We start from the raw sequence: 72,089 nt of genomic DNA, 5'->3' as shown, positions 1-72,089 counted from the left end.
ACCCCTCACTCTATTTCATTAGTAATGACAGGGAGATCATTGTCAGGGAAGTGATAGATAGGGGGTGGGGGCTATGTCTTTTAGAAGAAATACTTTTGGGGACTCTCAAAAACTTTGGGATAGCTTAAAAAGGAGGAGTGAGGAAATAATAATGTGGGCTTGGAATAACAAATCTTGAGAATTTCAATATTGGTTTGCTTGCTAAATGGATTTGGAAACTTGAAGATGAAGTTGAAATTTGGCAAGATATTATTAAATCTAAATACCTCAAAGACAAATGCCTTTCTGGTGTCAAATACAAGAAGGGGGACTCACAATTCTGGTCTAGCCTTCTTAAAATTAGGGGGTTGGTTTACCCTCACATCAAGAAAAAACCTGGTGATGATAGAAATACTATATTCTGGGAAGATTGGTGGGTGGATGATAAACCCCTAAAGGAGGCTTACCCATCACTCTATTTCATTAGTAATGACAGGGAGATCACTGTGAGGGAAGTGATAGATAGGGGGTGGGGGCTATATATTTTAGAAGAAATTTTTTTTGGGGACTCTCAAAATATTTGGGATAGCTTAAAATGAGGTTTGAGGAAATAATAATGCATGGAGGGAGGGATAAGCCCATGTGGATGTTGACAACAAACAAAAAATTTTGTGAAATCTTTATACTTTGCATCTTGTAAATCTGATGTTGGCTTTCCACAGAAATTTCTGTGGAAGGTGATGAAGGAAATATGCCCTAGAGGCAATAATAAAGTTATTATTTATTTCCTTATATCATGATAAATGTTTATTATTCATGCTAGAATTGTATTAACCGGAAACATAATACATGTGTGAATACATAGACAAACAGAGTGTCACTAGTATGCCTCTACTTGACTAGCTCGTTGATCAAAGATGGTTATGTTTCCTAACCATAGACATGAGTTGTCATTTGATTAATGGGATCACCTCATTAGGAGAATGATGTGATTGAGTTGACCCATTCCGTTAGCTTAGCACTTGATCGTTTAGTTTGTTGCTATTGCTTTCTTCATGACTTATACATGTTCCTATGACTATGAGATTATGCAACTCCCGTTTACCGGAGGAACACTTTGTGTGCCACCAAACGTCACAACGTAACTGGGTGATTATAAAGGTGCTCTACAAGTGTCTCCGAAGGTACTTGTTGGGTTGGCGTATTTCGAGATTAGGATTTGTCACTCCGATTGTCGGAGAGGTATCTCTGGGCCCACTCAGTAATACACATCACTTAAGCCTTGCAAGCATTGCAACTAATGAGTTAGTTGCGGGATGATGTATTAAGAAACGAGTAAAGAGACTTGCCGGCAACGAGATTGAACTAGGTATTGAGATACCGACGATCGAATCTCGAGCAAGTAACATACCGATGACAAAGGGAACAACGTATGTTGTTATGCGGTTTGACCGATAAAGATCTTTGTAGAATATGTAGGAGCCAATATGAGCATCCAGGTTCCACTATTGGTTATTGACCGGAGACGTGTCTCAGTCATATCTACATAGTTCTCGAACCCGTAGGGTCCGCACGCTTAAAGTTCGATGACGGTTATATTATGAGTTTATGTGTTTTGATGTACCGAAGGTAGTTCGGAGTCCCAGATGAGATCGGGGACATGACGAGGAGTCTCTAAATGGTCAAGACGTAAAGATCAATATATTGGACGACTATATTCGGACATCGGAAGTTTCTGAGTGATTCGGGTATTTATCGGAGTACCGGGGAGTTACGGGAATTCGCGGGGGAGTGTGTGGGCCTTATTGGGCTTTAGGGGAAAGAGAGAGAGGCAGGCCGCCCCCCCCCCCCCCAAGGCCTAGTACGAATTGGACTAGGGGGGAGGGTTGCATCCCCTCCTTCCTTCTCTGCTCTTTTCCCTTTCCTTCTCTCCTACTCCTACTACTTGGAAGGGATCCTAGTTCTACTAGGAAAGGGGGAACCGGGAGTAGGACTCCCCTAGGGCGTGCCATAGAGAGGGCCAGGGGGCACCCCATAGAGACAACAATTGATCTCTTGATCTCTTAGCCGTGTCTGGTGCCCCCCTCCACCATAATCCACCTTGATCATATCGTAGCGGTGCTTAGGCGAAGCCGTGCGCCGGTAGAACATCATCATCGTCACCACGCCGTCATGCTGACGAAACTCTCCCTCAACACTCGGCTAGATCGGTGTAGCGACCAGACCTCAAACAGTCTGATCTCTGTGCTCCGGTGTCATCCCTGGATCAGTAAAGCTGACACCACACAGTACTCGGAGGATTTATAGCAGAGTAGCAATCACACACTTATTACATCGAGTGTCTCAAAAGAGAACTTATTACAATAAAAATGGCTTAAGGCCATCTAATAATAATAACAGCGGAAGGCTTGGAAGATAAGTGAGTCCATCAACTCCAACGGCATCACTGAGTATAGAACCACGACCTAAAACTCCTTAATCGTCGTCTGAAAAGTCTGCAACATTAACGTTGCAGCCCGAAAACGGGTCAGCACATGGAATATGCTGGCAAGGTAACACATAAAGAGTAATGGAATGCAACAGCTATACTATATGCATATTTGGCTGGTGGAAAGCTCTATGGTTACAGTTTTGCATAAAGCCACTTTTTCCCTACTTCAAAAGGAATAAATTTAATTACTATCATGGTGGTTGTTAAACATTGAGAATGGTTGACAGCATTCTCAATCCCAATTAAGCATCATCATTAACCCAACAACATTAATTTTAGAGTAACATGTTGAGATTCACATGATAATCCAGATACTAGATACTCAAGATGTCCATAACCGGGGACACGGCTAATCATGATTAGTTTGTTACACTCTGCAGAGGTTTGCGCACTTTTCCCCACAAGACTCGATCGCCTCCGTTGGATTTCTCGCACTACATGGTGTTTGAGAAACGGATGACCGAGACACAGTCTTTCAGAAGCGCTAGCACCTTACGATGGATAGACCGGTACACCTACTTTCCCCTACATCTGCTAGTCTACCCTGTAAGAGTTCGCACGACTTAATCAACTATGCCAGAGCCCATAATGGCTTGTGGCTGCACACGGAAGTTTCTAGTTTGAAAAATCTCATGATCCCTTTGAGCCTGGGTGGCGGTCCAAAAGAAAACAGGCATGTCCTAGACTACCCAGGTGCCTCAATCCACCCAGATGTGTATTTAAGTTGCCACCTTAGATAAACCATTAATTATCAATCTCACATCTATCATGGATTTCACTCACCCAATCCACGTCTACTAGCATAGCATGGCATAATAAGCAAACGTAGAAGTAACTCCCAAAGGTTTGATAATAAACAGGTAATAGGTACTACCTCATCTACTTCCCATCCCACAGTTTAATTAGATCCTAATCATGCAATGTGTGAAGATTGATCTAATGCAAAAAAACTGGGTTATAGAAAAGGTATGATCAAAGTGTTACTTGCCTTGCTGATGATCCGTGAAACCTAACGATTCGAAGTAACAGGCGGCGCACTCCGGGTACTCTATCGCAGGCAAACAAACAAGCATACAATAAGTACTCATCTAATGCACAGGTAAAACTCAAATAAGAGATCTAACCAGAAGGTTCAACTTAAGAACTCCGGTTGGCAAAAAGAATCAAATCGAACGAAGCAAAGAAAGTCAAACGGCGAAAGAAAACAACTTCGTTCTAGTAATCTGAACCTAAGTCAGATTTTACAGTAGCAAAAACTTGTTTAAGTTGATTATTCGGATAGAGGGTTTCGAGACGAAACTCCAGGCGCTTGAATCGCCTGATTCCGATAAACGAGCGAAAAGAAAAACTAAAACGAAAATCAGATCAGAAATCGCGATCAAAAAATAACAGCGGAAAATCTGACGAAAAAGAAAAACAACGAATGGAATTTTTTTTAAACGGCACGGATTTCGAGGTGCGGCGAACCTCCGGCGACGCGCGGCTCCGGCGGATCGGCGGCGGGGCGGCGGCGGCCGCGGCAGCGGCCACGGGGCTGGGGCTGGGCGCGGCTAGGGTTTCGGGGCGGCTGGGCCTTCGGGCTGGCTTGCCCCGGCTTATAAAGGCCCCGGCCAGGCGGAGTCCCGGCCGAGTACGGCTCATAGTCGGTTCCGTTTTTTTCGCTCGGAAGAAAAATAAAAAGAAATACTAAACGGACTCCAAAAATCCCGAAATAAATTTTCCCGGGCTTCTAAAATCAAGCCCGACAAAGTGAACATTTATTTGGGCCCTAAATGCAATTTTGAAAAACGCGCATTTTTCCTAATTCAAATAAAAACAACAAAAAAACTCCGAAATAAAAGTATTTGATTTTTTTATTAAATCCTCAATATTTCTATATTTTGGAAAGTCATTTTATTCCCTCTCTCATATTTTTGTAATAGAAATAATTGATGATAAAATAAATAAAATCAAATGATCCTATTCTCAAAATTTGAGAAAAACTCAAATATGAAAATAACGAAATCCCCAACTCTCTCCGTGGGTCCTTGAGTTGCTTAGAATTTTCTAGGATCAAAACCCAAAGCAAATAAAATATGATATGCATGATGATCTAATGTATAACATTCCAAATTGAAAATTTGGGATGTTACAAACCTACCCCCCTTAAGATGAATCTCGCCCTCGAGATTCGGGTTGGCTAGAAAATAGGTGAGGGTGGTCTTTGAGCAAATCTTCCTCTCGTTCCCAGGTGGCTTCATCCTCCGTGTGGTGGCTCCACTGAACCTTGCAAAACTTGATAACTTTGCTGCGAGTAACTCGGCTGGCAAACTCGAGGATCTTAACTGGTTTCTCCTCGTAGGTCAAATCGTTATCCAACTGAATAGTTTCCAAAGGCACTGTGTCTCTCAATGGTATGTCAGCCATCTCCGCGTGACACTTCTTTAACTGAGAAACGTGGAACACATCATGAATTCCTGACAATCCTTCGGGCAATTTCAACTTGTAGGCCACTTCTCCCATACGCTCCAAAATTCGATATGGTCCTACAAATCGTGGCGCTAACTTCCCTTTAACTCCAAAACGCTTTGTTCCCCGAAGTGGAGACACTCGAAGATAAGCTCTGTCTCCAACTTCGTAAACTGTCTCCTTGCGTTTAGAATCTGCATAACTCTTCTGTCTGGACTGGGCTACCTTGAGCCTATCGCGAATCAACTTCACTTTCTGTTCAGACTCCTTAATCAAGTCAGGTCCAAACAACTGATGGTCTCCAACTTCGTCCCACGACAACGGTGTCCTGCACCTTCTTCCGTACAAAGCTTCGAAAGGGGCCATCTTCAAACTGGTTTGGTAACTGTTTTTGTAAGAGAACTCTGCATATGGCAAATTATCGTCCCAACTAGATCCATAATCTAGCGCACAAGCTCTCAACATATCCTCCAAAATTTGATTGACTCTCTCGGTCTGTCCATCTGTCTGCGGATGAAAAACTGTACTGAATTCTAGCCTGGTTCCCAAAGTTTCGTGCAACTGCTTTCAGAACTTTGAGGTAAACTGGGTTCCTCTATCTAATACGATACTCCACAAAACTCCATGCAGACATACTATTTTGGTCATGTATATTTTTGCCAACTTAGCACTGGTATAAGTGGTCTTTACTGGGATGAAATGAGCTACTTTCGTCAATCGATCGACTACAATCCAAATCAAGTCATAGCCTGAACGAGTCCTGGGAAATCCCGTGATAAAATCCATGCCTAACTTATCCCACTTCCATTCGGGTATCGGCAATTGTTGTAACAATCCTGCTGGCTTCTGATGCTCTGCCTTTACTGTCTGGCATACATCACGAACTGCTACATACTCTGCTATTTCTTTCTTCATTCCGGTCCACCAGAAAATATCCTTCAAATCCAGATACATCTTGGTATTCCCTGGGTGAATCGAATAGGGTGAATCATGGGCCTCTAGCAGAATTAACTTCCTGATCTCCGGGTCATTGGGCACATAGACATGGTCTTCAAACCATAGGGTATCGTGCTCATCCTCACGAAATCCTTTAGCTTTTCCGTCTTTCATTTTCTCCTTTATGGAAGCAATCTCCTTGTCAGTCTTTTGAGCTTCCCTGATTCTGTCCATCAAAGTTGACTGAATTTCCAACGCTGCTACATAGCCTCTCGGAACTATTTCCAAACATAGTTCACGAAGATTTTCTGCTAACTCCTTGGGTATTTCTCCCGTCATTAACGTATTGACATGGCTCTTGCGGCTTAATGCATCAGCTACTACATTAGCCTTCCCGGGATGATAATGCAATCTCATATCATAATCCTTGATGAGCTCCAACCATCTCCTTTGTCTGAGGTTCAACTCCTTCTGTGTGAAAATGTACTTCAAACTCTTATGATCCGTGTACACCTCACAATGATTTCCGATGAGGAAATGTCTCCATGTCTTCAAGGCATGCACTACGGCTGCTAACTCCAAATCATGCGTAGCGTAATTCAATTCATAGGGCTTCAGTTATCTTGAGGAATATGAAACAACTCTCCCTTCCTGCATAAGCACTGCTCCAAGTCCTCGACGTGAAGCGTCGTAATACACCTCATAATCCTTGGTCTGATCTGGCAAAATCAACACTGGTGAGGTAACCAAACGTTTCTTCAACTCCTGGAAACTAGCCTCACACTGCTCAGTCCATTTGAACTTGGTATCTTTCTTCAACAACTCCGTCATAGGCTTCGCAATCTTTGAAAAATTCTCAATAAACCTCCGGTAGTATCCTGCGAGTCGAAGAAAACTCCAGATCTCTCCAATGGTAGTTGGGGCTTCCCACTTGGTCACGGTATCAACTTTAGTGGGATCAACAGCTATACCTTCTCCAGATATAACATGTCCGAGGAATCCTACTTCCTTCAACCAAAACTCACATTTGCTGACCTTGGCATATAATTGATGTTCTCTGAGCTTTCCAAGTACCAAACGCAAATGCTCCTTATGTTCCTCTTCATTTTTTGAATAAACCAGGATATCATCAATGAACACTACGACGAACTTATCCAAAACTCCATAAACACTTTGTTCATCATGTTCATAAAATAGGCAGGCGCGTTAGTCAGACCAAATGACATAACGGTATACTCATACAGCCCATACCTGGTGGTAAAAGCTGTCTTCGGAATATCCTGTTCTCGAATCTTCAACTGTTGGTACCCTGATCGCAAATCGATCTTGGAAAACACTTTAGCTCCTTGCAATCGATCAAACAGATCATTGATCATTGGTAGCGGGTACTTGTTCTTGATTGTTACTTCATTCAATCCTCGATAATCAACAACCATCCTTAACGATCCATCATTCTTCTCTACTAATAGTACTGGTGATCCCCAAGGTGAAGAACTTGGGCGAATGTAACCTTTATCCAGTAACTCCTTAATCTGTTTCTTAATTTCCACCAAATCCTTTGCTGGCATCCTATATGGTCTCTTTGATATTGGCCCTGTGCCTGGAAATAGCTCAATTAAGAACTCAATATCTCTATCCGGTGGCATGCCTAGCAACTCCTCTGGAAATACATCAGGGAATTCCCTTACCACTGGTACTTCCTCCTGCACAACTCCTGTTAATGAATTTACTTGTGTCTTGTTTGGCGCATGCCGGGATACATACTTGATCCGTCTCCCTTCTGGGGTGGTAAGCAAAATTGACTTACTAGCACAATCGATGTTTCCTCCATACATCGACAGCCAATCCATACCAAGAATCACATCCAGACCTTGAGATTCCAGAATAATTAAATCTGTTGGGAAAACATGCCGTCCTATACTTAATGGCACTTGAAAACATCCTTGACTGGCCATGTACTCTCCTCCTGGTGAGCTTACTAGCATAGGTGTTTAGAGAGCCCTAGTGGGTAGGCTATACTTTTCCACAAATCCCCTTGAGATGTATGAATGTGATGCACCAGTATCAAAAAGAACGAGTGCAGTAAATGACTTAACCAAAAAACTTACCTATTACTGCATCGGGCTGAGCTTCAACCTCCTCCACATTAATGTGGTTCACCTGTCCCCTGTTGAAAGGGTTCACCTTCTTTCCAGAACTTCCATTGCCATTTTGGCCTTCAGGAAATTCATTGGCATAATGTCCGGTCTTGGAACACTTGAAACACGTGAATTGACTCAGATCTCTCTTGGCTGGGGTTGTTGGGGTGCTGCGGTTCTGGCCATTGCTTCCTCCATTCCCATTACCATTCTTGGTGCCATTGTGATTGTGCGAGCTACCTACTCCATGGGTATGCTGAAAATGTCCTCCCGGTCTAGGGGTAAAACGTGGCTTCTGCTAAGCTCCTGAATTATACTTTCCTTGTCCATACTTCCTCTTGCAGTTCTCAATTTGCTGCTGCTTCCCTTCAATCATAAGAGCATGGTCTACCAACTCCTGGTAGTTGTTGAAGGTGGCTACCATCAACTACATACTCAACTCATCATTTAGTCCTTCCAGGAACTTCTCCTGCTTAGCTGCATCCGTAGCAACGTCATCTGGGGCATAACGTGCTAGCTTACTAAACTCCTCCACATACTAGCCAACTGTCCGTCCTCCTTGGCGCAAGTTACGAAACTCACGCTTCTTCATGGCCATAGCTCCGGCTGAAACATGGGCAGTACGGAAAGCCTGCTGAAATTGATCCCATGTGACAGTGTCGATTGGAAAGGTGGCTGTGAAATTCTCCCACCATGATGCTGCGGGTCCTTCTAACTGATGTGCGGCAAACTTAACCTTCTCCGCATCTATGCATCCTGCTGTGGTCAACTCCCTAGTTGTCTTGGGGAGCCAATCATCTGCTACTATCGGCTCGGTGCTACTGGAAAACACCGGCGGATTCAGCCTAAGAAAACGGGCTAAGTGGTCAACAGGTGGTGGTGGTGGTGGGTTGTTGTTGTTGTTCCCCTGATTCTGATTCTGGACTAGCAACTGCATCAAGGTGTTCTGCTGCTGGATCAACTGGGTGAGCTCCGGCGGAAAGGCAAATCCGGGGTCACGTCTCGGAGGCATCTGAGGGTTTAGAAAAGATGAGATATAAGAATAGAGGGGGTCTAAAGAGAAAACACTACCCATATGCACATGAGGCAAAAGCAAACAATTCACTTCATTCAAACAAACAAAGGCATACAATCGATCTAACTATCGCAAAGTGCTCGGACCACTATATTTACATGGTGGACTACTACTACTGATGAGGTGGTCTACTAGAAATATTCTACGGTTGTAGACTCCATGATATCTGCTCCTACTTCATCAACATAGTCATCATCGCTACTATCTTATTCCGAGTGGGTGCCATCAATGATGATGTAGTCTTCCGGGCTAATCTCCTTGGGTTCTTCGTCTTCATCTACTGGTGTCGGGCCTCCCATAAATACTGCTAGCTTCATAGTTAGGTCGGCATTCTTATCCACCAATACTTCAATTTCTTCTTCATAATCTTCACATGTAGCCTTGAGTTCTTCCTCCAGTTCCTTGATTCTAGTCTTAGCCTTCTTCAGATCTATCATGTCGGCGCACATCTGATTCTCCTGTCGTCGAATGTGCTGATTTAACTCTTGGATAAAAGCTGCAATTGATCTATCTTTCCTGGTGCTGATCATCTCCCAGTGTTCATCTCGGCGCCCACAAATTTGGTATATAGTATCCTTAAGATCCTTGCGGTAGACTTCTCCAATGCGTCCCATGGTGATGTGAGCTGCCATACTCTTTCCTAGACTCCAAGTTGGTGCATCAAAAGAAAACTCTATGGGCTCAGTGACTGGCATGAACATCCTTCCTGGAACTTGAACTTGAATCATCCAGCGCTCTTCTTCAGGTAAAGTGGCATTGTAGGTTCCCGTGAAGCTTGGTACTCCTATGTTCAGGTATCTAGTGACTTCCTTCAAGTGGCGTCCAAAGGGTGTATCTTCGTCTGGTGGGGGGAACTTGTTCCTTGCATCCGCCATCCTAAAGAGTAGAAAAGATGAGAGGTCAGAAGAGAAGAGAGTGAGTAGTGATCTAGGTCTTTAGCTTAGTGGTCGTGTCCTACAGTCAGCGTGTGCTCTGATACCATCTCTGTAGCGACCAGACCTCAAACAGTCTGATCTCTATGCTCCGGTGTCATCCCTGGATCAGTAATGCTGACACCACACAGTACTCGGAGGATTTATAGCAGAGTAGCAATCACACACTTATTACATCGAGTGTCTCAAAAGAGAACTTATTACAATAAAAATGGCTTAAGTCCATCTAATAATAATAACAGCAGAAGGCTTAGAAGATAAGTGAGTCCATCAACTCCAACGGCATCACTGAGTATAGAATTACGACCTAAAACTCCTTAATCGTCGTCTGAAAAGTCTGCGACATTAACGTTGCAGCCCGAAAACGGGTCAGCACATGGAATATGCTGGCAAGGTAACACATAGAGAGGAATGGAATGCAACAACTATACTATATGCATATTTGGCTGGTGGAAAGCTCTATGGTTACAGTTTTTCCTAAAGCCAATTTTTCCCTACTTCAAAAGGAATAAATTTAATTACTATCATGGTGGTTGTTAAACATTGAGAATGGTTGACAGCATTCTCAATCCCAATTAAGCATCATCATTAACCCAACAACATTAATTTTGGAGTAACATGTTGAGATTCACATGATAATCCAGATACTAGATACTCAAGATGTCCATAACCGGGGACACGGCTAATCATGATTAGTTTGTTACACTCTGCAGAGGTTTGCGCACTTTTCCCCACAAGACTCGATCGCCTCCGTTGGATTTCACGCACTACATGGTGTTTGAGAAACGGATGACCGAGACACAGTCTTTCAGAAGCGCTAGCACCTTACAATGGATAGACCGGTACACCTACTTTCCCCTACATCTGCTAGTCTACCTGTAAGAGTTCGCACGACTTAATCAACTATGCCAGAGCCCATAATGGCTTGTGGCTGCACACGGAAGTTTCTAGTTTGAAAAATCTCATGATCCCTTTGAGCCTGGGTGGCGGTCCAAAAGAAAACATGCATGTCCTGGACTACCAAGGTGCCTCAATCCACCCAGATGTGTATTTAAGTTGCCACCTTAGATAAACCATTAATTATCAATCTCACATCTGTCATGGATTTCACTCACCCAATCCACGTCTACTAGCATAGCATGGCATAATAAGCAAACGTAGAAGTAACTCCCAAAGGTTTGATAATAAACAGGTAATAGGTACTACCTCATCTACTTCCCATCCCACAGTTTAATTAGATCCTAATCATGCAATGTGTGAAGATTGATCTAATGCAAAAAAAACTGGGTTGTAGAAAAGGAATGATCAAAGTGTTACTTGCCTTGCTGATGATCCGTGAAACCTAACGATTCGAAGTAACAGGCGGCGCACTCCGGGTACTCTATCGTAGGCAAACAAATAAGCATACAATAAGTACTCATCTAATGCACAGGTAAAACTCAAATAAGAGATCTAACCAGAAGGTTCAACTTAAGAACTCCTGTTGGCAAAAAGAATCAAATCGAACGAAGCAAAGAAAGTCAAACGGCGAAAGAAAACAACTTTGTTCTAGTAATCTGAACCTAAGTCAGATTTTACAGTAGCAAAAACTTGTTTAAGTTGATTATTCGGATAGAGGGTTTCGAGACGAAACTCCAGGCGCTTGAATCGCCTGATTTCGATAAACGAGCGAAAAGAAAAACTAAAACGAAAATCGGATCAGAAATCGCGATCAGAAAATAACCGCGGAAAATCCGACGAAAAAGAAACACGACGAACGGAATTTTTTTTAAACGGCACGGATTTCGAGCTGCGGTGAACCTCGGGCGACGCGCGGCTTCGGCGGATCGGCGGCGGGGCGGCGGCGGCTGGCGGCCGCCGCACCGGCGGCGGCGGGGCTGGGGCTGGGCGCGGCTAGGGTTTCGGGGTGGCTGGGCCTTCGGGCTGGCTTGCCCCGGCTTATAAAGGCCCCGGCCAGGCGGTGTTCTGGCCGAGTACGGCCCATAGTCGGTTCCGTTTTTTTTCACTTGGAAGAAAAATAAAAAGAAATACTAAACGGACTCCAAAAATCCCGAAATAAATTTTCCCGGGCTTCTAAAATCAAGCCCGACAAAGTGAACATTTATTTGGGCCCTAAATGCAATTTTGAAAAACGCACATTTTTCCTAATTCAAATAAAAACAACAAAAAAACTCTGATATAAAACTCTTTGATTTTTTTATTAAATCCTCAATATTTCTATATTTTGGGAAAGTCATTTTATTCCCTCTCTCATATTTTTGTAATAGAAATAATTGATGATAAAATAAATAAAACCAAATGATCCTATTCTCAAAATTTGAGAAAAACTCAAATATGAAAATAACGAAATCCCCAACTCTCTCCATGGGTCCTTGAGTTGCTTAGAATTTTCTAGGATCAAAACCCAAAGCAAATAAAATATGATATGCATGATGATCTAATGTATAACATTCCAAATTGAAAATTTGGGATGTTACAATCGGAGTTTGAGGGACGTCATCGAGTTGAATGTGTGCAGAACTCGGAGGTGCCGTGCGTTCGGTACTTGATCGGTCGGATCGTGAAGACGTACGACAACATCAACCGCGTTGTGCTAACGCTTCCGCTTTTGGTCTACGATGGTACGTGGACACACTCTCCCCTCTCGTTGCTATGCATTACCATGATCATGCGTGTGCGTAGGAAATTTTTGAAATTACTACGTTCCCCAACAGTGGCATCCGAGCCAAGTTTTATGCGTTGATGTAATATGCATGAGTAGAACACAAATGAGTTGTGGGCGATATAAGTCATACTGCTTACCAGCATGTCACACTTTGGTTCGGCGGTATTGTTGGATGAAGCAGCCCGGACCGACATTACGCGTACGCTTACGCGAGACTGGTTTTACCGCCATGCTATGCACACAGGTGACTAGAAGGGTGTCATTTTCTCCAACTTTGGTTGAACCGAGTGTGTCTACGCCCGGTCCTTGAGAAGGTTAAAACAACACTAACTTGACAAACTATCGTTGTGGTTTTGATGCGTAGGTAAGAACGGTTCTTGCTCAGCCCGTAGCAGCCACGTAAAACTTGCAACAACAAAGTAGAGGACGTTTAACTTGTTTTTGCAGGGCATGTTGTGATGTGATATGGTCAAGACGTGATGAGATATAAGTTGTTGTATGAGATGATCATGTTTTGTTGAAGTTACCGGCAACTGGCAGAAGCCTTATGGTTGTCTCTTTATTGCATAAGATGCAAGCGCCAAATAAATGCTTTACTTTATCGCTATGCAATTGCAATAGTTGCAAGAGCAATAGTTGGTGAGACGACCATGTGAGGACACATTGATATAGATCAAGATGATGGAGATCATGGTGTCATCCCGGTGACGATGGAAATCATGACGATGCTTTGGAGATGGAGATCAAAGGCACAAGATGATGATGGCCATATCATGTCACATATTTTGATTGCATGTGATGTCTATATTTTATACATCTTATTTTGCTTAGTTCGATGGTAGCTTCATAAGATGATCTCTCACTAATTATCAAGGTACAAGTGTTCCCCTGAGTATGCACCGTAGTGAAAGTTCTTCGTGCTATGGCGAGCCTCTCCTCTCCCACCTCCGCCCCCCTAGCACCCACCGTTCTCCATGGCGAGCTCTAACGTAATCCTCCATGGAAGGCCTCTTGCATTGGGACTTTGCACCTGGCCTTGCATTGGCCGATCAGGTGAGACGCAGGTTTGGCTCCACGGTCCATTTCTCTCCTTCTCGGGACTCCAAGGAATTTTTTTGGTGGTCTCTTTCTCCTCGGCTTCCTTCCCCCTCACTGTGGATTCGGTTGGCATTGCACTACAATGCTGTATTGGGGGCCTTAGCAATGGATTCAAAGTGCTTCAACTCAATTCTCGATCCTTCCGGTTTTCGGTGGCTAATAATAAAGTGGGACATTTCATCCACCATTTGAGGGATCGTGTTTGGCCGGATTTTGTCTGTCATTTCCACCTTTTCAATGGCCGTTTTGCAAGTGCTCCAATTGATGATTCATGTTGGCACGCTGACACTGAGCTCACGGATTTATCTTCTCGTCGTTCATTGGCTGTTAAATCATCTTTACAATTCCTGCATTCGGGAGCTAACTTGAATTCTAACTCTGAGGAGGTGTTGTGTAAGTTTGGTCTGATTCCGCTTTCTTCGATGCGGTTCTCCAACAATGCTCATGAAGCGTCCTCATCACGCTTGAATCAAAATTCACAGGATCTTACGACATCAGTTCTTACTACGGGGGATCCTGCTGATCCTTCCTCACGAGCTGCTTGCATGGTTCCATCGCCCAACGATCGCGCCGCATTAATGGCTCATTTTTTGAACCAGGCCCATTTGGAGGAATCATTGCCGGGGAATTACATAAAATTAGGAGCCTTTAAGTGCCCATTGTCTGTCCCGTATCCTACGCTGCCCCAATGTTTTTTCAAGCCAGCATTCAAATATGCGCCCAAACATGTGACCTGGCCCGCTACTCTCTTGGCCCGTCATAAAGCTGATTTGGCCCAGGCCCATTATTCAGAATCTGATATTTTGGATTTATCCTCTAATTGGGCGGTTCTGTGCTCGCGTTGTCTTCAATGGGGACACCATAAGATTTCTTGCCAGGCTAGATTGATTTGTATTAACTGCTCCTCGCCTGGACATAAGGCCAGTGATTGCCTCAATTTTGTTAGGCCCCAAACGATCCAAACTTTGCAACCCACAATTGGTAACACGCATCCGCTGCCTGAGCAAATTGCTCCTTGCCTTACCATGTGTGATAAGCCCAAACGCAAATCAACCGTCCGATGCACGGTGTGTGGCTTCTACGGCCACGTGGAAAGATCTTGTCATAAACGGCTTTTCAACGAGAAATGGCAGTGGCGAGAAAAATCCTCTCCCTCTACCCATTCTACCCCTCACGGTCCGGCTTCCACCTCGGTTTCCCCAACACCGCAGCTCTGCCCTCTCGTATCACTTCACCAGCTACCACCAGCGTTGTCCTCCGCCGCTCCACAGTCCATGGCGAACTACCCTCTCAATCCGGTGCCCTTCCTACCGCCGGGCTTCGCCGTCGAACCCGGTCCGGCGGACCGTGTCGTCCGCAGCGGCATGATTGTTGGCCCCATCTCGCCGCTCAACCACGATTTCCTCGCCATCGCCGAGGCCAGTGTGTATGTCCCGCTGCACCGCCGCGCGGCCATCCGCAACATGATCCAAGGTCTGCTCCACGAATCACAGCTTTTTACCACTGAAGTAAGCGATCACCCTCTTGGCATTGGTATTTTTGGTTTTGCGGACTCTTTCCTGCGTGATTCTGCGGTCAATACTCCCCTGGAACTTGAAGAAGAGGATCTTCTGATAACCTTTGTGCCGCACAATGAAGCTTTGAACCGTCGTACCACCTCCTTTGGGCCTGAAGTTTGGCTCATGTTTTTCGGTTTTCCATATGACTATCAGACGGATTACTATATCACCAAGGCTCTGGGTGGTTTTGGATCTCTTGTCAGTTGGTACAATCCGCGGCAGGATAGGAGGTTTATGCTCATTAAGGCACGCGTTCTTCGTCTTCGTTTGATCCCCAAAAGCTTTGTGGTCTGGCAGCTGGGTGGTGCACGGGATTGTTGGACTGTTCAAATCACCATCCTTAGAAGCAATGATTGGAATGGCCTTTTACCTGAAGTACTCCCCCCTGGTGAGGAAGACCCTCCTGCAGATGGAAATCCTCATCCATTTTTTGGTCCTGATATGACTGCTGAGCAGCTCTACCAACAGCAGGTGCATAACTGGCTTGTGCAAAATGGAGCTCCCAATGCTGGCAATGACAACCAGGGCAATGCACCTCCTCAAGAGAATGCGGGTTGGGGCCAGTGGGCAGCTCCTCCGGCTCATCCTCTGCCCACCCTCCCTGAGCACCTTGTCAATTACCACGCATGGCTAGCAGCTCAAGGCCTTACCTTCCAGCATGGTGTTGTGCCAGAGGATAATATTTCTGATAATCCCATGGAGGCATGGAATGATACCTTCTCCTCCTCTGATGACAGCTCTGCTCCTTCTGATCATGCTCTGTTGGTGTTTCCTAACACTGAACCTGCCCCGCTTGCAACTCAAGATACCCTGAATATTACTGTCAACATGCACAACAATGGCATTCAGTTTGGCCTTTCGACTAATGGATCAGAGCTGTTGAACCTTCTGCTTTCGGACCCTATTCCCAGGCAGCGGTTGAATAACTTCATTTTTCACGCTCTACGCCCTGCTTTAGCCACTATTGGCCCTTGGAGTTCAGGTTATGGTATGCAGTCTGCAAATGTGCAAGTCACTGTGCTAGTTTCTTCTGATGTCAATGGCATTGCTCTGTCTCAGCTGCTAGATCCTCCAAGGTCTTCTGTGGTACTGGAAGATATATCTGAAGATCCTACACAGAACAATCAGCTTCTTTTGCCTGCTCCGGATGCCCCTTTGCACTCTGAACCTACCCCGCTGGCTGCTTTTCACAATGTGCCCCTGAACTCCGAACTTGACAGTTCCAATGAGCGGGCTCTGCAGGGCTTACCTACGCCTGTGATCAACTCCTCTGCCGAGCCCGCTGGCCTTGCTGCTGTCAACTCCATCATGGCACCAGCAAGTCCCTCTGTTGTGACTCGTGGTCGTCGGGCTCGGGCACCTGCTCCCATCTCCACTGTGGAAGTACGCCGAAGCAATCGTTCAAACAAATATAATGGCTTCAAGGTCAACCAGGTGATTGAAACCCGCACCGCCACCTCCAAGGTTAAGCCCAGGCTGGTTCCCTCGATTGGCTCCTCCTCTTCGGCCATGGAACCAAACTCTGAAGTTGTTCCTCACACTCCTGTCCATGTCCTGCAGTCTATTGGTATTAACAGATGTGCTGTTCCGGCGGCTGAACTGACTGAAGATATCCTCACGGCTGCACCTGCCCCATCTTCTGCTGCATCCACTCCCCCAGGTTCTACTGCCAATGTTGACCTACCTGATGAGGCGGGGCCATCTAGGGCCTAGTTCGTTTCCTCCTCATGCCACTTTTGCGTAGTTGGGAAGTGCTCTGTTGGAACATACGCGGCATCAACTCTGACGATAAACAGCTTGCACTGAATAACGCCATTAGAACCAGTGGCTGCTCGGTTGTTTGCATCCAAGAGACAAAGAAAACCACTTTTGATTTATCGTTTATTAAGTCATGTTGCCCTAGACAATTTGATCAATTTGCCTATGTCCCCTCTCAAGGAGCCTCGGGTGGCTTGCTTACCATTTGGAAAAGCTCTCTGTTTACTGGCGCTGTGGTTTTCTCATCTCATTTTGCCTTGGTCATTAATTTTACTAGCACGTTATCGTCCCACTCATGGACGCTCGCTAATATATATGGCCCTTGTTCGGGTGACGCGCGTATTACGTTTACCAATTGGCTTTATAATCTGGATATACCCAGCTCACAGGACTGGCTCCTAGTTGGCGATTTTAATTACATTCGTGCGCCTGATAATAGAAATAAGCCAGGGGGGTGCCCATCAGACATGTGCACATTCAATGATATTATCCGCAAGCAAAGCCTTATTGAACTTCCTATCAAGGGTAGATTGTACACTTGGAGCAATATGCAACAAGACCCACTGCTTGAACAACTTGATTGGTTCTTCACTTCGTTGCACTGGACCAACGTATACCCCAACACCATGGTCAAGCCTCTTGGTAAGCCTGTCTCCGACCACGTTCCTTGCATTATCTCCATCCAAACTTGCATCCCTCGCAGCAAGGTCTTTAGATTTGAACCTTTCTGGATCCTGCATCCTGGCTTCATGGATCTTGTTCAAGATGTATGGAATAGACCGGTGAGAGCGCAAAACGCTGCGACCCTTCTCTGTCGCAAATTCAAAGCTTTACGCCATGCCCTAAAAATCTGGAGCAAAAATCTATCCCGATTGTCTGTAGCCATTGCTAATTGCAACGAGTCCTTGGCGCACCTAGATGATCTTGAGAACAAAAGAGCCCTTTCTATTCCTGAAGCAAACTTTCGGAATATCATCAAGAAACATCTCTTGCGCCTCCTTAAATACCAAAACCAATACTGGAAAAAACGATGCACAATTCGATGGATCAAGTTTGGGGACGAGAATACCAAATTCTTCCAGGCTGTTGCCACAGAACGGTATCGGCGCAATAACATTGCAACCTTCAAAATAGAGGATGGTTCAATCATTGACAGTCACGATGGAAAAGAAGCACTCCTGTTTCGTACATACACTGATCGCCTGGGTACTTCGCGGCCTGCACAAATGAAATTTAACTTGCCTAATATTCTGCAGCACCATGATGACCTTGACCAGCTGACTATGCCTTTTACCCATGAGGAGATTGATGCTGTTATCAAAGAAATGCCAGCCGATCGTGCTCCCGGCCCGGATGGATTCAGTGGTGCATTCCTTAAAGCTTGCTGGCCTATTATCAAACACGATTTTTATAACCTCTGTGAAACATTCCACCAAGGAGACTTGGACCTCTCCAGTATAAATGATGGCCTCATCACACTGATTCCTAAGATCACCTCACCAGAGACTGTTAATGATTACCGCCCGATCACCCTTCTCAATTGCTGTCTTAAGCTAATTACAAAGCTGCTAGCTAATCGCCTGCAACGAGTGATCTTAAAGGTTATCCACAAGAACCAATATGGTTTCATAAAAGGGAGGACGATACAGGATTGCCTGGCCTGGGCATTTCAATATATACATCAATGCCATGCATCGAAGAAGCAGATTATCTTGTTGAAACTGGATTTCGCTAAAGCCTTTGATACAATCGAACACGCTCCCATGATCACCATCATGAAACACCTGGGATTTAACGACAAGTGGCTGTCTTGGATTAATTGCATCTTCTCGACAGGGCGATCATCAGTTCTACTGAATGGTGTCCCCGGCCGACAATTCCACTGCCGCACAGGTGTACGCCAGGGGGACCCTCTCTCCCCATTGATCTTCGTCATTGCGGCTGATCTCCTACAAGCTGCTATTAATGACGCCTTTAGAGAAGGGAAAGTCCAACTGCCCTTTCCCTGCATCGGCCAAACGGACTACCCAGTAATCCAATACGCCGACGACACCATCTTGGCCATGCCTGCATGCCCTCAGCAAGCTGCAGTCATCAAACAAATCCTTGTGGACTATGCTTCTTCCATCGGCCTCCGAATTAATTTCCACAAGTCAACACTAATCCCAATCAACATGACTCAAGAGGCTGCCTTGGCGCTTGCGACCTTCTTTGGATGCTCAGTCGGATCCATGCCCTTTACCTATCTTGGATTGCCTCTCGGCACGTCTAAACCGACCATCCTTGATCTGATGCCCCTAGTCTGCAGTGCTGAACGACGACTCACCTCCACGATCTCAATGATGTCCTACGGGGGCAAACTCTCGTGGCTAAACGCTACCGTCACATCTCTACTCATCTACGCCATGTGCACTCTCAAATTTCCGCCCCAGTTAATTGAGATGCTCGACAAAATCAGAAGGAGATGTCTCTGGACCAAAAAGACGGAACATGGGGACAAGTGCAACTCCCTTGCCGCGTGGGAGATGGTGTGCAAACCCAAAAAACATGGCGGCCTTGGGGTTATCAACATTAAGGTGCAGAATGATGCCCTACTCATGAAATTTTTACACAAGTTTTACAACAAGCTTGATGTCCCCTGGGTACAGCTCATTTGGAACACATACTATACCGATAAGGTTCCTCACGCCACTGACCCTGTGGGCTCTTTCTGGTGGCGCCAAATCCTCAAACTTACGCCTGTATTTCGAGGGATTTCACAGGTCCGAATCGTATCGGGTGACACTGTTCTGGTTTGGAAAGATCTCTGGGCGCCAGATATTTTGCAGGCTTCTCACCCCCATGCATTCTCCTTCGCCATGCACGAGGACGAGACTGTCAAGGATTTCTTGGAGAGCACGGCATTGTCGGAAACATTTCACCTACCACTCTCCCCGCAGGCCCTGGACGAAGTTCGAGACATCCAGCAGATCTCAACGCACGCCCATCCATCCGCGTCTGTTAATGATATTTGGTACTATACCTGGGGCAAATCTATTTACCGGCCGGCTGACTACTACAAATTCTTCTTCCGAGACGCCAACGCCCACCCAGCCTTCTCCTTACTCTGGCGCTCTCGTTGCATCATGCGGATCAAAGTCTTCGGTTGGCTGCTGATGGTCGACCGTCTAAACACACGTGACATGCTCAAGCGTCGACATTTTGACATAGGTGACGACCACAGCTGCCTGCTCTGCGGCAATCATGACGAAGAAACTGTGGATCATATGATATTTACTTGCACATTCAGTCAAGCTTGCTGGCGTAAACTTGGGATCAGCTGGCCACCCTTCACCTGCCGCCTACAATTACTTCAACAGGCTAAACACTCCTGGGGACGTCCATTATTCTTTGAAACCTTCCTGGTGGCAGCCTGGAGTCTCTGGAAAGAAAGAAACAACAAACATTTCAGGAGGATTACACCAACTATCGGTGGGTGGCTGAATAGATTCAAGGAAGACTTTGATCTCCTCAAACATAGGACTAGGGGGGGTCATCCTGCTTTTATTTCTTCTTTTGTTTCTGAATTGAACTAATAACACCACGCCTCGACCACCTGCCCCCTCTGGAAGGGCAGCATGGCAAAATAGGGCAACTACATATGTACTAACCCTTGTAACACCCTGTCTATATATACATATATGAAAACACAGTAGGAGCCTTTCCTACTGTTTACCCTTCAAAAAAAAGTTCTTCGTGCTGAGACACCACGTGATGATCGGGTGTGATAGGCTCTATGTTCAAATGCAATGGGTGCAAAACAGTTGCACACGCGGAATACTCAAGTTAAACTTGACGACCCTAGCATATAACAGATATGGTCTCGGAACACTGAGACCAAAAGGTCGAGCGTGAATCATATAGTACATATGATCAACATAGTGATGTTCACCATTGAAACTACTCCATCTCATGTGATGATCGGACATGGTTTAGTTGATATGGATCACGTGATCACTTAGAGGATTAGAGGGATGTCTATCTAAGTGGGAGTTCGTAAGTAATATGATTAATTGAACTTTAACTTATCATGAACTTAGTCCTGGTAGTATTAGCATATCTATGTTGTAGATCAATAGCTCGCGTTTAGCTCCCCTGTTTTATTTTTGATATGTTCCTAGAGAAAATTAAGTTGAAAGATGTTAGTAGCAATGATGTGGATTGGATCCGTGATCTGAGGTTTATCCTCATTGCTGCACAGAAGAATTATGTCCTTGATGCACCGCTAGGTGACAAACCTATTGCAGGAGCAGATGCAGATGTTATGAACGTTTGGCTAGCTCAATATGATGACTACTTGATAGTTTAGTGCACCATGCTTAAATGGCTTAGAATCGGGACTTCAAAGACATTTTGAACGTCATGGACCATATGAGATGTTCCAGGAGTTGAAGTTAATATTTCAAGCAAATACCCGAGTTGAGAGATATGAAGTCTCCAACAAGTTCTATAGCTAAAAGATGGAGGAGAATAGCTCAAGCAGTGAGAATGTGCTCAGATTGTCTGGGTACTACAATCGCTTGAATCAAGTGGGAGTTAATCTTCCAGATAAAATAGTGATTGACAGAATTCTCTATTCACCATCACCAAGTTAGTAGAACTTTGTGATGAACTATAATATGCAAGGGATAACAGAAACGATTCCCAAGCTCTTCGTGATGCTGAAATCGACGAAGGTAGAAATCAAGAAAAGCATCAAGTGTTGATGGTAAACAAAACCACTAGTTTCAAGTAAAGGGACAAAGGGAAAAAAGGGGAACTTCAAGAAGAACACCAAGCAAGTTGCTGCTCAAGTGAAAAAACCTAAGTCTGGACCTAAGCCTGAAATTGAGTGCTTCTACTGCAAAGGGACTAGTCACTGGAAGCGGAACTACCCCAAGTAATTGGCGGATAAGAAGGATGGCAAAGTGAACATAGGTATATTTGATATACATGTTATTGATGTGTACTTTACTAGTGTTTATAGCAACCCCTCAGTATTTGATACTAGTTCAGTTGCTAAGAATAGTAACTCGAAACGAGAGTTGCAGAATGAACAAAGACTAGTTAAGGGTGAAGTGACGATTTGTATTGGAAATGGTTCCAAGATTGATATGATCATCAGCGCACACTCCCTATACTTTCGGGATTAGTGTTACACCTAAAATAAATGTTATTTAGTGTTTGTGTTGACAATGAATATGATTGGATCATGTTTATTGCAATACAGTTATTCATACAAGTTAGAGAATAATTGTTGTTCTGTTTACATGAATAAAACCTTCTATGGTCATACACCCAATGAAAATGGTTTGTTGGATCTCGATCATGGTGATACACATTTTCATAATATTGAAGCCAAAAGATGCAAAGTTAATAATGATAGTGCAACTTATTTGTGGCACTGTCGTTTTGGTCATATTGGTGTAAAGCGCATGAAGAAACTCCATACTGATGGACTTTTGGAACCACTTGATTATGATTCACTTGGTACTTGCGAACCGTGCCTCATGGGCAAGATGACTAAAACACCGTTCTCCAGTACTATGGAGCGAGCAACAGATTTGTTGGAAATCATACATACAGATGTATGTGGTCCGATGAATATTGAGGCTCGTGGCGGATATCGTTATTTTCTAACCTTCACAGATGATTTGAGCAGATATGGGTATATCTACTTAATGAAACATAAGTCTGAAACATTTGAAAATTTCAAAGAATTTCAAAGTGAAGTTGAAAATCATTGTAACAAAACAAATAAAGTTTCTATGATCTGATCGTGGAGGAGAATATTTGAGTTACGAGTTTGGTCTTCATTTGAAACAATGTGGAATAGTTTCACAACTCACGCCACCTGGAACACCATAGCGTAATGGTGTGTCTGAACATCGTAATTGTACTTTACTTGATATGGTGCGATCTATGATGTCTCTTACCGATTTACCACTATCGTTTTGGGGTTATGCATTAGAGACAGCTACATTCATGTTAAATAGGGCACCATCTAAATCCATTGAGATGACACTGTATGAACTATGGTTTGGCAAGAAACCTAAGCTGTCGTTTCTTAAAGTTTGAGGTTGCAATGCTTATGTGAAAAAGTTTCAACCTGATAAGCTCGAACCCAAATCGGAGAAGTGCGTCTTCATAGGATACCCAAAAGAAAATGTTGGGTACACCTTCTATCACAGATCCGAAGGCAAGATATTCATTGCTGAGAATGGATCCTTTCTAGAGAAGGAGTTTCTCTCGAAAGAAGTGAGTGGGACGAAAGAAGAACTTGATGAGGTAACTGTACCTGCTCCCTTATTGGAAAGTAGATCATAACAGAAATGTGTTTCTGTGACTCCTAGACCAATTAGTGAGGAAGCTAATGATGATGATCATGTAACTTCAGATCAAGTTACTACCGAACCTCGTAGGTCAACCAGAGTGAGATCCACACCAGAGTGGTACGATAATTCTGTTCTAGAGGTCATGTTAATTGACCATGACAAACCTACGAACTATGAGGAAGCGATGATGAGCCCAGATTCCACAAAATGGCTTGAGGCCATGAAATTTGAGATGGGATCCATGTATGAGAACAAAGTGTGGACTTTGATTGACTTGCCCATTGATCAGCAAGCCATAGAAAATAAATGGATCTTCAAGAGGAAGACGGACTCTGATAGTAGTGTTACTATCTACAAAGCTAGACTTGTCGAAAAGGGTTTTGACAAAGTTCAAGGTATTGACTACGATGAGAGTTTCTCACTCGTATCTATGCTTAAGTCTGTCCGAATCATGTTAGCAATTGCCGCATTTTATGAAATCTGGCAAATGGATAAACAAAACTGCATTCCGTAATGGATTTATTAAAGAAGAGTTGTATAAGATGCAACCAGAAGGTTTTGTCAATCCTAAAGGTGCTAACAAAATATGCAAGCTCCAGCGATCCATCTATGGACTGGTGCAAGCATCTCGGAGTTGGAATATGCGCTTTGATAAGTTGATCAAAGCATATAGTTTTATATAGACTTGCGGTGAAGCCTGTATTTACAAGAAAGTGAGTGGGAGCACTACAACATTTCTGATAAGTATATGTGAATGGCATATTGTTGATCGGATATAATGTAGAATTATTCTGCAAAGCATAAAGGAGTGTTTGAAAGGAGTTTTTCAAAGAAAGACCTCGGTGAAGCTGCTTACATATTGAGCAATAAGATCTATAGAGATAGATCAAGACGCTTGATAAATTTTTCAATGAGTACATACCGTGACAAGATTTTGAAGTAGTTCAAAATGGAACAGTCAAAGAAAGAGTTCTTGCATGTGTTACAAGGTGTGAAACTGAGTAAGACTCAAAGCCCGGTCATGGTAGAAGATAGAAAGAGAATGAAAGTCATTCCCTATGCCTTGGCCATAGGTTCTATAAAATATGCCATGCTGTGTACCAGATCTATTGTATACTGATAACCCACAAGTATAGGGGATCGCAACAGCTTTCGAGGGTAGAGTATTCAACCCTTATTTATTGATTCGACACAAGGGGAGCCATAGAATATTCTCAAGTATTAGCAGCTGAGTTGTCAATTCAACCACACCTGGAAACTTAGTATCTATAGCAAAGTGTTTAGTAGCAAAGTAATATGATAGTGGTGGTAGCAGCAACAAAAGTAAAGACAACAAAAGTAATGTTTTTGGTATTTTGTAGTGATTGTAACAGTAGCAGCGGGAAAGTTAATAAGCGTAAACCAGTATATGGAAAACTCGTAGGCACCGGATCAGTGATGGATAATTATGCCAGATGCGGTTCATCATGTAACAGGCATAACATAGGGTGACACAGAACTAGCTCCAATTCATCAATGTAATGTAGGCATGTATTCCGTATATAGTCACACGTGCTTATGGAAAAGAACTTGCATGACATCTTTTGTCCTACCCTCCTGTGGCAGCGGGGTCCTATTGGAAACTAAGGGATATTAAGGCCTCCTTTTAATAGAGAACCGAAACAAAGCATTAGCACATAGTGAATACATGAACTCTCAAACTATGGTCATCACCGGGAGTGGTCCCGATTATTGTCACTTCGGGGTTGTCGGATCATAACGCATAGTAGGTGACTATAGACTTGCAAGATAGGATCAAGAACTCACATATATTCATGAAAACATAATAGGTTCAGATCTGAAATCATGGCACTCGGGCCCTAGTGACAAGCATTAAGCATAGCAAAGTCATAGAAACATCAATCTGAACATAATTGATACTAGGGATCAAACCCGAACAAAACTAACTCGATTACATGATAAATCTCATCCAACCCATCACTGTCCAGCAAGCCCTACGATGGAATTACTCATGCACGCGGTGAGCATATGAAATTGGTGCTGGAGATGGTTGATGATGACGATGGCGACGAATCCCCCTCTCCGAGCCCCGAACAGACTCCAGATCAACCTCCCGAGAGGTTTTAGGGCTTGGCGGCGGCTCCGTATCCAAAACGCGAGATTTTTTTCCTATTTTTTCTCTCCGAAAGCAAATATATAGAGTTGGAGTTGCATCGGAGGGCATCCAGGGGCCCATGAGGTAGGGGCGCGCCTAGGGGGGCGCCCCCACCTCGTGAACAGGGTGTGGGCCCCTTGGTCTTCAACTTTGGCGAGGATTTTTTATTATTTTTCTAAGATGTTCCGTGGAGTTTCAGGTCATTCCGAGAATATTTGTTTTTCTGGCACATAAATAACATCATGGCAATTCTGCTGAAAACAGCGGTCAGTCGGGTTAGTTCCATTCAAATCATACAAGTTAGAGTCCAAAACAAGGGCAAAAGTGTTTGGAAAAGTAGATACAACAGAGACGTATCAACTCCCCAAGCTTAAACCCTTGCTTGTCTCAAGCAATTCAGTTGACAAACTGAAAGAAAGAAAGAAAAACTTTTACAAACTCTTTCCTCTTGTTGTTGTAACTATGTCAAGCCAGTATTCAAGTTTTCAGCATAGATCATAACAACCACTTGCAATAATTCTCAGGTCTCATAATTACTAATATCAATAGCATAATCAACTAGCAAGTCATAATAAGAAATCTGGATGACAACACTTTCTCAAACAATCATAATATGATATAACAAGATGGTATCTCGCTAGCCCTTTCTGAGACCGCAAAACATAAATGCAGAGCACCTTTAAAGATCAAGGATTGACTAGACATTTAATTCATGGTTAAAAGAGATCCAATCATAGTCATACCCAATATAAATAACAGTGATGAATGCAAATGACAGTTGTGCTCTCCAGCTAGTGCTTTTTAATAAGAGGGTGATGACTCAACATAAAAGTAAAGGATGGCCCTTCGCAGAGGGAAGTAGGGATTTGTAGAGGTGCCAGAGCTCGGTTTGCAATAGAGATAAATTGTATTTTGAGCGGTATACTTTCATTGTCAACGTAACAACTAAGAGATGGCGATATCTTCCATGGTAAACACATTATAGGCGGTTTCCCAAACAGAATGGTAAAGTTTATACTCCCCTCCACCAACAAGCATCAATCCATGGCTTGCTCGAAACAACGAGTGCCTCCAACTTACATCGGGTCCCAGGGGGAGTTTTGTTTGCAATTAATTTTGATTTAGTTTGCATAAAGCATGGGACTGGGCATCCCGGTGACCAGCCATTTTCTCGTGAGTGAGGAGCGGAGTCCACTCCTCTTGAGAATAACCCGCCTAACATGGAAGATAAGGACATCCTTGGTTGATACATGAGCTATTCGAGCATACAAAACAGAATGTTTATTTGAAGGTTTAGAGTTTGGCACATACAAATTTACTTGGAAGGGCAGGTAGATACCGCATATAGGAAGGTATAGTGGACTTGTCGTGGCTTTGTCACGGCAGATGTCCTAGAGAAAGGACTTAGTCGTGGAGCCATCGCGATGGGTTAGCTTGAAGGGGTTAAAGAGGACACAGGGACGCAAGAGAGTTTATACTAGTTCGGCCCCTTCGATGAAGGTAAAAGCCTATGTCTAGTTGTGATGGAATTGATGGGGTTTCGATGACTAGGGAGCAAACAAGCTTCGCCTATGTCTCGAGTTGTTGTCTATCTCTGAACCGCCGCCGGGTCGTCCCCTTATATACACGGGTGACACCCATCAGTTCACAGAGTCCCAACACCGGTCGATATTCGTATTCCAGGTTGGTCTCTCCTTATTCCTAACTTACAATACAAGTTTATATACAAATCCCGGTTTATAGCTACAAGTCTTGAACCGGTTACGGGCCTTAGGCCCTCATCTGCCTTCTTGGGCTTTATCACTCTGGAACTACTGATGAAGTTGACCCGGCCCAGATAGGCCGGTTTACGCCCAGCAGTAATATCCCCTACATTAGGCCCCTGATTGATTTGAACGGGTTCATGTCAATCCTTTAACAAAAGCTTCATCTTCAACACCTTCTCATAAATTGGTAAACCGCCATGATGTCATCTTCTCTGATTTCTGTAAACCGGAGTGACGTCACCTGTCATAACGAAGCTATCCATTATGCTTCTTTGTTTAATAGATCTGCGGAAATCGAGGCGACAGCTCCGTTTCATGGCCCCTTGATTGTCGCGCCTGACACATGTTCTTTCGCCTTATAAATAGGACCGAAGGGTCATTTCTTTCTCTCCCTTCGTGCCTTCTTCTTCGTCTTCCTCGCGTCGCCAGCCTCAGAGCTCCGCCGCCGCCGTCGACCTCTGCCTCAACCTTGGCCACTGCATCAACCTGGGCGCACCAGAGCAGCGCGGCAACCTTCCGCGTCTCCCTCAGCTCCGGTAAATCTTCTATCCTTCCCCCCGCAGATCTAACCTAGGGTTTCACAGTTCTTCAGTGTTCATCGTCTGCCTCTTGCTCATACGATAGATCTTTAGATGACTCCGCAAATCTTTATTCTATGCAATGGTAGCTGTTTACCCTTCGCCTTCACTTACACATCTCAAAACCATAGATCTGTATGTACGTCTTGCTCATTGATTCGGTACTGCTCCTTTTGGACCTCGGAATATTTATCTTTTTTCTGAACTTGCTTCAGATCCATCGCTGTAGAGAAATCTTACGAAATCTGTTTCTATAAACTTACTCATCTCCTTCAATGTTTGAACCAGGCGGTTTAACCTTGTAGAAAAAAATTGCCAAACCGGTATATACCATTAGTCCCCTTGTTGAACCGCCAGATGTTGTTGCTTCATAAAACTCTGGTTCAGATAGATCTGTCTCCGGTTTAACATTGCACATACCAATGCACCTTTATCAAATGCATTTTTGAACCGGGATCTTCTACCTTGTAGATTCCATCATGGCCAAGCAAGTATATGAGTGCAATTGGGTTCCTTCTCGCGTCACAAAGGCTCAGCTGGACGATCTAGTCCTGATCGGTGCTTTAGGCAGCAAAGATACCATCCATTGGAGGGCTCCTGGCAAAGAATTCCTTCCCACTCCTCCATAAGGAGAGGTTGTTGTTTTCGTAGATCACTTAGCTCGGGGCTTTAAGCCGCCCGGTTCTAAATTTTACCGGGATGTTTTGGCCGATTTCCAACTCCATCCACAAGACACTGGCCCCAATTCTGTTACAAATATGTGTCACTTCCAAGTGCTCTGTGAGGCGTTCTTTCAAGAGGAGCCCATAGTGGAATTGTTCAGAGACCTTTTCCATCTAAACCGCCGTACTGAGTTTACTGACGGCTCCAATACGGAGTTGGGTGGCGTGGCGATCCAGAAAAGGAAAGAGGTAGCATACCCTCACGCCAAACTACACAACCACCCCAAAGAGTGGAATCATACATGGTTCTATTGCAAAGACACCTCCCCTGCTGGTGAGAATCCCTTGCCTGGTTTTCGTCCGGAGCGGCTCAGCAATACACACCCTTTTCCGCAAAGATTGACTGCCCAGGAGAGAAGCAAATATGCTCCTCAACTGTTGAAGCTCAGAGCCTTTATGGCCAACGGTTTAACAGGGGTTGATCTCGCTCGCTGTTGGATATCATGGAGCATACTGCCCCTTAGTCAGCGCTCCGGTTTGATGTGCGAGTATACCGGCAGTGTTGATGACCCACTGCGACATTCCAAAATCCAGCTCACCGATGAAGAAATCACAGAGGCTGTGAATAAGATGCTGAATGAACCGGAACATATCTGTGCTAAAAACGGCCTGCTTCCCTTCTGTGCCACCAACAAACCGCCAGCTATAAGGCCTTGATTTTTCCTTTTGCTGAATCTGTTATTGATATATCTGGTCATTGTTTAATATCAGTGTCTGTGTAACCAGGGCAATGATCCGTTTTGGGGCAAGAAATTGCCGCAGGAGAAACCAGAAAAACCAGACAAACCGGAAAGAGCAACTCGGCAAAAGACTAAAGCTGTAAAGGAGACTGCCCACAGGAAAAGAACTACTGCATCTTCTAATCCGGCCCCTGATGATGACGTGGATAATTCGGACCTTGAGGTAGAGCTTGACTCACTTGGCTTATTTTTCATGCGTCTTATTGATGGTGATATTTCTCAGGATGATGCCGAAGCCAGCCACGCTGATGTTGCAGAGTTAATTATTGTCTCTTCCGATTCAGAACCTTTGCCTTCGCTAAAAACCGTCAGGCAAACCGGAAAGTTAAATTTTCTCATCCTCTTGCTTATTTGGATCCCAAATTTCTTATGAAGACCCAACAGCACGAAGCTCGTCGCACAACCCGGCACAGCGGCCAGGTAGTTACCTCCGCCGATTTACCGAACAGTCCGGTTCGGAAACGCCGTTCAGAGGTCTCTAATTGGCTTGTTAGTGATTGTCCTAAAGCGGGCTGCTTTTGTCAACCTCTTAATCCATCTGACTCCGATTACCAGGTTACTTCCCACTCATCTTATGGCGAGTCATCGGCTACTCAGCTGCCACCGCTCAAAACGGTGCTTGGGTAAGCTATACTTATTATGATATTTGCAGCACATCGCCTTAGAACATATGCTGTATTTGATTTTGTTATTCTTTTCAGGGCCAAACCTAGGCCAAGCAAGAAAGCCCGCCTGGACAAAGCGGCCGAAGAAGATGTCGTTCTTGAGCCAGGCAAAACACCCGATCTTGAAGCGGCTATTCCTGAGGATATACCCAATGATCCACCGCAGCAAGACGACGATCTTATTGCTGAAGAGAGACCTACTGATGCCTCAGGTCTTGTCAATCAGCCCACAGGCTCCATCCGGATTGAGAGATCCACCGGTCCAGCAAAACCTACTGACAAGCCAACAGCCCCAGTGCAAACCGGCGATACTCAGGAGGATGAGGTTGTCATTACTGGCACTGGCCATACCGAGCCAAGCAATCATGTTGCTTTGTCCAAACATTCTGCCAAGGAAGAATTTGTTGCCTTTGGTAAAGGCAAGTGGAATGCTGATCTGGCAACTTACGCTGCTCTGAACGCGCAAGATATCCATTCCGGCTACCTGAACCGGCTGTATACCAGCCGTGACTATGAAGCCAGTCTGGTTAATATGATGAAGGATAAATACGAGGTAACTTCCATATGCTCTTTCCTGCTTGTATGCTTCAATACTTGCTGACTCTCCTAGCCCCCAAGGGCCGGTTTGTAATCTTCTTTGAAACCGGGACTTACTAATATAAATCTTAATACTTTGAAATTTGTCGATGTAGCCCCCAAGGGCCGGTTCAACTTAGCGTAGTTAAGCCGGTACTTTAATTAATTGAGATTGCCGCATCAGAATATATATACGAGAAAAGAGCCATTAGCCCCCAAGTGCCAAGTTGAATACTTGTATTGATCTTGGGACTCTGTAAGCAATTGAAAGATGAAGATTGAATATGCATTAGCCCCCAAGTGCTAAGTGCATAACTTGTTATGTGGTTGGTACTTCAATCCTTGTACCGTTTTGTTGAAGCATATAACTGTCTGCATGCAGGCGGAGCTGAAGAGGAAAGAAAGCCAAGTCGCTGATCTCCAAGAAAATCTGAAAACCCAACAAGCTGAAACCTCCAAAGCAAAAGAGGAATTAGCCAACACTTTAAGCGCCATGGAACAGCTTAAGGAGAGCTTCAAGAAGAAGCGGGCGGATTGGGCCACTGAAAAGTCCGCTTTAATCAAACGAACAAAGGATGCCGAGGCTGCACTAAAACCAGTGGCGGATGAACTGACCAGCATAAAGCGGCACGTGCATGCCATGACTACTGCTATCTTTGGGAAGCCAGTTTGACTTCTGAATTGGCTCTGCCTTCTTACAGAGTTGCCGGTTTATTAACCCTTTATGGTATTTCAGGGACACGCATTGGTCACTTGGGGTCAGATGTACGGAAGAAACTGAAAGCCGCCTCTACATTGGTTGAACAATTGTATACTGGTGCCCAGCGGATCATTTGTACCGCATCCCATAACAAACCGGCGCCCACTTTGATTCAAGACACTCTGATGAAACTGTCGGTGCTTCCTGCCCGGGTTGAAGAGCTGAAGAAATCTGCTACTCGAACCGGTGCGATCAATGCCTTAATCCGGGCAAAAGCCTGGGTGCCGGATTTTGATCCTATTGAAGCGGCTCAGGGCTATCCCAGCTTGAAGGAAGATGGGTCAGAGTTTGGTGAAGCGGATCTGCGAGCAATAAACCGGGAGGTACGTCTGCTAGCTTGTCAATTGGCTGAAGAAGCAGACTTGTCTCATTATATAGCCCAATATGACAATCAGAACAAGCGAATAGCAGCACCAATCCATGAATCGGAAAATCTGATCCCTCCAATCCGTAAGCATACTTACGTTCCCGATATTGACCCGTCATTGCTGATCCATGATGAAGCTATTTTTCAAGCATTAATCGGAATCGACTGGACAACTATTGATTTCCAGCCACTGGGTAGAGAAACGGAGGCTGAAGCGGCGTAGGATGACCCACAACCATCAGGCCAGGCTGGTGACCAAGCTTGAACCGGAAGCCGGTTTTAAAACTGCCTCTCCTTTGCGAAAAAACAATGATATTATTATGGGCACCGTGTTGCCTTGTAATAGGCTAGCTGATACTTTTGATGTTGATATGCCTTCGTGCATAATTTGTTCTTCCTGTGGTGATGAACTTTCCAAAGCACTTTCTGCAATAAGAAACTCCTCAAGTGCCACCGCGGTTGTACCGTCAGGCGGAATATGATGTCTGCATATATGAAGTCAAAACATCCAAAAAATTTGAAGTATATGACCAAATTTTTGAGATACATAATACCTGCCATCGTTGAGCATGAAGTTGGCTTGGCCAATCTTGAAGCGGAGTTTTGCAAACCCACACTGTTGGAGGAGATAACAGCTCCTGTATATATATGATGCTGGTTTATCATGTAAATCGTGTCGGGTTATAATAAACACCGTGTTACTCCATAAGAGGATGTTAACAACAAGGATCAAACTGGGCAAATAGTCTCCGGATTGATGTGAACTGTGTTCCGTCAATTGATTGGTTGAAAACTTTGTCGGTTTAAAAAAGCGCAATAAAAAAGAAAAAATTATCTTGCAAAGAAAAGTGCGAAGCAAAAGCAATGACAAAACCGTTTGCAAAAAAGGTTTATTTGAGCTGATCAAATGGCGTTACCATGGCCGAACACGACCAAACTCCCGTTAGGTGTAACTATGGTTCTAGTCAGCCATGTCCCCAAATGAAACCGTGGCATTTATGCCGACCAAGTGGCATGGCAATGGTGCAGGTTCGACCAAGCCCCCAAGTGATTCTGTGGCCTTAGGCCGATCAAGAGGCATGACTGGTTCAGACGTGACCAAGTCCCCAAGTGATCTGGTGGCTCTCACCTATCAAGAGGTATGGTATTGGTTCGGACACGACCAAACCTCCAAGTGATATGACATGATGCTTTTAAAAAGCGAACTCAAGGGGTAAACCGGAGGCCACTTTAGAACAACTCCGTGTAACCACACATGATGTAAAAGAACAGATTCCCCGCTTTAGCTGAGATTCTGATTTATTATATTTAATCATAATATATACATCGTTGTAATATGTACATAAGTAGAACCAATGACTCAGGTATAATAAGGCCGAAGATGAGCTATGTTCCACGGCCTGTTGGTCTCCTCCTCTGATGTACGTGAGTCCTTATGCTCTCGAATATCGATCAGATAGTATGAGCCTTTGTGCAGATTCTTGTTGACCACGAAAGGCCCCTCCCAAGGTGGGGATAACTTATGCATATCAGTCTGATCTTGGATGAGCCGAAGCACCAAATCTCCTTCCTGGAAGGTTCTGGTTCTGACTTGGTCACTGTGATAACGACGGAGATCCTGTTGGTTAATCGCCGATCGGGCGGCTGCTATGTCACGCTCTTCATCCAACCGGTCCAAAGCATCTTGCCATGCTGTCTCGTTGTCCGCTTCAATATAAGCCATCACACGAGGTGAATCATGACGGATATCACTGGGGAGAACCGCCTCTGCTCCATAAACCATGAAGAACGGTGTGTATCCTGTTGACCTATTGGGTGTTGTATTGATGCTCCATAACGCAGATGGTAATTCTTCTACCCAACAACCCGGCGTTCTCTGCAAAGGAACTATGAGCCGGGGCTTGATGCCTCTCAAGATCTCTTGATTAGCTCTTTCTGCTTGACCATTGGACTGTGGGTGTGCCACTGATGAAACGTCGAGCCAGATGTGCTCCCGTTCGCGGAACTCCTTCATGGCACCTTTGGACAAATTGGTACCATTATCTGTGATGATACTGTGTGGAAAGCCAAACCGGAAAATCACTTTTTTAATGAACTGAACCGCCGTGGCCGCATCACACTTGCTAACAGGTTCTGCCTCCACCCACTTTGTAAACTTGTCAACCGCCACCAGGAGGTGGGTCTTCTTATCTTTGGACCTTTTGAAAGGCCCAACCATATCCAGCCCCCAAGTCGCAAATGGCCAAGTAATTGGAATCATTCTCAATTCTTGAGCTGGTACATGAGCACGTCTTGAGAACTTTTGGAAACCATCACATCGTCTGACTAGATCCTCTGCATCAGCATGAGCAGGTAACCAATAGAAGCCATGGCGAAACGCTTTAGCCACCAGAGATTTTGAACCGGCGTGGTGACCACAATCTCCTGCGTGGATCTCACGCAAAATTTCACGGCCTTCTTTAGGAGACACACAGCATTGAAATGCTCCTGACACACTGCAATGATGCAACTCGCCGTTGATAATAGTCATGGACATGGATCGCCGGATTATCTGTCTGGCCAGAGTCTCATCCTCTGGTAACTCGCCCCGGTTCTTGTACGCCAGGTAGGGAAGCGTCCAATCCGGAATAACATGAAGAGCTGTCACCAATTGAGCTTCCGGATCAGGAATAGCCAAATCCGCTTCACCAGGGATCTTGACCGACGGGTTGTGCAGCACATCCAGAAAAACATTGGGCGGAACCGGTTTGCGCTGAGAGCCCAGCCGGCTTAAAGCGTCCGCCGCTTCATTTTTCCGCCAGTCCACGTGGTCCACCTGATAGCCTTTGAAATGACCTGCAACAATATCCACCTCACGACGATATGCTGCCATGAGTGGATCCTTGGAGTCCCAAGTGCCAGACACTTGCTGAGCCACGAGGTCCGAGTCACCGAAGCATTTAACTCGACCTAGATTCATCTCCTTAGCCATCCGGAGACCATGGAGGAAGGCTTCATACTCAGCTGCATTGTTAGTACAAGGGAACATTAAGCGGAGAACATAACAAAACTTATCACCTTGTGGGGAAGTTAATACGACTCCAGCCCCCGAACCTTCCAATTGCCTGGATCCGTCAAAATGGATGGTCCAATATGTGTGATCCGGCTTTTCTTCAGGTGCTTGCATTTCCGTCCAATCATTGATAAAATCAACTAGTGCTTTAGACTTAATCGCCGTCCGAGGCACATACTTGAAATTGTGCGGCCCAAGCTCTATAGCCCACTTGGCAATCCGGCCAGTTGCTTCCCGGTTCTGGATGATATCCCCCAAAGGAGCAGAACTGACCACCATAATTGGATGCCCTTGGAAGTATTGTTTAAGCTTCCGGCTTGCCATAAAAACTCCATACACCAGCTTCTGCCAATGCGGATACCTTTGCTTGGATTCAATGAGCACCTCGCTGATATAATAGACCGGACGTTGAACCGGATGCTCCTTACCTGCCTCCTTTCGCTCCACCACAGTAGCCATGCTGACCGCCCGAGCATTAGCAGCAACATATAGCAGTAACGGCTCCTTGTCAATGGGAGCGGCGAGCACAGGCGGATTGGCCAATTGCCGCTTTAAGTCCTCAAATGCTTCATCAGCAGCAGAACTCCAGACAAACTGATCCGTCTTCTTCAACATCTGATACAAAGGGATTGCCTTCTCACCAAGACGACTGATAAACCGGCTTAACGCGGCAATCCGGCCTGCCAGGCGTTGAACATCATTGATATACTTCGGTTTAGCCAGGGAGGTGATGGCTGTGATCTTCTCCGGATTAGCCTCAATTCCCCTATTGGACACCAGGAAGCCTAATAACTTGCCCGCCGGTACACCAAAGACGCATTTGTCCGGATTAAGCATCATCTTGTATGTCCTCAGGTTATCAAAAGTTTCCTTTAAATCACCAATCAGAGTCTCCTTCTCCCTGGATTTAACCACGATATCATCCACGTAGGCGTGTACATTACGGCCAATCTGTTTGTGTAGACAATTTTGCACACAACATTGATAAGTTGCCTGGGCACTCTTGAGCCCAAAGGGCATAGACACATAGCAGAAGGCTCCAAAGGGAGTTATGAATGCCGTTTTCTCCTGGTCCTTAACTGCCATTTTGATCTGATGATAGCCAGAATATGCATCCAAAAAACTTAAACGCTCACAACCCGTCGTAGCATCAATAATTTGATCAATACGGGGGAGGGCAAAAGGATCTGCTGGACAAGCTTTATTAAGATCTGTGTAATCCACACACATACGCCAGGTGTCGTTTTTCTTAAGGACCAGCACCGGATTGGCAAGCCACTCAGGGTGAAAAACTTCAACAATAAAACCAGCTGCTAAGAGCCTGGCTACCTCTTCTCCAATTGCCTTGCGTCTTTCTTCATTAAACCGGCGAAGGAACTGTTTCACCGGTTTGTATTTAGGATCCACATTAAGGGTGTGCTCAGCGAGTTGCCTCGGTACACCTGGCATGTCAGAGGGCTTCCATGCAAAAATGTCCCGATTCTCATGGATGAACTCGATGAGCGTGCTTTCCTATTTCGGATCCAAATTAGCACTGATGCTAAACTGCTTGGACGAATCGCCAGGTACAAAGTCAACAAGCTTAGTTTCTGCTGCCGATTTGAACTTCAGGGCCGGATCATGCTTCGTAGTTGGCTTCTTTAATGGAGTCATGTCCGCCGGATCAACATTGTCCTTATAATACTTTAGCTCCTCGGTGGCACAAACCGACTCTGCATAGGCCGCATCACCTTCCTCGCACTCCAAAGCGATTTTGCGGCTTCCGTGAACCGTTATTGTCCCCTTGTGACCCGGCATCTTGAGCTGCAAATACACATAACAGGGCCGTGCCATAAACTTGGCGTAGGCCGGTCGCCCAAATAGGGCATGATATGGACTTTGGATTTTCACCACTTCAAACATCAATGTCTCCGACCTGGAATCATGATCATCCCCAAAGGCCACTTCCAGATCTATCTTACCAACAGGATATGCTGATCTGCCAGGTACTACACCGTGGAACACCGTATTAGACGGTTTAAGATTTTTATCTGTCAGTCCCATACGACGGAAGGTCTCATAGTACAAGATATTAATGCTGCTACCTCCATCCATGAGCACCTTGGTGAACTTGTAACCTCCCACCTGAGGCGCCACCACCAGAGCCAACTGACCCGAATTATCGACCTGGGGAGGGTGATCCTCTCTGCTCCATATGATTGGCTGTTCAGACCAATGTAGATAACGGGGTATGGCCGGTTCAACAGAGTTGACCGCCCGCCTCTGAACCTTCCGGTCTCGCTTGTCCAAGCTAGTGGTGAAGACATGGTACTGCCCACTACTCAACTGCTTTGGGTTGCTCTGGTAACCTGACTGTTGCTGCTGTTGGTTGTAACCATCCTGGTTGTTCTGACTATTTTGACCATTATGTCCGCCCGGATTACCATTAAATCCTGAATCGGAACTTCCTCCACCATAACCCGGCCAGGATCTTGAGCCACCGCTAGATTCATGATCATACCGGAAATTATTAGAATTCTTGAACTCCTGCATAATAAAGCAATCCTTCCAAAGGTGGTTTGCTGGCGCCTCCTTCGTCCCATGTCTTGGACAGGGCTGGCTTAGCAGATAGTTTAGGCGGTCTGGGTTAGGGTTGGGTGCCCCATTACGATTTTTCGGTTTACCCTTGCGTCGCTGCCCATTGTCCTGCACGTTGGTATTAGCCACAAAGTCCATGTTACCATCCACTTTACGCTTGCCTCCACCACCATTGCCTGCCCAGTGATGCTGCTGACCTTTGGAGTTGATGTTCCTCTTTCCCTTCCCTGTCTTGTCATCATCAGATTCGGGATCCTTGGTACTATCAGAATCAGCATATTTCACCAAAGCGGCCATGAGGGTCCCCATGTCAATGCAATGACGCTTCATCCGTCCCAACTTTAGCTTCAGGGGCCCAAACCGGCAGTTGCCTTCTAGGGTTAACACTGTGGTGTCAGCGTTGATGCGGTCTGATGAGTGTAACACTTGTGAAACCCGGCGCACCCAATGAGTCGTTGATTCTCCTTCCTCCTGGACGCATGCAGCTAAGTCCACTATCGACATAGGCTGTTTACATGTATCCTTGAAATTGCTGATAAACCGGGCTCGTAATTGGGCCCATGAACTGATTGAATTAGCCGGCAAGCTTTTTAACCAAGTACGGGCCGTTCCTTCAAGCATCATGGTGAAGTATTTCGCACACGCCACGTCATACACATCAAGCATCTCCATGGCCATCTCATAGCTCTCCACCCATGTCTCTGGAGGCTGATCCGCCGTGTAATTTGGTACCTTGCGCGGGCCCTTGAAATCCTTGGGCAGGCACACATTGCGTAAAGCGGGGATAAGGCAAGGCACCCCCAAAGAACTAGAAGTAACACCAGGTTCGATCGAGATGGTTGGACGAACCGGCGTGAGCTGCCGAGCCTGATGATGTGTGGCTAACTCGGCCTACCTGCACGCTCGGGCCCGGTTCACCACTTCCTGAGCGTTATCAGCACCACCCATCGGGTTGTTGCCATGGGGTGCTCCACGTCGTTCGTTACTCGACACTGTCGGTTCATCCATATGTCTGCTATAGCTCCAGCTTGGACGGGGGGTCGAGTGGATCCATTCACGACTGTACGAATATGCTTCATGTTGGACCAAAGCTGTCCTCAGAAGTTCCTTGACCCGTCGCGTCTCTATTGCCTGCGGCGAATCACCTTCAATTGGAATGGCCTCCAGCCGTGCAGCAGCGGCAATGAGATTGTCCATCGGGTTGGAGTAGTGACCCGGAGGTGTTAAAACAGCCTAAGGTATAACGGTGTTTTGACGAGGCGGGTCCATCTGACGAGGCTGAACCAGTGCACCAGTCCCGGGAGCTTCCGCCCGGTTTCCCTCCAGCGGATTGCCGGTTCCTACTCCTGGAGTGTTGAAAAGGTCTCTGGCCTCAAAAACCGGAGGCAAACGGGATCGGTACCTCCTCCTCATGACTTCCCGCGACGCACTCTGGTCCAACCTGAGCCTGTAGGCTTGTGCGTCTAAAGCGGCCCGCTCCATGGCCATCCTGGTGTCCTCAGCTGCCAGATCTGCCTTGGCCTGGGTGATCTATTCCTTCACTTTTGCAATCTCGGCGTTGTGAACGCCCCGATCCGCCGGATTAGCCTCCGCCATAAGCACAGCCAATGCATCAAACAGCTCTGATAGAACTTGAGCCGGCGGGCGCACAGGGCCTCCTGCCCCGGCAGCCGTCGCTGCTACTGAACCGGAGGTTGTTGCCGCAGCGGTCGAAGAATGAAGCGCTGCTTGTGTGCCAGTCATGAATATTCCAACCCGGTTGGGCAGATCAGAGGGGTCCGGAACATTGTCGCCATCGGAACAGCCCCCAATCCGGCCGTCTTGTAGCTGATAAAGAGATTCGGTTTCTCCGGTCGATGACTCGTCATCGGAACAAATGACGGTATCGCCGCGAGATTCCAATCCATCCTCATTACTTCCTCCATGGATGACTCCCACGAAGGCACGCTTCATGGCCGGTTTAACCCGGGCGGATCACGCACGCTGAGCCGTCTCGACGAGTTCGGTGCAGATGTCCGGCTTAGGGCCCGGTTCACTGATCTTGCCAATGAAAACGTGAATGCCACCAAAGGGGACCCGGTACCCGTACTCAACTGAGCCGGCCTCGGGGCCCCAGCCTGCATCGTCGATGTAGAATTTGCCGCGATGACTCTTAGTCATCCGACCTACAGCGTAGCCCTCGAGTCCTTCAAAGCGGCCCTCCAAGAACCGGAAACCATCGTGCGATAGCCCCACGGTGGGCGCCAACTGTCGTGGCTTTGTCACGGCAGATGTCCTAGAGAAAGGACTTAGTCGTGGAGCCATCGCGACGGGTTAGCTTGAAGGGGTTAAAGCGGACACAGGGACGCAAGAGAGTTTATACTAGTTCGGCCCCTTCGATGAAGGTAAAAGCCTACGTCTAGTTGTGATGGAATTGATGGGGTTTTGATGACTAGGTACCAAACAAGCTTTGCCTATGTCTCGAGTTGTTGTCTATCTCTGAACCGCCGCCGGGTCGTCCCCTTATATACACGGGTGACACCCGTCGGTTCACAGAGTCCCAACACCGGTCGATATTCGTATTCTGGGTTGGTCTCTCCTTATTCCTAACTTACAATACAAGTTTATATAAAAATCCCGGTTTATAGCTACAAGTCTTGAACCGGCTACGGGCCTTAGGCCCTCATCTGCCTTCTTGGGCTTTATCACTCTGGAACTACTAATGAAGTTGACCCGACCCAGATAGGCCGGTTTATGCCCAGCAGTAATATCCCCAATAGGACTCATCTGGAATAACTTTGAGGTTTAAGGGATTGGATGCACAAGCACTATTCCTTCTTAGTACAGGTGAAGGCTAGCAAAAGACTGGGAAGCGACCAACTAGAGAGCGACAACAGCCATGTACATGCATTAAAATTAATAAACATTTGATGCAAGCATGAGTAGGATATAATCTACCATGAACATAAATATCGTGAAGGCTATGTTGATTTGTTTCAACTACATGCGTGAACATGTGCCAAGTCAAGTCACTTAAATCATTCAAAGGAGGATACCACCCCATCATACCACATCATAACCACCTCAATAGCATGTTGGCACACAAGGTAAATCATTATATCTCATAGTTAATCAAGCATGGCACAAGCAACTATGATCTCTAATTGTCATTGCAAACATGTTTATTCATAACAAGCTGAATCGAGAACGAGGGACTCATCATATTTACAAAAACAAAAGAGGTCGAGTTCATACCAGCTTTTCTCATCTCAGTCATTCCATCATATATCATCATAATTGCCTTTCACTTGCACGACCGAACGGTGTGAATAATAATAAGAGTGTACGTGCATTGGAGTAAGTTGGAATCTCCGAGCATTCAATAAACAGGAGAAGACAAGGCAATATGGGCTCTTGGTTAAATCAACAATAATGCATATAAGAGCCACTTCAACAATTTAATTAAGGTCTTCTCCTACTGACCCCCAAAGAAAAGAAAAGAAATAAAAATATTTCTACGGGAAAGCTCCCAACAAGCAAAAAGAAGAACGGGAAATATTTTTGGGTTTTGTTTTTAATTGTTACTACTATAGCAGAAAAATAAACTACTACTAATTTTTTTGGTTTTTCTTAAGGTTTAACAAACACACAAGAAGAAAGCGGGAAAAAGAAAATAAACTAGCATGGATATTACAGTGAAAGAGTATGAGCACCGACATCTAGTAATGAGTGTGTCTGAACATAAATGTAATGTCGGTGAGAAATACGTACTCCCCCAAGCTTAGGCTTTTGGCCTAAGTTGGTCTATTGCCAGAGATAGCCTGGCGGATACCCATAGGTGTAGCTGTTGGGGTCGTACTATGACGAGGAATAGTTGGGATCGTACTAATGTGCAGCGGTTATCGCCTGCTAAGCTGCAATGTGGAGTCGAGATGCCTCCGCTCTCCTCTCGTACTCTTCTGCCTCCTCTCTGGTAATAACATATCTTTTTTTGTCTGTGAATCAAAGAAGGCAGGAGCAGGGAGAGTAATAAGGAAAACACGTCGTTTATCAAAAATTAAACGATATAAGAGAGGTGATTCAGGCCTCTCGACAAACTGGTGCGAAGCCATAGAGTTATAATCTAAATATGTAGGAGGCAACTCCGTATCACCCTCACGAATGTCTATCTCAAGAAAATGAGCTAAGCGGGTTGCATAAATTCCTCCAAAGAAATCTCCATTATGTCTATTATGATGCAACCTACAAGGTACAATGCCTCCCATATGATAAGATTGGTCTCCTAACACAGCACTCCTAAGAATGCTAAGATCAGGGACACACATGTGACATGCTTCATCCTTAGCATTTATACATCTACCGATGAAGAGAGCAAAATAATGTATAGCAGGAAAGTGAATGCTCCCTATGGTAGCCTGCGTTATATCTCTAGATTCCCCCATAGTTATACTAGCAAGAAAGTTTCTAAATTCAGATTTAGCGGGGTCCCTGACACTACCCCATGATGGAAGTTTGCAAGCAGAAGTAAATTCCTCTAAGTCCATGGTATAAGATTTGTCATAGGGATCAAACATGACTGCACGAGAATTACGCGAAGATGAATACTCAAACCTCCTCACAAATGAACTTGTGAGATCATGATACTGGGGGCATTTGTTAGCCTCAAAATCCTCAAGACCGGCATTGCGCAAATATGCCTTTCGTTCTTCTTTAATTCCGGCAAGGTCCATAAAGTTTTCCAACAGCCATTCGCAAGGCCGTACTGGAGCGTCTCTTGGTGGATCCTCGTCAGCATCGCGCATAGCAATCCTGGGTCCTTGCTTCTTGGAAGAACCACCTTGGAACATCTTCCTAAGCATATTGTTTTTCACTGAAAAATTCTGAATTTTTTAGTAACTTCAAAATAAAAGTAAACCAAACTCAATAATATTGATAGCAACTACTCCTACAAGTGCCTAGGGCCTATATCATGCATCAAAACTACCTGGAACCATATAAATTTGACATGCAAGCTCAAGAACATGGTCACCTATGCAGCACAAATTTGCAAAGAATAAAGCACTAGAACAGAAACTAATTGGACTAATGGAGGAGTCACATACCAAGGAACAATCTCCCCAAGCAGTTTCGCGAGAGGTGCTTTGAGCAAGGAGATCGAAAATCACAGCAAAAGTGGCTAGAACTCGTGCTTGAGTTGGTTTTTCGGGTTTGTGTGAGACAGAGGAAGAAGATGGGTGCTGAGATAAGTGGAGGAGGGCCACCGTGGGCCCATGACGCAGGGGCGCGCACCCTAGAGGGGGGCGCGCCCACCACCCTCGTGGCCAGGTGGCAGCTCCTCCCGCGGTAATTTTTGCACAGTAAATCCTCAAATATTCCCAAAAAATCATATTAAATTGGCATGCAATTATGAGGAATTTTATTTTCGGGATATTTTTATATTGCACAGATAAGTCAGGAAACAGACAGAAAAATACTATTTTTACTTTATTTCTACTAATTAACAGAAAATATAGAGAGGGTACAGAAGGTTGTGCTTCTAGTTTCATCCATCTCATGCTCATCAAAAAGAATCCACTAACAAGGTTTATCAAGTCTTGTTAACAAATGAAACCAGAGAAATTTCGAATAACACTAGGTTACCTCAACGGGGATATGCACATCCCCTATAATAAGTATATCATATTTCTTTTCGACTGTAGGAAGAGGAAATTCAAAACCTCCAATTATAATCGATGGAATTTTTCCAATGGAGTTGATACTATGAACTTGAGGTTGTTTCCTCGGAAAGTGTATGCTCATTACCATTAACATGAAAAGTGGCATTGCCTTTGTTGCAATCAATAACAGCCCCTGCAGTATTAAGAAAAGGTCTTCCAAGAATAATAGACATACTATCATCCTCGGGAATATCAAGAATAATAAAGTCCGTTAAAATAGTAACGTTTGCAACCACAACAGGCACATCCTCACAGATACCGACAGGTATAGCAGTTGATTTATCAGCCATTTGCAAAGATATTTCGGTAGGTGTCAGCTTATTCAAGTCAAGTCTATGATATAAAGAGAGAGGCATAGCACTAACACCGGCTCCAAGATCACATAAAGTAGTTTTAATATAATTTCTTTTAATGGATCAAGGTATAGTAGGTACTCCAAGATCTCCAAGTTTCTTTGGTATTCCTCCCTTAAAAGTATAATTAGCAAGCATGGTGGAAATCTCAGCTTCCGGTATCTTTCTTTTATTAGTAATGATATCCTTCATATATTTAGCATAAGGATTTGTTTTAAGCACATCAGTTAATCGCATACACAAAAAGATAGGCCTAATCATTTCAGCAAAATGCTCAAAATCCTCATCATCCTTTTTCTTGGATGGTTTCGGAGGAAAAGGCATGGGTTTCTGAACCCAAGGTTCCCTTTCTTTACCATGTTTCCTAGCAACAAAGTCTCTTTTATCATAACGTTGATTCTTTGATTGTGGGTTATCAAGATCAACAGCAGGTTCAATTTCTACATCATTATCATTACTAGGTTGAGCATCATCATGAACATCATCATTAATATTTTCATTAGGTTCATGTTCATTACCAGATTGTGTTTCAGCATCGGACATAGAAATATCATTTGGATTATCGGGTGGTTCAGCAATAGGTTCACTAGAAGTTTGCACAGTTCTATCATTTTTCTTCTTCTTCTTTTTAGAAGAACTAGGAACATCAGTATTATTTCTTTGAGAATCTTGCTCGATTCTCTTAGGGTGGCCTTCAGGATACAAAGGTTCCTGAGTCATTCTACTAGTTCTAGTAGCCACTCTAACAGCATAATCTTTTTTGTTGCTATTCATTTCATCAAGCACTTCTTTTTGAGCCTTAAGTACTTGTTCTACTTGAGTGGTAACCATAGAAGCATGTTTGCTAACAAGTTTAAGTTCACCTTTAATATTAGCCATATAATCACCCAAGCGTCTAATCATATAAGCATTTTCTTTTAATTGTCTACCAAAATAAGCATTGAAGTTGTCTTGCTTAAACATAAAGTTATCAAACTCATCCAAGCACTGACTAGCAATTTTAGTAGGAGGAACTTCAGCTTTATCATATCTATAGAGAGAATTTACCTTTACTACCTGTGTCGGAATATCGGGATCAGGAGGTTCTTCAATAAATAAAGAATTGAGATCATATGTTTCTTCAACAGGCGGTATATTAAGACCATGTATTTCTTCAATAGGAGGTAAATTCTTAACATCTTCACCTTTAATACCTTTTTCTTTCATAGATTTCTTTGCCTCTTGCATATCTTCGGGACTGAGGAATAAAACACCTCTCTTCTTCTGAGTTGGTTTAAGAATAGGCTCAGTAATTAGAGCAGGAGCTGGCTCAGGAGGTGGCTCAGGAGGTGCCCAATTATTTTCATTTGTCAACATATTATTCAATAGGATTTCAGCTTCATCCGGTGTTCTTTCCCTGAAAAGAGAACTAGCACAACTATCCAGGTAATCTCTGGAAGCATCGGTTAGTCCATTATAAAAGATATCAAGTATTTCGGGTTTCTTAAGAGGATGATCAGACAAAGCATTAAGTAACTTGAGGAGCCTCCCCCAAGCTTGTGGGAGACTCTCTTCTTTAATTTGCACAAAGTTGTATATTTCCCTCAAAGCAGCTTGTTTCTTATGAGCAGGGAAATATTTAGCAGAGAAGTAATAAATCATATCCTGGGGACTACGCACACAACCAGGATCAAGAGAATTAAACCATATCTTAGCATCACCCTTTAATGAGAACGGAAATATTTTGAGTATATAAAAGTAATGCAATCTCTCATCATTAGTAAACAGGGCAGCTATATCATTTAACTTAGTAAGATGTGCCACAACAGTTTTAGATTCATAGCCATAAAACGGATCAGATTCAACCAAAGTAATTACATCAGGATCAACAGAGAATTCATAGTCCTTATCAGGAACACAAATAGGTGAAGTAGCAAAAGCAGGGTCGGGTTTCATTTTATCTCTAAGTGATTCTTTGTTCCATTTAACTAATAACCTCTTAACCTCATATCTATCTTTGCAAGCTAAAACAGCGGTAGAAGATTCCATATCAAAAAGTTAACCCTCAGGAATAACAGACATATTTTCATCATCACTATCACCATCATATTCAGATTCAATAATTTCTTTTTCTCTAGCCCTAGCAATTTGTTCATCAAGAAATTTACCAAGGGGCACAGTAGTATCAGACATAGAAGCAGTTTCATCATAAGTATCATGCATAGCAGAAGTGGCATCATCAATAACATGCGACATATCAAAACGAATAGCAGAAGCAGGTCTAGGTGTCGCAAACTTACTCATAACAGAAGGTGAATCAAGTGCAGAGCTAGATGGCAGTTCCTTACCTCCCCTGGTAGTTGAGGGATAGATCTTGGTTTTTGGATCTCTTAAGTTCTTCATAGTGATAAGCAGATATAAATCCCAAGTGACTCAAAGAATAGAGCTATGCTCCCCGGCAACGGTGCCAGAAATTAGTCTTGATAACCCACAAGTATAGGGGATCGCAACAGCTTTCGAGGGTAGAGTATTCAACCCAAATTTATTGATTTGACACAAGGGGAGCCAAAGAATATTCTCAAGTATTAGCAGCTGAGTTTTCAATTCAACCGCACCTGGAAACTTAGTATCTGCAGCAAAGTGTTTAGTAGCAAAGTAATATGATAGTGGTGGTAGCGGCAACAAAAGTAAAGACAGCAAAAGTAATTTTTTTGGTATCTTGTAGTGATTGTAACAGTAGTAGCGGGAAAGTAAATAAGCGTAAACCAGTATATGGAAAACTCGTAGGCACCGGATCAGTGATGGATAATTATGCCGGATGCGGTTCATCATGTAACAGTCATAACATAGGGTGTCACAGAACTAGCTCCAATTCATCAATGTAATGTAGGCATGTATTCCATATATAGTCATACGTGCTTATGGAAAAGAACTTGCATGACATCTTTTGTCCTACCCTCCCGTGGCAGCGGGGTCCTATTGGAAACTAAGGGATATTAAGGCCTCCTTTTAATAGAGAACCAGAACAAAGCATTAGCACATAGTGAATACATGAACTCCTCAAACTATGGTCATCATCGGGAGTGGTCCCGATTATTGTCACTTCAGGGTTGCCGGATCATAACACATAGTAGCTGACTATAGACTTGCAAGATAGGATCAAGAACTCACATATATTCATGAAAACATAATAGGTTCAGATCTGAAATCATGGCACTCGGGCCCTAGTGACAAGCATTAAGCATAGCAAAGTCATAGCAACATCAATCTCAGAACATAATGGATACTAGGGATCAAACCCTAACAAAACTAACTCAATTACATGATAAATCTCATCCAACCCATCACCGTCCAGCAAGCCTACGATGGAATTACTCACGCACGGCGGTGAGCATCATGAAATTGGTGATAGAGGATGGTTGATGATGACGACGACGATGAATCCCCCTCTCCGGAGCCTCGAACGGACTCCAGATCAGCCCTCCAGAGAGGTTTTAGGGCTTGGCGGTGGCTCCGTATCGTAAAACGCGATGATTTCTTTTCCCTATTTTTTTCTTTCCGAAAGCAAATATATAGAGTTGGAGTTGGCGTCGGAGGGCATCCAGGGGGCCCACGAGTTAGGGGGCGCGCCCTAGGGGGGGCGCGCCCCCCACCCTCATGAACATGGTGTGGGCCCCCTGGTCTTCATCTTTGGCGAGGATTTTTTATTATTTTTTCTAAGATGTTTCGTGGAGTTTTAGGTCATTCCGAGAATATTTGTTTTCTGCACATAAAACAACATCATGGCAATTCTGCTGAAAACAGCGTCAGTCCGGGTTAGTTCCATTCAAATCATACAAGTTAGAGTCCAAAACAAGGGCAAAAGTGTTTGCAAAAGTAGATACTACGGAGACGTATCATATACCCTACACTGTTTCTGGCAAGGGAGTATAATAGTGATCTAGGAGTAGATCACTGGACAGTGGTCAAAATTATCCTTAATGAAATAAGGATATGTTTCTCGATTATGGAGGTGACAAAAAGGTTCGTCGTAAAGGGTTACGTCGATGCAAATTTTGACACTAATCCAGATGACTCTAAATCTCAATCTAGATGCATATTGAAAGTGGGAGCAATTAGCTAGATTAGCTCTGTGTAGAGCATTGTTGACATAGAAATTTGCAAAATACTTACGGATCTGAATGTGGCAGACCCGTTGACTAAACTTCTCTCACAAGCAAAACATGATCACACCTTAGTACTCTTTGGGTGTTAATCACATAGCGATGTGAACTAGATTATTGACTCTAGTAAACCCTTTGGGTGTTGGTCACATGTCGATGTGAACTATGGGTGTTAATCACATGGTGATGTGAACTATTAGTATTAAATCACATGGCGATGTGAACTAGATTATTGACCCTAGTGCAAGTGGGACACTGAAGGAAATATGCCCTAGAGGCAATAATAAAGTTATTATTTATTTCCTTATATCATGATAAATGTTTATTATTCATGCTATAATTGTATTAACCGGAAACATAATACATGTGTGAATATATAGACAAATAGAGTGTCACTAGTATGCCTCTACTTGACTAGCTCGTTGATCAAAGATGGTTATGTTTCCTAACCATAGACATGAGTTGTCATTTGATTAATGCGATCACATCATTAGGAGAATGATGTGATTGACTTGACCCATTCTGTTAGCTTAGCACTTGATCATTTAGTTTGTTGCTATTGCTTTCTTCATGACTTATACATGTTCCTATGACTATGAGATTATGCAACTCCCGTTTACCGGAGGAACACTTTGTGTGCCACCAAACGTCACAACGTAACTGGGTGATTATAAAGGTGCTCTACATGTGTCTCCGAAGGTACTTGTTGGGTTAGCGTATTTCGAGATTAGGATTTGTCAGTCCGATTGTCGGAGAGGTATCTCTGGGCCCACACGGTAATACACATCACTTAAGCCTTGCAAGCATTGCAACTAATGAGTTAGTTGCGGGATGATGTATTACGGAACGAGTAAAGAGACTTGCCGGTAACGATATTAAACTAGGTATTGAGATACCGACGATCGAATCTCGGGCAAGTAACATACCGATGACAAAGGGAACACCGTATGTTGTTATGCGGTTTGACCGATAAAGATCTTCGTAGAATATGTAGGAGCCAATATGAGCATCTAGGTTCCACTATTGGTTATTGACCGGAGACGTGTCTCGGTCATGTCTACATAGTTCTCGAACCCGTAGGGTTCGCACGCTTAAAGTTCGATGACGGTTATATTATGAGTTTATGTGTTTTGATGTACCGAAGGTAGTTTGGAGTCCCGTATCAGATCGGGGACATGACGAGGAGTCTCGAAATGGTCGAGACGTAAAGATCAATATATTGGACGACTATATTCGGACATCGGAAAGGTTCCGAGTAATTCGGGTATTTATCGGAGTACCGGGGAGTTACGGGAATTCGCCGGGGAGTGTATGGGCCTTATTGGGCTTTAGGGGAAAGAGAGAGAGGCAGGCCGTGCGCCCCCCCAAGGACTAGTCCGAATTGGACTAGGGGGAAGGGCTGCACCCCCTCCTTCCTTCTCTTCTCTTTTCCCTTTCCTTCTCTCCTACTCCTACTACTTGGAAGGGCTCCTAGTTCTACTAGGAAAGGGGGAATCCTACTCCCGGTGGGAGTAGGACTCCCCTAGGGTGCACCATAAAGAGGGCCGGCCCCTCCCCTCCTCCACTTCTTTATATACGTGGCCAGGGGGCACCCCATAGAGGCAACAATTGATCTCTTGATCTCTTAGCCGTGTGCGGTGCCCCCCTCCACCATAATCCACCTCGATCATATCGTAGCAGTGCTTAGGCGAAGCCCTGCGTCGGTAGAACATCATCATCGTCACCACGCCGCCATGCTGACGAAACACTCCCTCAACACTCGGCTGGATCGGAGTTCGAGGGACGTCATCGAGTTGAATGTGTGCAGAACTCAGAGGTAACGTGCATTCGGTACTTGATCGGTCGGATCGTGAAGACGTACGACTACATCAACCGCGTTGTGCTAACGCTTCCGCTTTCGGTCTACGACGGTACGTGAACGCACTCTCCCCTCTCGGTGCTATGCATCACCATGATCTTGCGTGTACGTAGGAAATTTTTGAAATTACTATGTTCCCCAACAGGTGAAAGTGCCTGCAAAAATTAAGTTTTTTCTTTGGCTCCTGAATAAAGAAAGTACTCTGACCATAGATAATTTACTGGAAAGGGGTTGTAAAGGAGACAAACACTGTGTGCTGTGTGGGGAAGATGAGAATATAGATCACCTATTCTTCTCTTGTTCTGTTGCTAGACTCATTTGGAACCTGGTTGGGTGTGCTTTTGACCTTAAACTTATTACAAAAGATCTGAATGATTGCTTTGGAAGTTGGTTAAATAAATTCAACAAAAATGATAAGAAAATGGTTTTGACTGATACCTCTGCTTTACTATGGGCAATTTGGAATAGTAGGAGTGATATTGTATTTGTCAGGAAAATCATAAATGACCCGATTGGGATCGTCAAAAGAATGTGCAACTGGATCGCTGCCTGGGCTGTTTTGCAGAAAAAGGACCTAGGGGAAAAGGACCTAGGGAAAAGAACGATGATGCTGGGGGCAAGACTCATCAAACAGTCGGCAAGTGAAATCTACAAAGCTTCGCAGGGGTGGCGCTTCGGAGTACCAAGGCTACAAATGTGATGCTTCGGGGAGCAGACGCTTCTACTTCTTCGGATCTTGCCATTTTGCTTTTCATGAGTTTTTAGCCTTCTCTCTTTTGGATGGAATGTAATAAACTTATGTGATGCCCTCTTAGTTGGTCTGTCTTTAGTTTGTGTAGGGAGAGTTGCCGCTGGGTGGCTAGGCCCTCTCCTATTTCGAGTTGTTTTGCTGTTTGGTTTGTATCAGACTACTAGCTCTGCACTTCGACTTGGTTTCTCTAATGGAAATCAGAGGGGAAACACTCTTTTACAAAAAAAATATCCTCGCGAAGCCGGTGGAAAGGGGGCTTCGATCCCGTCTGATGCAGTTATTCTTGGGATTCCCGTGTAAGAGATCTATCTACGGTGCTCAACTCAGCCTACCTTCCATTCCTACGACGTCGCCCATCGATCCTGCAATTTGGTTTCCTGCTTAGGATCATGCAATGACAATTTAGGATCATGTGAAAATAAATTCAGTCTGTATCTGGTGCGTGGCCGTCCAAGTCAGCCCGTGTCTCTGCATATTCTGTCCTCATTTTTGGCTAATTTTAGAAGTCTCCGTCACGAATGAAAAGAAAACATGGAGTAAATAGTACATTTCCATCTTGCTAGTTGCATGGTTCGAAGAAGTAACACCAAGTTTTGCATAAACAATACATAGAGGATTGAGAGATGATGGAAATGAACAAAAAAATTAGGACGTGTCTATTCATAATAGTATTTAGCCATGCTAGTTTGTCAGCTTTATTTGCATCACTTGTTCGTCATGTATTCTATCTTTGTTAACCAACTGCTTTCTGTTTAGATCTCTTTATGTCTGAATCTAGTTAGGCACATTTTCTGTTTAGTTTTGTCTTATAGTTATCTTCTGATGGCTGCATGCAGCTTTTCACCCTTCAGTAAAGAGTTCTTTATTTGATGTAGATCCTTGTCGCCTAGGAGTGCCGGACGCTGTACAATTATGCAGTGCTGCTGGTGTGAAGGTTATTATCCTTTATGGTTTATTTTTCTTTGATCTTATATTCTTTCCATCCATTTCTACTTCAAATGTTCCTTCCATGGAATCTCAACTGATTGAGTTTGTAATACGAGGTTCAGATCATGCAGTGTGCAGATATGTCAAGAATATGTCATATGAGCCAAGGTTCAAACACTTCTAGACGTGAATTAGACAAAACGGATCATCTTAAGTACTAATAGAAGTATTTACTTCCAAAATTCCAATTTCTCCTTCATGTGGCCATGTTACAGATATTTGATTAAAAAAAATCTTTACTAAACATGATTAGCTTATGTTACAAATATTTGATTAAAAAAATTCTGTTTCAACGTAATTTGGATTTTGTTACGGTCTGGTTCATTCTCACTGTTGTTTAATCTTTCAGTTTGGGGGTGTGTCTCTTCTGTATATTGATAACTATCTATTTCTAGTAGGGTGAGTGTCCTAAAGAATCGGAAGATTGCTGGAAAAAATGATGATGTGATACTGCCATGCTATTTCTACTGGCCGCTCCGCTGGTGCCTTATCACTCGTTCACCAGTCTCCATCCTCACCATGGTCTCTGTACTCAAGAAGGGCGAGCTCTACAAGTTCTAGTTGGTTCCTAAGTGACCCCTCACACGAGAGGTTTTAGCCTGATCTGATGGAGCTAAGAGGTCTGTACGCAAGTTTAGCTAATTTCCTTTACTGATCTGTAGCAGCATAGCTGATTTGTCACGGTAAAAGAGATAGGGCGGTCTGATTGTGCAACATGAACTCTACATATGTATAGCTCTTAGTCCTTGTACACTAACCATTTCCACAGAAAACCATTAATTAGAGATGTAAAACGAACGACTTATAGCATTCTGTTTTCCAACTGTTTATATTTTTAGAACTCTATTATCAAAATTCTAATCCTGAGTAATGCTGCAACTGGTCAAAGGAAAAAGTTGAACCTGAAGATGTGCCAGGAAGAATTACAGCTGTGTGTTGTCGGCTGGTTCAGGGGACGTGCAGGATGGGCACGGCCGCGCGGGTGATCTCACGGACGGATGCCACGCTGCGAGGGTAGGCTCTTGGGCGCCCGCTACATCGATGACAGATTCGACGCTGCGAGGGCAGGCTGCTGGGCGCCCACTACGTTGATGACGGATTCCACGTTGTGAGCGGCAACAATCGGCGATGGCGATCGTGCAGCGAGGCGACGATGTTGGTGGGTAGCGTCCGGCGCGGTGGTGATGCAAGGAAGACAAAAGTCGAGGTCAAGGGCGAGGGAGCCGATTTGATTGAGTTTCCTTAGTTTGCAATCAGATCGCATGATTGTAGGGAAACACGGGACTGGTAGTTGGAATACTCCTCTGCTGGTGGAGTACGGTCAGTCATTAAAAATTGCTAAGTCCACACCACCCCTTATTAAATTAATGATGGTCGTTAGATTGAGATTTGTGGGACTAATCGTGTGGTGCTAATCGGATGGTGTGGTATTGTGGGGGCTAATTATGGGGTGCGTATAAGAAAGTTCTTGCTTCATCGTTTAATAGTAGTGGATGGATGGAAGTGGATAGAAGTGGAGAAGCTGGGTGGATGTTGATCAGAATTTATTTCAAAATGGTACTTTTTTATACTCCTTCTGTCCCAAAATAAGTGTCTCAAGTTTATTACAACTTTGTACCAGTGGCATACCCAGGGATGTGCCATGGCACACCTAGATTTTTGGAAAACATTTTTTTTCACCATGTAAAAATTAGCTTATTTTTAAGGCCCATGCAAGTTAACTGAAATAGACTTCAATTTTTTTAAAGTGTGCACACCCTCCATTTTATTTCTAGGTTGGACAATGCTTTGTACTAAAGTTAATACAAAGTTGAGACACTTATTTTGGGACGGAGGAAATACTGGATAATTTTACGAAATGTTTTGGCTGTATACATCAATGCCACAACATTTGTGAACTATATTAAAATTGTCAGAAATTATTCATAGATTGGTACAACTTCAACCAAATGTTTTGAAGTGCTTCTATTCCAGTGATTTTTTTGTAAGAACGAATGAAATGTGCCATGTCTTCCCAGTTTAGTTTCAAAGTATTTGTTGTGTGAGAAACTGAGAACCAGGGGTCTGGAGGACAGATGTGGAGACTGTTGTAATTTTTCAAGGACACACTGCTTTCAGGGGGCAAAACGCAAACGTTACAAGGGAGCATATGTAAATAGATTAGCGAATCGATCCTGTCCATTCCATGCAGATATGACGCAACACATGGTTCTATAGCATGGTATCATCTCATGGACGGTATCACTGGATATTTGCCCCATGGCTCCGAGTTGCTGAGTTCTATGTTGCGAGCTCTCATCAAAAGTTGCACTGGCCGAGTGTTTTGGGGTTGCTGAGTATTTTTGTCACAACTCTCGGCAAACAAAACACTCTATCAAGTGCTTGCTTTTACCGAGTGTGGTTCTCATCAAATAGGTGGTCTGCTGATATCCCATAAAATAGATCTTGGCAAAGACTATGACACCCGACAAACACATAATTTTGATTAGTGTTTATTATAGTGAGTATTATGAATAGAACAAGCTATGTTTGTTTTCGAGACTTTTGATTTAATTCAGCATTCCATTAAATGAGAAGTGAAAGTCATCTATTGAGGCCATGTATGTCGATGGACAACTAAATATCATGCTAAAAAAAAGGAAACAGCCTTATGCTGAGTGTTCTGGAGGTGGTGGCGCACTATAATCTGGAACGATGAAACCTACATATGAGATTGAGTTCCTCGTAAGTAATTAATTTCATTTAGATAAGCGAGGAAACTATATCAAAATGCTAGTAATATATATAGTCATATTAACACACCTGCGCAATTAGTCCCTGGGTGCAATCCGTTGCCGCACCAATATGTAACATGAGCCCACTTGGCTAGACTGATCTTATGCAAATCCGCGTGAGTGAATTTCTGGCATATAGCATGGATGTTTCTCGATTCTCTTACTATTTGGCAACATTTCCTGTGGGGGTCAGGATGCTGATCACCGTAATTTTTGAATATGTACCTCTTGCATACTCCATCACCTCATTTTTCTCTTTGGTGGCATGATCGTCTGCTCGTACATGATAGGAACAAGAAGTGAAGGCCAGTAAAGCTAGGAGGCAGAACACCCACATTACTTTAGAACTAGCCATCTTTCTTGTGGAAGATGTAAACACTAGGCAGGTCTGTTGATCAATCTTTGGTTATGCAAGACTTCTACACCACTTGGTTTTTTATATGGGCTGTGGTGGTGAGCACACTTAAATACAAGATCTCTCCAACCAAAAAATCTACATGTAGATTTCATTTGTTGGATAAGATCCTAAATCTTATGGATGGCCTTGCGATATCTGATAACCATATTGAATGCTCCCAGGCCAAAAAAGTGCTAAAATTGATTTTCTAAGATTGGTATATTTATTAAAGCATTAATAAGACTAACCATATCATGCTTGGATATGCCCTCATTTTATATAGAGATAAGTGTATTGCATATTTGCATTTAGTGTTTCCCGATTACATGTGTAATTAATCTAGTGGGTGCACTACATAGATATCCAGATTTACTATTTACCTATAGTTTTTGTTAGATGCCCCGTTACATCATTGTCGTAGAGGACAACTGCAACTTGGAAGCTAAGCAAACTATTTGAAGGTTTTTTGCTCAACTCTCTGGCAACGAATATGGTCGCATTGCGTTTCTATTTGCCTTGATGATGATCATGGCCCATATATAGACTTCTTCGGCGACAGATAGATCGTTTGCTTGAGCATGTGAATGGACTCCAAGATTTCTTTTTATGCTCCGACCATTCCTCATCCGTAATTACGGGACAACAACAATTAAGAAATTAGGTGAACCATTTGAAGAAAGTTTCTGGTGAATTGCCTCGAAGTAATTATATTCATATTGCATTTGTAATTGCCTTGTTTATTTACTAACGGTAGACAAACCCTGCACCCCACCAAAAACCACATGAGCTGAAGAAAGACAAGTGAACCTACCAGACCATTCATCACGATAAGCGATAACTTACAGGCACATACGCCAACCGGCAAGGCCATAGTGTCCAAAGGCCTGGCAGAGATTCCAAAAAACGCAAGACGACTAGACGCAGAGTCCAAAGTCCAGTCTGATATGCCAGCATCCAAAGGCTGTTATCGATCTTTCCATCTAGCAGGCATGTCATACTATTGAAATCAAGATCTTTGCCGTCAGCCATCTTTTTGCCGTCGGCTAGCTTACGGCAAAGAAGTTCTTTGTCATCAACTTAAGTAAAGCTGACGGCAAAGAAAGAGCAGACGGCAAAGAAGGTGTTTGCCATCAACCATCTCTTCGCCGTCAGCTAGCTAACAACATAGAATCTTTGCCGTCCACTAGCAGACGGCAAAGATGGTGGGTGGCGGACTGTAAGAACGACCTAACGGTCAGTTTTTTTGCCGTCAGCTAGCCGATGGCAAAGATTCTTTTTCGTCAGCCAGCCGACGGCAAAGAATCTGGTCGTTTTAACGGTTGTTTCCCCTCGGCACCATCCCACATGCCCCACCTCACCTCCCCCTCCCCCTCTCTCTCCCAGCCCTCACCTCACCCGCGCTGCCGCCCCCACGCCCCCGCTGCCGCCCCTACCACTCGGCCCCATTGCCCCCACCGCCCCGAGCTCCGCCCGCCCCATCACCGCCTCCTCCTCGCCTCGCTCGCCGCCCCGAGCTCCGCCCCCGCGTGTCGCCGCCTGAGGCCTCTGCCTCGCCTCTCCGACGTCGTCGCCTCTGCCTCGCCGCCCGAGATCTGTCATCGACCACCGCCATCCCGAGCTCCGGCCCCTCCAATGCCGCACCAGACTCCGACGCCGTCAGCATCGACCCCCAGACCTGGCCCCTCCCGCAACCCCGGCCGTCCCCAACACCGAGGTGCGGCACCCCTCCCTCTTCCCTCCCTCTTCTCTCTCTATCTCTCTGTTTAGGTTTAGGTTTAGGTTTAGGTTCGGCATGGTCGGGTTTCGGCCAGTGGCGCTCGCCGCGGGCATTGCCGACCAGGTCATGGCGCGCGCCGGCACTCCCCCGCCAGGCCTCGTCGTCAAGATGGAGAACGGCATGCTCCGGCTCGGGTTTGGAATGCCTCTTATAGAGGGGGGCCAATCATGGATGCTCTATTCTTCTCTGCATGGTGTGTTGCATGTGTGATGACAATGTTTTTTCCTTGGTTTATTTTTTGTTGCCCATTGTTGATTAGTGGACGATGATGATGATTGAGAGAGATTTGGTTTCTTTATTAGTTGGTGGTTGTTAATTAGCATGTACTAGTAGTTTAGATACATGATAAGATAGGGCTAATAATGTGTAGGCTTAATTTGTCTGAATTGAATTGTTGTATTATGAACAGAGTGATTAGTTTGTTCGTGTTATTGTTAGTTGGTAGACACAGACAAAGTGGTCAGGTCCGAAGCTCGTCCTGCTAGCTGTCTCCGGCATCTTCATATTATCCCTTCCTTCATCGACCAATCAATCGTAGTAATGAGCCAGCCGCCTCCATAGCTTAGCACGGCCATGAACTGAACTACTTTTTTTTTAACAACTACTCTTTGGTAGTTAAACACTGTTGAGCCCAGCTCTATAAGAATACAGTGATGAGTCAGTCCCTCGCAAGCCAGATAATTTGGTACAAAGAATTCGATCTCCCTCTTCCTTTTATACTAGTAACATTATGTAAAGAGGATTTGTGTGTGATGAATCTGCTTCTGATTTGTGTGTGATAGAAGTGGCATGCTAATGGGAGAACAGCCCACTAGGGTAACAACACGGCACAACACAGCACGAGCTGATTGTGAATGACGATGGAATCCAGGGGCACTAGCAGACATGAGCTAAACGAAAGCTGGCGAGACAAATAACTTGTGGTTATTTCTTATAAGTTGTTGTTTTATTGATTTCAGAACACTTAATTAATTCTGGTTGTGTTTTTTAGATTACTATGCTCTGTTTTTTCAACATTTTCAGTTTTCTTTCATGTCTAGAAAATCCCTAGTTTTGAAGGGTGCCAATTGCCATTGCCAACTAACCTACGAAATTAAATAAGTGTTGTTGATGTTGTTTATTATCAGAGATGGGGGAGGCCGCCACCGCAGGCTACGCTCTGCCAAAGTGGAGTACGAGTTGGACGGTTTCGAGTTCTTCACGATCATACTTGAGAATTCCTCCAAGAGGCAGGTATATAAAACGAGAGATCTCCCCTTCACCAATCTTTTTATCTTAACTCTGTTGTTTGCTACATGACTCCTTGACCCACGTTGCAGAGGCTGCCTGACACTTTTACGGAGATGCTGGACGGCCATCGGCCAAATAATGTGACGCTGCGACAGGTCGGCAGCGGGCTTCGCAGGCATTGGGATGTGGAGGTGGTGATCAGGAAGACCACATGTACATGTGTCGTGGCTTGGAGTAGTTCGTCCGTGCCAATGACCTGAGGCACGGGTACTTTCTTGTCTTCAGGTACGACGGCAACGCCATGCTCATCGTGAAGGTGTTCAACATGACTATGTGCCGCATGCACTACCAGGACGACGTTGATGCCAGTACGCTCTGCCTCTTCTTCCTCTCCATTTGGCTTTGTCTCACACTGATTGTTAAAAAAACTTTGTTGCATTTGGTCTGGCAATCAGAGCAGCGGCAGTGACTCTAGCTACAACACTAGCAGCAGCAAGTCTGGCTACAGCGAAAGCAACAACGAGGATGATCTGGAATGGAGTGGGGAAGAAGAGGAGCAGAGTGGGGATATGGAGGTGCTGGCTGACGATGGGCAAGAGATGGTGGTGGCTGACGATGGGCAAGCGATGGTGGTGGCTGACAATGGGAAAGAGATGGTGGTGGCTGAGGATGACCTAGCGATGGTGCTGCCTGAAGATGGCCTCATGATGGTGGTGGTGCCTGGCAATGACCTCGGGATGGTGGTGGCATCAGCGATCCCACAGCCGGGTGACATGACCATGCCAATTGTGGTAGAAGTCCTCATCTCACTGCCTCCCCTGCCTCGCCGCTCTAGGTGCATCAGGATGATGAATGAGAAGGAGAAGAAGGAGGAGTGAACTATGTCAGGTATGTCAGATCTCCAAAATGATCTATACTTAGCTTTGTTTCCTCTGAAATGACCTAAGTTAGCTGTAATATGCTTAGTTATCTCTAATATGCTTAGGTACCTAGGTTTGCTCAATAATGACATACACTTGGCTTACATGTGTAAAAACGGCATATTTATGCTTAGTTAACTCAAAAATGGCATAATTAGTTAAGTTAGCTCCAAACTGACACATTTAACCTAGGTTATCTCCAATATGATCCATTTTACCTAGGTTAGCTCCAAAGAATTCGATCAACCTATGCCTGTCATGCACGCGCACAACATCCAAAGGCCATCACTAGTAGAAAAAGGACCTAATGTGAGACACATTAGTCCCGGTTTGATTTTGATCCGGTACTAATGGTACCCTTAATGTCTGTTCGAACGGCTATGCATTAATGACGGTTCAATTTGAACCTTCAGTACCGGTTCGTGCCATGAACCGGTACTAAAGGGGTGGTGGCAGGCTGGCGTCAGGCCGGGGCCCCACGATCACCTTTAGTACCAGTTTGTGGCACAAACCGGTACTAAAGGACTAACCTTTAGTACCGGTTCGTGGCATGAACCGGAACTATAAGGCAATTTTCATAAGGCAATTTTCATACTCTACCCCCCCCCCCTTATCGCCATGAACCGGGACACAAACCGGAACTATAAGGCAATTTTCATACTCTACCCCCCCCCCCCTTATCGCCATTTCAGTTTTGAAAAAATCAAAAGAAAATGATAAAAACTTCAAAAAAGAAAATCCTTCGAGAGGTAGTTATATTACTACATCTACTAGTTAGGAAAATTTGAAAACTTAAATTTGGACATGTTTTGCAAAAAGTGTAGGGAAAATGTAAAAACGGCTATAACTTTTGCATACGATGTCGAAAAAAACGTATAATATATCAAAAAAATTCAGCACGAAAATTCGCATCCGATTTTGACAGCCCATGGCCTGTTTGCAATTTTTTAGAATCCTCAAATTCCAAAAGGAAAAAAAGATATGCCCAAATTTCAGTTTTTTTTAATTTTGGTTAAATCTGGTCAAACTATGGTCAAACTACTTATTCAAGAAGTATTAATGTTACTACATAATTATTCAAGAATATTAGTGTTACTAAATAATTATTTCAATCTTTTGAATTTTGATCAAATCTGGTCAAACTATGGTCAAACTGTGGTCAAACTATGGTCAAACTTATTCAAGAAATATTAGTGTTACTAAATAATTACTGTTTTTTAGAATAATAGTTTCAAACTCAAACAGTGAAACGTGTGACCTAATGCTCAAGCTAAACTACTGAGGGTCAATAGGTTTGACAGCTTACGTTTGTCAGGAAAACAACAAGTGCAGACTTGGAAAGTAGGGGGAATAGAACTCTGAAGTTAAGCGTGCTCAGGCTGGGGGAGTGAGAGGATGGGTGAATGGTCGGGAAGTTAGACGATTTGGAATGAGTGATCCACACTTTGAGCAGTTAAGAGGGGTGATTAGAGACTAAATCATCAAATAATTCAGAAAATTGAAAATTAAAAAAAAATTGTTCCAAATTTTCAAAAAAAAAAAACCTTTAGTACCGGTTGGTAACACCAACCGGTACTAAAGGTCCCCCATACCATGACGCGAGCTCACGCCACGTGGTGGGCCTTTAGTAGCGGTTCGTGCCGAACCGGTACTAAAGGGGGGTGGGGCTTTAGTGCCCACACTTTAGTGCCGGTTACAGAACCAACACTAAAGGCCCTTACAAACCGGTTTTAAAGCGCCATTTTCTACTAGTGCATTGTCGACATTTGCACATAACTTCAACTTTTTGTACTACACAAGATTAAACATAAAATTGTGAAATTTGCGCGAAAAGGAAGTTTCATAAGACGGAATGAATTAGTGACATAGTTATTACTATTAAAGAAAAAATGAAATAAAAACTTTAACAAAATCAAAATAATGAAGTTTTCTAGCAAAGAACGAGTTAGTGGCATTGGTATTTGTTGGAAATATGCCCTAGAGGCAATAATATTTGTATTATTATATATTCATATTTATAATTGTCCTGGAATATTCGATTCAGTGGAAAACACATATGCAGATGTGGAATGATAAACGGTAAATAAAAGGTTCCTAGTCTTGCCTCTAGGACTAGCTCAAGTGTTGTTGGTGATCAAGTTTTTCGGATCTTAGGAAATCTTTAGGTGTAACATAGTCCTAAAACAACATTGAGATTGTGACATTGAAAGGAAGGTCATATTCAATTGACTCAATCTTGTCTGTTATGCATTTAGGTATTATCATCTATAATCAACTGTAATAACATGAAGTGTTAGCATGTGAATTTGCTCCTTAGATCATGAGAGTATCATAGTCACTTATTACCATACGGTGGGCTTTGGGGTTGCTCAATGTCGCATGTAACACGATGATCATAACGACAACTTACAGGCATATCGGAAAGTTTGACAAGGGACTAGAAAGTTCAAGAGTGGGATTTGCTCCTCCCACGATGGAGAGATATTCTTAGGGCCCTTTGATACATCGGTAACATATCTATACTTTTTTATTTTTTTCACGCTATTATATTATCAATCCTGGATACTTTATATGCATTTTATGCAGTTTTATATCATTTTCGGGAAATAGCCTTTTAACCCAGTGCCTAGTGCCAGTTCATGTTTTCTGCTTGTTTTTGGATTTCTAGAAAATCAGTACCAAACAAAGTTCAAACACTACAGAACTTTTTGATGATTTTTTCTGCATATAAGAGACCCTAGAAGCATTGGGAGGAGTCTAGACAACGAACGAGGAGACGACAAGGCAACAGGGCGCACCCAGGGGTTACACCCTGTTACATTGTGATCCCCACGAGGCTCCGTGTGACCTAATTCCACTTCTATAAATTCTCAAATATTGGGAAACCTCCAGAGAGCCAACCGAAACACTTTTTCCGCCGCCGCAAGCTTCTGTTCTTCTATAGTCCCATCTGGAGTCCTTTTTCAGTACTCTGTCGGAGGGGGAATTCGATCACAGGGGCTTCTACATAATCCTTGCTGCCTTCCGATGATCCATGAGTAGTTCATCACAAACCTACGGGTCCATAGCTAGTAGCTAGATGGCTTCTTCTCTCTCTTTGATCTTCAATACAATGTTCTCCCTGACCTTCTTGGAGTTCTATCCAATATAATCTTCTTTTGCGGCGTGTTTCACTACTGCGGGATGCTGCTAATGCGACACTACAATTAGAGACCCTTCAACGAAACTATGTCCGATGCATCACTGGTGCGCGTCGGTCCTAAACAAACGGTTTTCACCCCTTTCCATGACCGCATTCGGAACCATCGCCAAGTGAGATTGGGAGATAGGGGGTCCTTCCCACACTACCTAGAAACCGTTGGGGATATGCCCTCCTGGCACACACGCTCGGCAAAATGAGGTCGTGTGCGACCGGCGAGCACTCAAATATAGAAATACGTATAGTAGTGCTCAAAAATACAATTATACAGGTGAAATCATTTCCGATCGTAAGTACATCCCACAAAGTCAGTCACCACTAAACGTTTTCGTTCGTATATACATCCCACATAGTCACTACAAGGAAAACGTTTGCACAAGGTGGCGTGACACAAACAGTTTTGAAGAGAATGTTGTGTGTGAGTGTTCATTGATCCAACATTGTTTATTCCTAGAAATTGTGTGCGTTTCCTGAGGTCATCGCCCATGGTGCTTTCTCATTAACCGTTTGCAATAGGAAAACCCAATTAGCAAGTTAATTTTCCAATTAGCGGGCTAATTTCCCTATTATTAATAATCCATTTACTAACCTAATTGACATTCATATTAAGCACATAATATATTCCATTTACATATTAAGGAAGCAGGATTTCATAATTGAAATACATCAGAGTACAACATGATAAAGCTTCAGCACTCAGCTACCCCATTACACAACTGCACCAGCAGCAAGTTTCACATGCAACATCTAGAACCTTTCAAAATTAGCATCATAGACAGTACATAGAGAGATGCATATCATCTAGAAAACTGTTGAAGCGGAAGGGAAATATTGAGCCTTCATTCATGTTGAAGGTCTTTGCAACTTTAGGCCAGTGCCTGTGGATGATTGACCGTCCATTCTTCGACCTCTTCAGGAACACTTCAATATTGAACCGTGGGTTTGTATGAAAATTTTCCTCGCCTCCTGACCACAGAAGTGGTTTGAGAGGTAATCATCAGTGAAGCCTGAAAACAAGGATGTGCCTAAATATCTTCTCTATATTGGAAATGGGGCAAAGGAATACAAAAAGGCAAGGTATAATAGTTAGTACCATCTTGTAAACCTCAGTGCATCCCATTGTTTCCCTGCAATACATATAAGGTAGTTAGTCATTAGGTTAAGTAAGGGTTCGCATGCTATCCGTAAAATATGTTGATGATAAATAAGCACATTGCAGATTCATCAGATTAATTCATGCCACATGGAAAACCCATTTATCCAAACCAAGCATGATTAAGAACTAGGAAATATAGCACTTGTATATGTTTCTCATGTATTAAGTGTAGCCAAATTCGATTTATTCCTCACATGGTATACAATAACAGAATGCAGCCACAACAATTGAACATCGCATTGCATAATTGAACAAAGCAGTTCACTAAACACCACAATGAATGAACCTAACGTTAACTGAGCACCACATTGCACAATATAACATACTCCTAATAGAAGATTGGACAGTAAACCAAACCAAGCATGCTTAACAACTTGGAAATATAGCAATTGTATTTGTTTCTCATGTATTTAGTACAGCCAAATTCGATTTATTCCTCACATGGTATACAATAACAGAATGCAGCCACAACAATTGAACATCGCATTTGCAGAATTGAACCAAGCAGTTAACTAAACACAACAACAAGTGAACCAAGCCACAACAAATGAACCAAGCAGTTAAATAAACACCAATTGAACAATATAACATACTCCTAATAGATGATCAGACAGTTAACCAAACCAAGCATGTTTAACAACTTGGAAACATTGCACCCTGAAGAATTGAACATCACATTTGCAGAATTGAACCAAACAGTTAATTGAACACCACATTGCACGACATATAGAACATATACACTATAGCAGAAGATTGCATGGTAAAAGTAGATATCACAATTCAGTAGAATTTGTTAAGGAAAGGTAGTAGCTAGCAAACTGAACATGGGTCCTTATAGTGAGCTAATAAGACAAGCTACTCCTCATTGTCGGAGATATCGATGACGATTGGCTCCTTGGACATGGAAGAGGGCGAGTCCTCTACATCGTGGGTGCCCTTGTTGTAGTGGTGAGTTGCCTGAGCCGCTCTGGGCAGCAACCTGCTGGCTCTCGAGATGAGGTAAGCACATGCACGCTGAGAAAACACCTCGTTGTCTTCGTCGAAGGCACCGACGGTGGCCTCGAGAAAATGCCATGAACTTTCATTTAAAGAAGGCAACCGTGTCGCGGCGTCGGCACGCGAGGCGTGAACGATGGCCTCGATGGTGAGGTGCCCCTCCAAGATCTGGGGGTCGGCACGAATGGCAGCCACCGCGACCTCATCCACGCGTGCGGCCGCGATTTGGTTCTCCGCTGCCAAATGCTCCTTGAGGTCCTGGCTATACTGCATGCACCATGGATTAGACTAGCGCTTATTTGGTGGAGGGGTCGGTGATCTGGGTGGAAGGTGTCGTGCTCGCGCCAGCGGTCGGGGCATGTGGGATGTGGAAGGAGGAGGAGGATGGGGGTCGGGTGTGGATTACATGCCTGGATAGGCGAGGCCGAGCAACATGAAGGAGGGTCGCCGGCGAGGAGGCGGCGGCGCTGCAAGCAAGGAGTGAAGGTTTCAACTTGAAAAGGAAGGCGGAAAGAGGGGAAATGTGGCTGTTGGTAAGGGGGAGGGGCGGGGAGGTAGATATTTCCGCGGAAGCCGAAAATTTGGAATCGCTTCAGACAAAAGACTGGCACGCAATGTGTCATCAGACACGGTCCCTTATTCAGACACAGACCGAAGGTATTTTGTGTCGTATCTCACACGGTTGGTCATAATAAACTGTGTGGGATCTACTTGATTTTTGGTCTTGATTTGAATTACATAATGGGGTCACAACGGCCATGGACGGTGTTTGAATTGCTAGACCTTTTATCTGCAGTGATCATAAAAGAATTGGAAATATTCAGGGTTCGTTTGGACATTTTTATGCATTAAGTGAGTTTTCAATGCATTTATGTGCATAATTCAAATTTGAACTACATGCAAATGCTCCAGTGCATATAAATTCGTTGAAAAGTGAAATCTTTGTCCTTGGGTGCATGCTTAGGTCTCATGCAAGAAATGGGAATGAATTTCAAACACCATGGCACCGTTGATTGCCGGTAAAACATTGAGATGTCTGGTTTTTAAATTCTAGTAAATCCAAAACTCGTCTAAAATACATGAAACTTGGCATGCTATCATGGAGCGGCATCAACACGCCGTGGTACAAATTTTGTCCCATTTGGGGCAGGTTTGGGTATATGCTTCTCACAAACCAGAGCTTCTCACAACAAGCATGATGGTTTTCTGTAGGGAACGTCCCACCTTTGGGGATGAAATGATATCCATTGCCTCTTATTGCTTTCAAGTTTTTTTTCTCGTGTCAACATAGAACAATAGGAGTGTTGTGTGAATTTGTTTTATTTTTAGGGTTCATTTGGACATTATTATGCATTAACTAAGTTTTCAATGCATTTATGTGCATAATTCAAATTTGAACTACATGCGCATGCTCCATTGCATATAAATTGGTTGAAAAATCAAATCTTTGTCCTTGGGTGCATGCTTAGGTCCCATGCAAGAAATGGGAATGAATTTGAAACACCATGGCACCATTGAATGCCGGCAAAACATTGAGATTCCTGGTTTTTAAATTCTAGTAAATCCAAAACTCGTCTGAAATTCATGAAACTTGGCATGCTATCATGAAGCGGCATCAACATGTCGTGGTACAAATTTTGTTCCATTTGGGGTAGGTTTGGGTACATGCTTTTCACAGACCGGAGCTTCTCACAACAAGCATGATGGTTTTCGGTAAGGAACGTCCCACCTTCGGGGATGAAACCGTATCCATTGCCTCTTATTGCTTTTAAGTTTTTTTTCTCATGTCAACATAGAACAACAGGAATGTTGTGTGAATTTTTGTGAGTTTTCGGGGTTCGTTTGGACATTTCTATGCATTAACTGAGTTTTCAATGCATTTATGTACATAATTCAAATTTGAACTACATGCGCATGCTCCAGTGCATATAAATTGGTTGAAAAATCAAACCTGTGTCCTTGGGTGCATGCTTAGGTCCCATGCAAGAAATGGGAATGAATTTCAAACACTAGGGCACCGTTGATTGCTGGCAAAACATTGAGATGCCTGATTTTTAAATTCTAGTAAATACAAAACTCATCTAAAATTCATGAAACTTGGCATGCTATCACGGAGCGTCATCAACATGTCGTGGTACAAATTTTGTCCCATTTGGGGCACGTTTGGGTATATGCTTCTCACAAACTGAAGCTTCTCACAACAAGCATGATGGTTTTCGGTAGGGAACGTCCCACCTTTGGGGATGAAACGATATGCATTGCCTCTTATTGCTTTCAAGTTTTTTCTCGGGTCAACATAGAACAACAGGAGTGTTATGTGAATTTTTGTGATTTTTCGGGGTTTGTTTGGACATTTTTATGCATTAACTGAGTTTTCAATGCATTTATGTGCATAATTCAAATTTGAACTACATGCGCATGATCCAGTGCATATAAATTGGTTGAAAAATCAAACATGTGTCCTTGGGTGCATGCTTAGGTCCCATGCAAGAAATGGGAATGAATTTCAAACACTAGGGCACCGTTGATTGCCGGCAAAACATTGAGCTGCCTGGTTTTTAAATTCTAGTAAATACAAAACTCGTCTCAAATTCATGAAACTTGGCATGCTATCATGGAGCGTCATCAACATGTCATGGTACAAATTTTGTCCCATTTGCGACAGGTTTGGGTATATGCTTCTCACAAACTGAAGCTTCTCACAACAAGCATGATGGTTTTCGGTAGGGAACGTCCCACCTTTGGGGATGAAAGGATATCCAGTGCCTCTTATTGCTTTCAAGTTTTTTTCTCGTGTCAACATAGAACAACAAGAGTGTTGTGTGAATTTTTGTGATTTTTTGGGGTTCGTTTGGACATTTTTATGCATTAACTGAGTTTTCAATGCATTGATGTGCATAATTCAAATTTGAACTACATGCGCATGCTCTAGTGCATATAAATTGGTTGAAAAATCAAAGTTGTGTCCTTGGGTGCATGCTTATGTCCCATGCAAGAAATGGGAATGAATTTCAAACACCAGGGCACCGTTGATTGCTGGCAAAACATTGAGATGCCTGGTTTTTAAATTCTAGTAAATACAAAACTCGTCTTAAATTCATGAAACTTGGCATGCTATCATGGAGCGGCATCAACATGCCATGGTACAAATTTTGTCCCATTTGGGGCAGGTTTGGCTATATGCTTCTCACAAACCGGAGCTTCTCACAACAAGCATGATTGTTTTCGGTAGGGAATGTTCCACCTTTGGGGACGAAACGATATCCATTGACTCTTATTGCTTTCAAGTTTTTTTCTCATGTCAACATAGACCAACAGGAGTGTTGTGTGATTTTTTGTGATTTTTCCGGGTTCGTTTGGACATTTTTATGCATTACCTGAGTTTTCAATGCATTTATGTGCAGAATTCGAATTTGAACTACATGCACATGCTCCATTGCATATAAATTGGTTGAAAAATCCAATTTGTGTCCTTGGGTGCATGCTTAGGTCCCATGCAAGAAACGGGAATGAATTTCAAACACCTGGGCACCGTTGATTGCTGGCAAAACATTGAGATGCCTGGTTTTTAAATTGTAGTAAATCCAAAACTCGTCTGAAATTCATGAAACTTGGCAAGCTATCGTGGAAAGGCACCTGACATGCTGTGGTATTTTTCGTGTCCATTTTGAGAGAAAGGTGCACTCGAATAATGACAGCCAACAAAGGCATTGTGAAAAAAAATTAGCTGCCACTTTAATATCTCAAACGTTTGTATAGTTCAAACCATGTGTGTTGGTTTAACCATTCACCTGATGCCACGTGTCTTGGTTTTAATGGCTATAGGAGGTGCCGTGTGGACAGCTGCTTGACTGAATGGGAGGCATGCGAGCGCAGTCCGGTGCGCAGTCTCATCGGGAAGCATACAAGCAGTTCAACACAGGATCTATGCATCTCTTCAATGCAAACGGTTCAGATTACGGTATTCAAATTAAAGCCAAACTTCGGTGCTAAGCCAAGAGACACTGCGATTTGTCAAAATATGCAGCTAAAAATCAATATCACTATCTATTTTTTGCAACTAAAATTCAGTAATTAAGCATAGATTTCATTCATACTAGACATTAAGCCATCGTTCTCACCGGGAAGCGAGACAGCCTTGGACCGCCGCCCGCCTCGATCCCACTGGTCTATATTAATGGCGCCACCGAGCAGCCGCACCCCCCCATCCTCGCCACACAAACAATTCCTCTCTCTCCGCCCACATCATCGACATCGCTCTGAGTCCTCAAAGCCGTCAGTGTACGAGGATGCCGCCGAAGCGCCCCATCGGAGGGAGTGGTGACGCCGGGTCTGCTGAAGCACCGGAGCACGGCGTGAATACGGAGACAGAGGTTCCCGTCCCTGCCGACGAGGTGGAGAACGAGGATGCCAACAAGCGGACGCGGGTCGAGAAAGAACCGCAAGAGACTCCAGCAGGCCTAGACTTCATCAACAACCTCCCCGATGATATGTTGATAGTCATCATATCCCTCCTCCCAATCAAAAATCAGGCGAGGACAGCCGCCGTTTCCCAGCGGTGGCGCACCCTATGGCTCTGCACCCCTGTTGACCTCCTCCACGCCCACAAGCTCTACAATGGCTATCGCCAAAGCTTGGATGCGTTCTCCTAGATCCTCGGCAGTCACCATGGCCCAATCAAAGGCCTTATCACGGGCAAGTTCTGTTCCAATGGCAAGGAGCAAGACAAGCTTGATGAGTGGTTCCGATCCTGCACCATAGATCAGCTCGAGAAGCTAAATTATAATGATGGGCATATGAGCTTGCTGCCAACGTCCGCGCTTCGCTTCACGCCCACGCTGCGCCTCGCCAAGTTCATGAACTGCCATCCCCCTTATTGACGCGCCTGCTCTTTTTCTACCAAGAGTGAAGCACCTCGAGCTCGTCACCGTCCGCATCCCAAAGGATGACATGGAGCGCCTGCTCCACGGCTGTACTGCACTCGAGTTCCTTCGTCTTAAGGCGATGAATTGGTCGAGTACCTCGCACATCACCTCCAGGACACTCCACACTATTTATATGTGTTGCTGGTGCTGCAATGAGAGATCACAAAAGGTGTACCACAATATGGTCATCCAATACACACCTTCACTTGAGAGATTACTTGTAGTTGATCAATAAGGTCCAACAAGAATCAATGGCATTTCTGCGCCGAAATTGAAAGTGGTGGGCTACTCGTCTGTCAAATACTATAGCTTTCAGGTACAACAGTCGCCTTATATATCTCTCCTTGAAATCAATGTTATTTCTAGTCTTGAAGATGTATGTTCGTCTGTCATCTAGCAAAGCTTCACCCAGACTCTGGGCACAGTGAAGGTCTTGGCACTAGAATCTGTCGTCCCCAACCTGGACCAAGTTTTCAGTTGCCTGAGATGCTTTTCGTGCCTGAAGAAGCTGTATATCGAGGTGACGTTCCTTTCATGTTAAATGTTAACCATAAGGGAGTTCAATTTTTTGCACCTTTTCCCAATTTTACAATGACTATGTACTACGATTTCTAAAGGAATTTTGGAGGATTTTAGGACATACACCCACCCCATATTTGTTGCTTCATTCATATGGTTACAATCGTCCATAAGCATTTCTCCTTTGGGTTCATCTGTACTAGTTTTCATAGGGAATTTTTCATCCAATCCAACCTATTGTGAAGAAGGGTACATGTTTCTAGATTGTAATCAAATTAATGCCCATGTTAATCATGACAGATCAAAGATGGCACGCTGGTGCATTTTACAAATCCTGCAAACCAAATGGGCGTGTAGCAGTGTTCAAAACTGCATGTAGGCACTAACATGTTCTCTTCTTTTGCAGTGCATATTAGGCCCGGTGGAAGATGTTGATAATGAAAATCACATTGAATGCCTGGATCTGCATCTCTCAAATATTACTTTGAACTCCTACCGAGGGACACCACCGGAGATTACACTCGCCATGTTCTTTCTTGCCAGAGCAAAGGTGATGAGGGTACTAAGGATGAATACGCATTTAATTAGGAAATATCAATGGTATGATTATCAGAGGCGGCTGGTACTGTGGAATGGAAGTGCCTCCAAAAATGCCAAACTTCGTATTGGAAGAGCATATGGTAAAGCAATTGGAAGTTATTGTGTCAAACCAATACATGACTTGTCAGCGACTGATCCCTTTTAAAAATTTACGCAGTTCGTAATGTTTGCATTTGGGCATTGTAATCTTAGAATTTGAACCTTGCAATATTTATGGTATTTGTTATATTGAACCATTTCTGTTCTCTTGTGTCAATGCAAACAGTTCATCCAGATGAACCGCATTTCATACATCGCACACACCTTGATCTGGCTGACCGTTTCTTTCGTGTCGCCTAATCACAAACAGTTATACGAGTGAACTGTATGTTGAACATTGCACACACCTTGATCTGGCTGACCGTTTATTTTGTGTTGCCTAATCACAGACAGCTCTTTCAAGTGTACCGTATGCTATACATTGCACATGCCTTCATCAGGCAGCCCATTTCTTTTGTTCCGTCTCATCGCATACGGTTCATTGGACTGAACCGTATGCCCTGGATCGCACATGCAACTAAAATCTGAACTGTGTTTGATGCATCCTCCATTGCAAACGTTTTGCACCTCTTTTGACGGTTTTTTACATCCCCGTTTGTGATTAATGCATCGCACACAGTTTTGTGAAAGGGTCTCTGATCGTAGTGTCGCGTCAGCAGCATCCTGCAGTAGTGCATTAATTGCAAACGATGTCCCAATAAAACCGTCCCCAATAATATGAACTATTTGCGATGGCAGGCTGTTCAACCAGTGCCGAGCTAGTCCCTTGAGTTTTAGCGGGAGGTATTTGATGGCATGAAGATCATCACCGCGGGCCATATGAATATGGAGAAGAAAGTCCTCAATCCATACCGCGGGATCTGTTGTTCCATCATATGATTCGATATTTACGGGTTTAAACCCTTCTAGGAATTCATGCTCCATTACTTCATCAGTGAAGCAGAGGGGGTGTGCGCTACCTCTATAACGGGCCAGGTCGCGACGTAGTTCGGATGGAGTCCGTCTGCGGTTTTCAGCCCGGGCGTGATTATGCTTGTCATGTTTGGCTTGATAGCCGTCATCGCACGTCAGGGCACGCCCCCGCGATCCGTAGATCAATCTGGCCGGACCTTCCCTATTCTTCAGGTCATGCCGGAGGTCATATGTGTATCCCCGAGCTGTTGTGTCTCTGCCCTTACAGCGAGATAGTATGGGCCGGTGTTCGGCTTGAGTTGTCATTTTGTCCCGGCCACGTGGTGGTCGGTCGGCCATATCACGTGCTGCTAGTACGGGCTCTAGTGCCTCATCGTCGAATTGAGGTAGCAGTTTATGCTCTGGGTAACTTTTGGTTGGGTGCACGAGGCCGTATTCATCGGCTGCCAGGACATTAGTCCATCTTTCATTGAGTAGATCTTGATCTTCCTGAAGCTGCTACTGTTTCTTTTTTAGGCTCCTTGCAGTGGCTATTAGCCGTTGCTTAAAGCGCTCCTGCTTGAGAGGTTCCTCTGGCACGATAAAGTCTTCGTCGCCAAGGCTCACCTCGTCCTCGGAGAGTGGAAGGTAATTACTATCCTCCGAGTCTTTGTTTGCGGCCTGTTCATCAGGGCTAACTTGCCCATCCTCCCGATCGTCTTGTTCAGAGTTTTTCTCAACGGGGTTTTCTTGGTCTTCGGCATTGTCCGGAGTATTGTTGTCTCTCATGACAATATTGCTGTCTTTGCCGTGGCGTGGTTTAGAGCGTCGTCGTCGGTGTTTTGGTTGTATCTCAGGAGGTTTATCCTCTACTGGATTTTTCTCGTTATCGCTGTCACCCTCTTTGGGTGTATCCACCATGTATACATCATACGAAGAGGTGGCCGTCCAGTGTCCGGTAAACGGTGGGTTTTGGGCCTGCTCTTCTCTGGCATCGTCGTCCATACCATCGATGTCTTCGGAGCCGTAATCGAGCATGTCAGTTAAGTCCTCAACAGTGGCAATGAAATGGGTGGTGGGTGGGATGTAAAATTCCCTACTCTCAGCCCCTAGTCCGGGCTGGGCGTAGTTCGGACGTTGCTCCTCTATAATAACGAGGGATCACATCAAGTCCAGAGCCTCGCTTAAAGGCGAGGTTTGTCCAGGGAGAAAAGAATTCACGGAGTACAACGGGAAGGGGATTCCTCGGCCGAGCTAACACGATGGTGACTCTGAGAGTTCGGAGCCAGTGTCCGGGGAAGAGTCCGGCTTTGTGATGGTTGCCAGCGACACTGCTTCCTCCGGCTCTCCCGTATTGGGCTTAGTGGCCACAGATAGTCCGACGGGTTTAGAATCATGTCTTCAGACCTGGCGACACGCTCCCGCTCTAAGGCTAGAGTGGAGGTTGGGGTCATGAATCCTTGGAAGATTAAGTCTCCTCGGATGTCAG

Source organism: Triticum aestivum, chromosome 3A (assembly GCF_018294505.1).
Source record: "Triticum aestivum cultivar Chinese Spring chromosome 3A, IWGSC CS RefSeq v2.1, whole genome shotgun sequence".
Taxonomy (NCBI): domain Eukaryota; kingdom Viridiplantae; phylum Streptophyta; class Magnoliopsida; order Poales; family Poaceae; genus Triticum; species Triticum aestivum.
Note: the sequence above shows the minus strand (reverse complement) of the source record.